A 72,089-nucleotide genomic window follows, 5' to 3' on the forward strand; every position below is an offset into this window, starting at 1 on the left:
AAGACTTAGTAATATGTTTCTAAATAGAAATGAGAGAAGTGGAAGGAAAAGCAAGAGATTAGCAGCATCCGTGGTTAAGCAAAAACTTTAACTTAAGCTGATGTCCCAATATACCTCATAATTTCAGTAAATTTCTCTTTGGTCATCTACACACATGGTTTAAACAGTGATTGTGATTATGAATAAATAGCATTCAGTGGTATTTTTGTTCCAAGGACCATTGATTTGGATGAAATCTGTCAATGCAATTAGTCTTAGTTCACTGTTCAAGATGGTAGCCACTATCTATAGCTATTTAAATTAATTAAATTAAAATAAACTTCACTTATTCAGTTGAACTAGCCACACTTATTTAAATGCTCAGTAGCCACATGCATCTAGTGGCTACCATGCTGGACAGTATGGAGATAGAATATTCCCACCCTAGGAGAATATCTCCACTGGCTAATGCTGTTCTAAGAGAATCCTATGTTGAAGAGAAACCAAACTAGAGCAATGTTCTAAATATTCAAATACTTTCTACATTCCAGGTGAAGTGGTAGTGGGGAGTTGGTGACAAGGGTCATTAGAAAGCTAACAGATGCCATTTCCCTCCCTTACAGATGAGCAGACTGGAGCAGAGGAAGAGTATGCTTTGCAATGTATCCAAAGTGGGACAAACAGAAAGCACACTTTAGTAGACTTGCACCTGTCTTCTAAAACTCAGTCTAACTATGACCTCCTCTATGAAGTCTTTCCCAACCACTCAGGTAGGTTAATCCTGCCATGCTTTTTGCCCCCAATGTGCCATCTGAGCAATTCTGGCTGTCTCCTCCCATTTGAAGAAAGTCCCTTGGAGGTAGATATAGTGTCTCCATAGTCTTTTATGAGTTTCTAAGCCTTTTGTGCCATAAACCCCTGTGGCAGTCTGGTGAGGTCTCATACCCCTTTTCCAAATAGAGTTTAAATGCACAAAAGAAAGTGCATGAAGTGACAAAAATAATTGAAATATAAATATCAAAATATTTCTAATAATGTGATATAAATACATAGATGTTTTATAAATATGTTAATCAAACACCATTTTAAGTAGTAATGAACATAACATATTAATAATTGCAATTGATATAAGAAAATATTCTAAAGAAAATGTGATATCTATACACAATGGTGCTTTATTCAGTCATGAAGAATGAAATCATATCCTTTGTAGGAAAATGAAACTGGAAATCATGATGCTAAGCAAAATAAGTCAGCCTTGCAGAGATAGTATTGCAGGTCCTCTCATATGCGGAGTTTAGGGGAAAAAAAGAACACAAAAGTACAGAGGGGACTATTAGGGATGTGAAAGGGGAAAGAGAGATGAAAGACAGTAATATAGGGAATGAATATCATGAAAGTACATTAATTGCTCATATGAAATTGTCAAAATGAAACCCATTACATTACACAATATACATTTAAAAAAGAATATATCCTAATATTATTACTATTGACTTTCATTTTTAATTGAAGAAAATAATGCTACATTTCAGATAGAGGGTAGAGAAAATAAAAGTGCAATTTTTCCTTCTAAGTTCATGGCACCAAGAATTTTATCCATAGATCTCTTGAGGCTTGGCAGCCCCAGGTTATTCTTAATCTGCCCTAGCAGCATGCCTTGCTTCCAGAAGGTGCTCAACCATCTTTGCTGAATGTGCTGCTTCCACTGTGTGCTGAATGAATGAGCTTCTGTCCTCGACTTCAGATTCCTGGCTCTCTAAATTTCCATCATTGTATGTTTAAATTGTTCCCTAGATGTCCCAGCTTGTGAGGCCAAAGGCACCAACCACATTAATTATAATATCTCATTTTGCTGACAAATTCCCATGTCCCACTGCAACCAAGGATATTGCAGGCTCTATTGTAAGTCTGTCTGGCATTTCTGGAACTCTCCGCATTTCTTCCACATGAACTCAAAACCTCTTCTTCCTCCCTGTCCCCTCATGGTTGGTGTATGTGGCTTAGGAAGCCACTTAAGGGGTATGCCTCACAGCTGCTGCTGAAGCTGGTATTGTGCCATGGATGATACTTCTTAGTGCTCCTTAACTTGCCATACTTCAGGGGCTGGGGCAAGGCTGCTATCTCTTCATCCACTCTCAACCCATGCTCTTACTGAAGTGGAGAGCATCCCTCCCCAACTTTGGGTCTGTTTTGGCATCTGACCTCTTACAAGTGCTTCTTGGTGCCCTTGTCTCAGTCTCTTGGGACCTCTCCCTCATTTCAATGCTGTGCCAGGATCTTCCATCTGCCTCACCAGACTCCCTCTGTCCATGGCTCACCTTGTTCTTCACCAAGGAGCTAGCATGCATGGACTGCATAAACCAGCTCCAGTGCCCTCTGGCTTGCCCTCCTTTCTCTATGGGATACGAGGGAGGAGGGGAGAGAAGCAGGAGTATTTCTTTCCTCCTCTCCCTTTCTGCCAGTCTGTGACTTGAGCATGTTCTTCCACTAATGGCTTCAGTCAGGTACCACCTCTGCTCCTACCCTGTCAGCTACTACTTCCAAGCTGTTGCCCCACCTTGCCTCTTGTGCCTTATGAGAGACAATAGCTCCCTGCTCTTGCCAGACATAGGGACCTTCGCCATCTCTTCTCAGTTTCTTTTAAATCTTTGCACATTTTAAAAATCATTCTTTCCTCAGATACCTTCATTTGGGTGTGACAGCTCCTCCCTATCCCCCTTATCCTCATAGATGCAGTGTATAGCTTTCTGTTAGGATCTGATTTCACCCCTAGCTGAAGATCTATCCATGCATCAGACAATGTTAAAGCTGGAAGAATTCCAAGTTCCAACTCCATGCTTGACTTTATTCTATGTATGAGTTTTTCTAAAGGCATGTCTTCAAAAGGACACCCTCAGAGTACACATATGTTTCCTAGGAGGGGAGGAAAGCCTGTATCTTTCTTCAGGCTGTGGCTATTGAGGGAGATGCTAACACGCCTGGACAACTTGTGCCTTGTTAGCAGCAGGCTCTCTGCACCTGGTCATTGATCAGTGCCTCATGCTGCAATGAAGGCAGTAGCCTGCCCCAGCAGTGGAGCTGGGAAGAGTTACATGACATATGCAAGAAGCTGAGTGGAAGAGTTTACCATATTAATTGCTCACAGAGTCCTCTGTCTCCAATCTTCACGGCTCATGGAGAACAACAAAAGTCACAGACTAGGGGCTCTCTCTGGAGACTTGCACAAAAGTATTAGCCATTCTTAAATGTGGGACTGAACCCTCAAGGCATATTTCATAATTTCTGGCATTCTGGAGTCCTGTGGACAATCTTTCCATTCAGGATGAAAGTAGACTCAGGAGACATAGCACCTGCCTGGGGAAGGGAAATGTTTAAGGAAGTTTCAAGTGGAGAACACGTTCACAGCTGGTTTATTCTCTTTCCAAATAAACAGCAGGATTGGGATTGACAATTCACTTCTGGGATTTTAAAAGAACAGTGATTGAAACAAAGGATGCTTAATTCACCTAAAACCCCTTAGTACACTCAACGTTTTAAGTTTTTAGTAATTACTTTGCCTTTGTTACTTCTCCATCAAGAGCACCTCCTCACTTCTTTGAATGAAAATTCTGTCCATCTTCTAAGGCCTGGCTAAAAGCTTTTCTCTTCCAACTCACCCTGCCCATAGCTGCTTTTCTCATCTGAAATCTTTCATTGTATTGAGGGCTATTTAGTGACAAATATCATTAAAAACATAGCTGACATTTGTTTAGTGCTACTGATGTGCCTGCTCTGTGCTAAATGTTTTGCATGGATTATCTCATTGAATCTTCAAGATCAGTCCATGAGGGTAGTCATTTCATTAATGCCTACAGTGTTTTGATGTGGTTAGTTCCCCAAAGGTTCATATGCTGAAAGCTTGGTCCCCACTGGGGTTATGTTAAAATGAGGTAGTGGGACCTTTAAGAGGTGGGGTCTACTAGGAGGTCCTTGGGTCATAGGGGGAATGTATGAAAAGGGGGTAATATAGTACCAATGAGACCCCTGGCTCATTCTCTTAAGAGTTATTATACAAAGATAAGCCTGGTCTCTCTCTAGCCTTGTTGGCTTCCTATCTTGCCATGTGATCCCTTCCACTTGCACTTGCTCAACCTTTGTGATGCCATCTGCTATGAAGTCCTTACCAGAACCGAACTGATTCCAGTACATGTCCCTGAACCCACAGAACTGTCCGTTAAACAAATTTCTTCTTTATACAATTACCCGATCTCAAGTATCTCATTATAGTAACAAAAATCTACAATTCTGTATTACATGTAAGGAAACTGAATTATTGTCCCCAGTTCTAGCCCCTTTCAGCATCCACATCTTGACCTATGAATTCTTCCTACTAGGTGTAGAGTGTGCTTTTCTGCCCTTGCCCGTCATCTTTAGGTTTTTCCATGTGGCTTTCTTTGGCCAATAGATTGTTCATAGCCATATGTCAGCAAAACTTGAAGTGGATTTTTGAGAGTAGTTTTTCCACCAATATCTTGAAAATATGCTTCTGTCAGACTACTAATCCAAGAGAATTGACAGAAATAAAAAGTAGACCTGAGCCCAGCTGCCAGCCAGTGGCCCCGGCCAGTTACCATTGCAACTTGAAGCACAGATTCCTATCCTAGGTCAGCTGACACTTGCATAGTCTCATGGAAAAGAACAAATCATAATTATTTTAAGCCACTGAGTTTTGGGGTCCTTTGTTACTCAGTGATACCTGACTGATACAGGCACTGAGAAGTTAAGTTACTTGTTCAAGGTCCCACAGGGAGTAGTAGTAGAAGATTCTAGCACAGATTGATCTCAATTCAGCTCCTACCTTTTTAATAAACATGGATCCCAATGCCATCATCTCCTGTTTCTCCCTGTCTCCCTTCCCTGCTCTTTCTCCTTCTTCTCCACATGAAATTACACTGAGTTCTTATTATTTGCTAGGCATCCTGAGGAGTACAATTCATGTATTATTGTTTTTTATCCCATCAGCAATCCTTTATACAAGTTCTATTCCTCACCATATTGTACAGGAATGCCATTGAGGTGTATGGTGTGCTCAAGACCACACAGCTAATGACAGACTGAGCCTTGATCCATCTTCGGTCTTCCTCATCTTAGAGTTTTTAGACTTCCACAGTCTAATTCAACATATGACAGCCTTTTGAGAGAAATCGTAGCCATTATCAGAGAAAAATGTTAATGGTTGGTCATGAAGAATCACTTCATGACCAAAATTTTCCAAGAAACCATCTCAAACCCCACAATGATTATTTCTGAAAGTTGTGGTCTTGCTTTTGAATGATTTTAGTAATATTAAATTCAAACTGTAAGTAACTTGGAAATTGACCTTAAACTATTATTTTAGAAATAGGAATCTGCAGCTTAGAGAGATAAGTTTATACCCAACAATTAGTAGTATGTTCAAGTATTATCCTGAATGACCAACTTCAGCCTTTCACTCAGAGGGAGAGGAAGAACAGCCCAACTATACAGAGTATAAATGACAATCTGATGTCTAGCTTCCTCTTAAACAGACTTTCAGCCAAATTCCTACCTTGAAACTTACTCTTTCCTTTATGGTTAGAGGTATCTGAGCACAGGACGAGCTTCAGGGGTGTGCAACCTGTACAGTCACACGATGTCTTGCATTTAGTAGGACCCTGTGTGGCTGAATACTCTACTGTAACCATCTTTATATTCTTAAATTTTTAAACAAGAGGCCCCCCTCTCTAATTATGTACTGAACATTACAAACTATAGACAATCTTGTGGGGATATCTGGTGCTTATCTACCAATTGCATAGAATTGGGAAGGGGGGGAGGTTCCTTGATATTCACTGAGTTGCTTCTCAGTTTTCCACAGTTGGCTGTCACCTACAAGGTGTCTCAGGTGAAGCAGGACGTTGAGACCAGGATTGAAGGAGGGTCATGAGTTGAACAGATCCAGTGGCACCTTCATGCAAATCCAGCCCCACTAAGATGAGGCTAAAAACTGAAATCGTGAGAAGTCTAAGCAGTGAGCCTGTCTGGACTATTTTTCCTTTCAGTGACTATGCCATGCCTTTAAAGAATAAAATGGGTTGGACCTCAAAATGTTGTCAGTTGAGTTTCAGCCAGTTGCTGAAAGTAACCCTTCTTTATTTGCATAGTCTCTTCTCCTATATGCCTATGATGCTTCACACAGATCCCTTTTGCCATCATTCTAATCCTTGAATCATCTTATTTACATAAAAAGTCACTTTGATTGAATAACACTATTTGACCCTGAGGATACCAAAGACTAATCATGCAACCATTTTAATAAAAATAAATCATGAAGTAGCTACTTCCAGTTTTTTCAACCTTCATAAATAATACAGTTAACATAAGACCTTATAATAAAAAATATCAAGGCAAGTTAAGATACATATAAAATGCCAACCTTAAAATCACAGTGTTATGAGCAAGCTAAATTCTCTCTCCCCATCTTTGTTCTTATGTTTGAAACACTAATTTCAACAGAAATACATGAGGTTGTGAAAAAAGTAACTTTTTCACCCTATCAGATAGGAAAGACTAAAACCTCTATAAAGCTGAACTAATAGGAAACTATAAATGAATTGTGCTGCCACTATAGGCATCTGAAAAACTTTTATTAAAAATGCTTCCAAAGTATATTACATTTTATATTATACCAGGTGGAGCTAAGATGAGGGAGGGAGTTTATAGAGGAACTGTTGAACACAATTTTGTTAGAATGGTCATTCCCTTGATTATAATAAGGAGAGAATAGGACTTATTGGCTTGGTTATTTGAAACATGCACACACACATTTTCTCACACAACTCAACCTTTGAGCTAGGAGGGAGCTTGAAATGTTTTATTGCTATTGCAGGAAACCCTGTTAAATATCGTCTTTTATGAAATGCTCCCATTGTAAGAAGCATTTTTCGTTCCATTTTCTGCTGGTGACAGTAAATTCTGATTAAACATAGGGGATTGTTCATAACACAGAGAAAGACAAATGTGCAACCCTCAAGCAATTTAAAATCAGACGTAGATAAGATGTTTTAGAATGTCAAGGTAATTTGCCAAGTATAACATGGGGAGATATAGAAAAAAAAAGGCTTATTCTGTTATGTTTCATTCCTTAAGGGGGATATCTAAAACATGTATCGATTTAACATGGCTCGGAAATTAAAGTTATGATATCAATAACATATAGCTAACCACATGTGAGAATGAAGGAAGATTGTATCTTGGAATACAGGAGTCTTCCTGTGTAAATCCCATTAGAATCAATAGAGAGTTATTCATGCATCCAAATCCCTCCAGTCCTTCCCCTCCCCACCCCCAGACACAGACACCCTTGTTCTGAATGATCCGTACATTTATCTATTTCACATAAATCAGGAATTTAATAAAAAAATCTACCAACATGGCCATTTGAGACATGAATCATGAGTGCTGTATGTATAAATCATATAGACCTTAAAAGCATTTATGATATTGCCTCTTTCATGTAAACCGCCCAAATGTTTTGGAGAACTAAATCATAGAGAAAAAGGAAAATGTAGTAAATAAAGTAGAAAACCAATGGTTAACCAAACTAATGAGCAAAATCTCTATATGACACTCATCTGAATGGGTTCCTTAGAAATTTTAACTGGGACGGGATTTTCAAGGGTCTATGACATTCAGTAGGGCAACTGAATATGTTGGTAGTCAAAGATTTCTTTCAGACATGCTTCTGGGAAAAAAATCTTCTAATGAAGAAAATAAGGACAATGGATTCAGAAGAATAAATCAAAAATAGTGTTAGTGTGAAGAACCAAAATATTCACTTACTGTTACTGGTGTGTTGTATTTATTACTTTTGATCACACAAACTCCGTATCTTTCTTTCTATACGTTATTTTCTCTGAGCAATTATTTTTCATTATTTTCCTCCATTTCCTGGAAAGAAAGTTGATTGCACTTTGAAAGTAAGTTTTTAATTATTTGCTATAAGTTTCAAGTATATCTCTTAACCTCTATTCTCCTAAGTTGCTAACAATCTACATGTCTTATTAAATTATTATGAAAATATTTATCTTGCTGGATAAGAATGAAAGTGCTTTCCATCTTTAATTCTCTTCAACAACATGAGTGCAGATGCTTATTTATTTTGCATTTCCTCTCTATCTGATTCTTTTATTGCCTGAAGCATTTAGCCATTTCTGAAATTTTGTTTCTGTGTTCTTCTGTTTATTTTGTGCCTCCTTTACTAGACTAAGAGTTTCCTGAATACAGAGACCTTATCTATCTTGTATCATTGTGGTGTCAAATACAATTTCCAGCATCATAGGTACTATAATTATTTATTGAATAAATAATTGATTGAGTAGGATGAATTGATAGATGGGCAGCAGATACAACTGATTAAAGTCCATCTTTCTGGATGCCTCTAATTTAGCAAACCAAAGACGTGGTTCTTAATGTATACAGTGCACATCCTTTAACCATTGCCTCCATCTGGGGTGGCCTCCACATGGCCCATCCCAGGGTAGTCACATCCAATGACAGATTAGCATGGAAGTAATCAACCTGGGACAGCTGGAAAGGCCATTTTAGCTCTCCGCTCCCCATGACCTTGGCCAGAATTGCAGATGAGCCAGTATCACACTCAACTCCTCCATGTACCCATGCATACTATGGAGTAAACATCCTGCATGCTAATATACAAAGAAGCCAATTTGCAAAAAAATGAAAAAGCAAAATAAAATAAAGCACCAAGAGACTCAAGTTACTTCTCTTAGCTGTTAAGTGAGGCATTCTCACCTCTGCCTCTCCTGATCACTATAGTCAGTTATAAGGACAAAGTGAACATCAGAAGGAATACAACACACCTATAGATTTCAGGAAAGAGACTGGCCTGCATTATAGGTTCAGGATGTGCTCTGATGCTAAGGCTGCCAGGCCCAAGGTCAGAGAGAACAGCTGCTGGAGTAAATTACCAGTCTGCCTCTGCCTCATCCTACCTGGTTCAGAGAACTTGCTGGAAAACCTCTGTATGGAAATAAGCACCCACATCTGGCCTCATCAGAGAAACAGGGGCCTCATATGAGGGTCTTTTTAAATGTTGCACCTGCCCTAGTATGTCCTTAGGCTCTCCTTCCAGTTCCTGGGGCCTCAGTTTACCCACCTGTACATATTTCCTACATTACTTCAAAGAGGAGCTGGGGAGACTTAATTAATGTTTGTCAAGCACATCTTATATGAAAGGAATCGTGTGCAGTAAGTTCAAAGTAGTCTTAGCTCTGCTGTTTCTTTCATGTGTGCTTAGAAGATTTTTCAACCTTGATAAGAACTAGGGAAAAAATGCCACTGCTCAACATGTTAGGATCTGGGTCTTCAAATCATGATGTTGTCAGCATTTTCCTTGGATATCACAGGAAAGTGAATAAAAATCAAACAAACAGCTATATCCATGAATTACACCACCTTTTCTATGACTCATTCTAACGCCCCTCACTTCATCACTTCCACCCTCATCTCTCTCTCTTGCACACACACACACACACACACACACACACCCCATTGTATCACCGAGACATCAATTATTTCTCCTGCTTCATTTTTTTTTTTTTACTTTTTTTTAACCTTTGTTCCCTCTCTTCAGATCTTTTGGCTATGATTTCATTTAGGTTCTTATCATTCCTCTACTATGGCAAATTTCAGTCATATGATTCCATTCACAACAATGAAGAAGCATTTCTTCAAATACATACTTTTATTCTGTTTGCATTTATCTCATGCTCAAGCCCCCTGTGGGATTTCTATTGCTTCAGACCAAAATCTAAAATTTTAGGAAGACAGTCAAGAAGGTGCTTCATATGGTCTCAGTCTACATAACCAATCTCATCTCTCACATCATCCCCTCCAACACACACACTGCTTTGCTTTTATTTCTCTAGTGTTCTAAGTGTGTCACCACTCTGGCTATGGAATGATGCCTGAGTCCTCCCTCATCATCTACATCTTGGGTTTAACTTTCTTTATCAAGACTTACTCTCCCTCTGACTCAGTATACACACCAACTTTCCTAAGCTATCCACACCTGTACTATATCTGACTGAAGAATCATTATTTTCTCATCTGACCCACCTCTAGTTTGTGAATTCCCATAGGAAAGGGATAATATCTTCCATGTCCATATTCCCAATATTGGGAACAAGCTAGAGATGTTCAATACACATTTGTTAAGTACACTTGATTAAGCAAAGAAAGGGAGATGAGTTCTGGGTTTTTTTTTTAATGTTTGCATATTTTTATTCATGCAGTTTTTGTATTTCTGGGAGGATGAGGATAATATGAAACTACCATATAAAGAATAATATTCCTTCTTCCTTCTTCTTAATCTGTTTTAATTATATTATTGTTGTACTCTGGATACATTGTGACAGTTACAAAAGTTCTTAGAATATATTATAGCTGAGTTCACCCCCTATAAATTCTGGGACTTTTTAATATATATAGATTTCAGGGCCATCTTCTTTTCTAATCAAAAATGAACAAGCAAACAAAGCAAGGGAACTGCAGCTTGTTTGTGATCTGGCAATTCTACAACAATTAAGGTAGAACAGGATGAAGAATCTTCTGATTATTTTAATTGAAAGCTTCTAAGATATACATTCTTACAAAATGTTGCCAGGTTTCATATAATCCCCCAAAATGGCAGGAAGGTCAATCAGCTAGTGAGATCAAGAAGGAAATAACAACTGATTAATTAATATCCATCTGTAAAATTAATTCAGTGTGCCACCAGAGGAAAGAGGGGGGAGAAGACCCAGATGATAGCTATGCTATAGGCCATGGTCTCCAAAACCTGGCTTCTCATTGAAATCAACTAGGAAGCAGTCCAAGTACAGACCCTGAGCTCCATTTTTGGACCAAAGAATCAAAAACTCTAGGTGGGTAGCTGAAGAATCTGTATTACAGAAAGGGTTTCATTTGATTCTGAAAATGAGACAGAATTGGACAATATTGACCTATGATTCATATATTAACTTAAAAATGTACTCACTAACTGGTTCTTCACCTGCATTTTCACGTATTGAATAACTATATTTATTATTAAATGATAATTTCTCAACTCCTCCATGTATCCCTCATTAATTAATGAGCACTGATGATAAAGAGAAGAGAAAAGACATGAAAAAGAGAAGAAATACTGGGGCTGGGCATGGTGTTGAACAACTATAATCCCAGCTACTTGATAGGTAGTGTTAGGAGGACCTCAGTTCAAGGCCACCTGGGTAAAAACATGAAATCTATTATGAAAAACAATCTATTCAAAAAGTGTGGGAGCTGAAAAAATAAAAAATAGAAAAATATTTTTTTGCTGGTGGAGTGGCTCAAGATGAGCAAGTGTGAGGCCCTGAGTTCAAGCCCCAGTACTGCAAAAATAAAAAACAGAAAAATATTTTTTTGCCTAGCAAAAAGTGTGGGGAGTATGGCCTGAGTGGTAGAGCAGGAAGTCCTGAGTTCAAACCCCAGAACCACCAGAAAAAAATAAAAAGAGAGAGAGAAAGTCAGTTCCCTCACCTTCCTTCCTGATGGTTTGCTGCTTCTAGGGCTGTTCTTCAAGTTGCTCTTGATTTTCGTGTGTTTATTTTTTTAACCCTTGTTCAATTTCTTAAGGCAGAGGTCCACCCAAATCACCAACTTCCCTTTCTTTTTTCAGAATTACCTTCTCTAAAGAGTGGTCTGAAGGTCAGCACAGCTTTTCCAAGTGTCAGAATCCTCCACAGAGAACTATTCACAAACCCATAAGCAATTATATTCTCCTATGGCCTTTCCTTCCCTTCCTTTCCTTCAATGTTGGCATCGAGAGCTTGCATTCAGAGTGGTCTGAGGGAGGAGGTGGGTTCTGACTCCTGGCAGAAGAAGCCTTAAAGTATGGGGAATAAATGGCCACTTAGCAGGCTAATGCTGAGAAAGTGCTGACCCTTGCTTTAATAATTTAGATAGAAAATGAACTGGATTGTCAAATTCATAGGGGATACAACCTAAAGAAAGGGAATACAGAGCAAAAATTATTAATTATTTTCAAATAATTAAGGGAACCTCATAATGTCCAGTTAACAAGATTTGTACCAGGTATGGTCTCTACTAGTGAGTCTTCATGAGGGTTTTCACCCTCTTGCCTTCTGTGTGTTACTCCAAACCATGTTTGTTGAAAAATTGAGCTCCTTCATTCTTGATTTTAGTTTAAAATCTGCAAAAAGAGTGGAAGGATGCACAGGAAGCAGAAATCGTGTAATAATAGACTTGCACTATGTGAGGCACCCTAGTGGACAACCAGTCATCCCAACACCCAACACTCTGCTATTCATTTTCTTGCTCCCTTTTACATAAGAGGTATACAATATAGTGGTTAATTTTAAATGGCTAAATAATAATCTTTCTACTTGAATAAGAATAATTTAGGATTTTCTATGGGAAGAAGCTTAGTATTGAACTGGCCAAATCCAGTCCATTTCCAGGGGGCTAACAGGCCCACAACTTGCCCTTATTTACATGGTCAGTTAGACATGGACCCCATACAAAACTTAAACACCAAGATACCCAATTCAGTTGAGAGTGCTGCCTGTTTGGCTTCTATATGAGCCAGACACGTGCGAAAACATCCATAGCCAAAATTCATTCCTAACCCTGTGAAACTGAACATTTTACTTAAAGTTGAGCTGTATGGTGTTAAGAGTTAATCTTGTCAACATCCAGCTTCTGATGGGGTAAATATTAAGGGAGCCTATAAAATCCAAAAGGCCTGTTGAGTGTCTGTGGTCATCAGATCTGTGAGTGTAGCTCACACAAACCATTTTATAAGGAAAGGAATCTAAACTATGTGAATTCAGTTTTCCAGGTATATTGATTCCTCCTCCCTCTTCCCTACCATCCTGGGCATAGTGGACTTGAGTTTCTTTTGAATTCTAGGTACTTATGAAAATAACTACAGATATTTGATATCAAGACATGTTCAGGATGTCTTTGCTTTAGACAAAAGCATGCATTTCTGAATTAAGCCATGTGTTTCCTGAAAGTGCCAGTTTGTGATTACCACCCCAGTTGACTAATCCCACTCAAATGCTGAAGTAGTATCTTAATACTTATCTTTACAGTCCTTGAATAGCTAAGGACACTGAAGTTCCAAATCAATAAGTTGCTGAAGACTTCAGTAAGTTGGAAACCTCTTTGTGGGGCTGGAAGCTGAGGAAGAGTCTCTCTTTTTCAATTGATGGTCATTTATACTTACTTTTGTAAGAAAATGACATAGTTCATATTTAAAATATGAAAATACATAAAAATTACTCTGTTATAACCTTACCTATAATGTACAATATTTCCTTTCATCTTTATTTATTTATATTTGTTTGTTGGAAGTATTGGGGTTTGAATTCAGGACTTCATGCTTGCTAGGAAGTTGCTCTATGGCTGAGCCACACCTCCAGCCCCTTTTTGCTCTGGTTATTTTGGAGAGAAGGTTTCACTTTTTTCCCAGGCCAACCTGGACCACGATCCTCCTATTGTAGGCTTATTGCTGTAGTTGGGATAACAGGTGCATACCACCATGCCCAGTTTTTTTCCACTGAGATGGGGTCTTGCAAACTTTTTTTGCCCAGACTAACCAGGAACCATGATCCTCCCAAGCTCAGCCACCCAAACAGCTTTGGATGGCAGGCATGCCACCACATCCAAGTATAGGTTGAGGCAGGATCTCGAAAAGTTTCTTGCTTAGGCTGGCCTCCAACTGCAATCCTTCAGATTTTAGCTTCCCAGGTAACTAGGATTACAGGTGTGAGCCACTGGCACCGGATACATTGTTTCCTTTCAGTCTTTCCCCCTTATTCAACATTTGCAAAGCCATAAACACAGTATCCAATTTGTATTGACATTTTATTTAGCAAGACCATGCTCATTAGTGTATTATGACTATAAACATCACATTTCAAGGTAGCAAATCATCCTGTCTAGTGGTCATACTATGATGCACGTTATCATTTGGGAGGTTAGTACACTTTGCACCCCCCAACTCAGTACTCCCAATATAAAGCAATATAGTAGAAAAGTGAGATTTGCCAGGAATGATGCAAGCTGTTGTCAGAAGCAGGACTGAATTCTCTCCTAACTTCTAGCTCTCTTACTTTCACTCTTAAAATGTGCATGAAGACCCTCCCTCACACATGTCACTAGGCCAAGGTAAATACCACATGAGCTAGTGCATGCTCCTGAATACAGCAGTGCCTGTTCTGCTGTTCTCAAGAGGCAAATGAAGCAATAGTGCTTAGTCCTGATGTGCTATGCAGCAGTCGATGTGAAAGACAGCATTGTTTATTCAGAGACCAGAATACTCCCTTACCTGTTAGTTGGGTTAGACCCTAAGCTGAAGCTCTGAGCAACCTCACAGACTACCAAAAAAAAAAAAAAATCAGTAGCTGTTTTTCTTAGTGAGTGTCAGTTCACAAGTCTCTAAGTGTCTTAGGCCAATAAATGGACAACTTTTTATTAAAGTTTCAGAACAGCCTTCAAAAACCATCAGGGAAAAGAACAGAAGACGCATAAGCAAGGCAGTTGGATTTGGATTTTTACCAAAACCCAGTTCATCACTATCAATTGTCTGCATCCATAGTCATTGCATGCCACTCATTTTCCCACAAAAATGATCAGTGATAACCATTGCTGTGCCTCAGTGCTCCTGGCGAGGGGCTTCTCTGTGAGGATCACCATGGGCTTTCTCTCCTTTGCCCCATCATGGAGGAGCACCCTGACTATCCACTCAGCCAAATCTGGCAGAAGCACCCACTTCCAGTCTAGACGGTAGCCTAAGAAAGGGGCTAATGCTAGGTTTCACCAGACTGAGCCTTGCATTTGTCATGGCTCTGCCCACGGTGATTCCTTTGATGTTGATCCTAGAAAACCACAGTCATCGACAAAGGTAGAATGGATTTCTACTTCTGAGAAGCTTTGATGGAAATTCCCTTCATTCCCCATTCCCTCCCCAACCCCTTTCTGCTCCTTTCGACTTACTTCCAACATTTGCCCTAAATCCAGCTGTAAATCCAGCATTTAGAGGCTATCAAGCTAGCATGAGTCATGTGCCATCCTGTTTTGGATATCCGGGGCCTAGCTGACCCATTTGGGAAAGTACATGGTCATCTTTACTTAGCCAGGCATCCTAATCATAGATTCCAGGCTCAGCATTCCTCATTTAATTTTCTTTGAGAATGGTCTGGATTGCGATCTGATCCTTAGAGACAGGACAATCATTTCTAAAGGGCAGACTGTTAGAAAAGTTTGCAATTAACAACAACAACAACAAATATATTCAGGCTCTTTGTGGTTGTGGGGAAGGAATGTGGGGGCCATGCATGCTGCTGTCATCTCACTGGCTCCCTTCTAAAAACAAGACCTATTCCCCGGGCTTCTTGCAACACTATGTTGTCTTTTATTTCCTGTGTGAAGAAATAAAGCAACTTGAAACAGGTTTACTTGGTTCACAGACTTCAGGTGAAGCCTGATTTCTCCATGAATAAGTGTGGCCAAATCCACAAAAAACTGCATTTTGGAGGTGATGCCTAACTCTCTGATTTTACAAATGAAGACACCAAAACCCTGGAAGGGAAGACTCTTGCTAAAGGCCTAAGTGAGTTCACAACAGAGTCCATTTTGAGCTTACTACCTTTGGTTGTCAAGACACTATACATACATTGTTCTAAGTCAGAGACTCAAATCGGGTGGGCAGTGGTTCTGAGGCAGGACAGACCATAGTCTCTTCATCTCAGTCCTGAAATTTCAGTTCATTCCAATAGCTTTGAGATTACTTTTCCAATGCCCTATCTCTCTCTTTTAAAATTTATTTTTGTATTCTTGATTCTCATTAGTGTATATTAAGTGTACAAAATTATGGGTCATATTGAGACATTTTCATACATCCATAATATGTACTTTGATAATATTCAACAACCCTATGACCTTCTCTTATCCTTCAAACCCCCTTCCCCTAGTCCACTTCTTCTTCCCTAATAATCCCCTTTGATTTTCATGTCCTTTTTATTTTTCTAGATTCCACATAGGAAAGAAAACATGTGACTCTTTTCTTTCTGAATCTGACTTATTTCGCTTAGCCTGATGATCTCTAGTTCCATCCATTTTCCTATATACAACATGATTTTGGTCTTCTTTATGACTAAATAAAACTCCATTGTGAATGTCAGCCTGGATTCCAGCACACCAAGAAGTGAAGGAATCTGCATAGTGTTTACTAATGTCTTAATTTCTGAATGTAGACTTCAAGTTTCTCTGACTCAAATGACAGGTAAATATACACATTCCAATCTTTTCCCTCTCACAAACACTCTTGGCCATCTGTCTTCCCTCTTTCTCAAAGCAAGAATGGATATGCTGTGTTTAATAGTCTCACTTTAGAAGAAAATGGAGATGTCATCATTTTCCCTTTCTGGCATTTTTTTTCTTCTGCCTGAAAGAAAGAGAGAGAAATTTGCTTAGGGATCAAAATATTTGCTGGAGAAGGAATTTGGGGGAATTCTGGCATCTGGCTTTCTGTGGAGGGAGAAAGTTTGTGGTGTGGACTGCCATTCTCAGAGCAGGCATGCTGCAGAGCAGGGTGCAGGGAAGCTGGGCAAGGTAGTGTTTGACAGGTGTCTGGCTCAGACTCCCACCAGCCAGGGCAGTCATCAGCTCTGCTCTGCTTGGCTCTCTTGGACAGCAAGTTGAAAGCCAGCTGCTTTCTACACTTGGCCTTGAAATCAGCAGGTCTTTCTACTCTATTCAGCTGAAGCATCCCCACCAGAGAGCAGTCAGTGTATTGGCCAAAAGCCTTCATTGCTCAGAGTTAAGAGTTTATGAGGAGCCAATGATGCAGCTGAAACTGGGAAGGCCCTTTGGACGTAAAAAGAAAAAAAAAGATTATCTTGCTAATTAATGCTAAAAAATGATCTTCATAGCTGGCAAAGAGAAGCAGCTCAGTGTTACCAGTGCTAGTGTTACCATGCCCAGGGATTCCCTCTCCTACACCCCTCATGCAGTTATTAAATCAACATGAGAAGTCCATTTATCAGACTCTGTGTCAACATTGCCTCCTGCTTCACTATCAGTTTTGCATTGGTCAGATCCCATGACTTCATATCAGGCCACTTCCTTGTCAGTTGTTTCTGTTTTCCCAGATATTCTCCCCAGAGTTGTTCCAATGTTTCATTATTGAGCTAGTGATTACTCTTGCTATCCTCTAAACTTCCACTATAATCATCTTCTTCTTGGGGGGAAGGAGTCAATGTTTCTGTGGAGCAGGGGATACACACCTGAATCCTGACCCTTGACAGTCCCATCATACACTGAACATCCCTAGTTAAGAGACCATGATCCAATCTGAAGCAACAGTGCCTAGTGCCTATAAGATAGTTGGTCCTTTTTCCTTTAGGAAAGCCCAGCTCAGCAGATGTAGCACAGTGACAGCGAGCTTACCTATCATGTGCAAGACTGAGTTGCAAAACAACAACAACTGAGAGAGAGAGAATGCCCAGCTCAGAAATTTCTGATGCCACCCTTAAATGCCAATCAGAATGGCCATGTTGCAAGTTCCATTTGTATTTTCAGAACTTTACCCACTCAAGGCCCTATAGCTTTGCCCACTAAAGAAGTCATATTTAATGACTTCATTAAAGTACTGCCAATTTGCTTGATCTCTTACAAGTTCAACAATTAGCAAACTTTTTATTTATTTATTTGCCTTAGAAAACTCTTTAACAAAAAGCTTATTTGCCAGAGAGGAATTGTTCACTTTGGTTGAGGAAGTAGTTGGAGAAGTCCGAGCTTTGGCCTCATGTTCCATGACACAGAATTTAGCAAACTAACTTGTTCTAGTGTCTCCCTCTTTTGTGTACTTCTTCATTTCATACTTACCTCTTCAAATTATTTATTTCACAAAATTTAAGTCTATTAAGACATCTTTTAAAATGGCATCCAATTTTACTGCTGCCTCAAGCTTATTTTTTTTAATGACTGTCAGCTGCTATTCACTGTGAGCTAAACACTCCTGGTCAAAATCCTGTTTCCATTCAGTTTTCTCTCCATCCACCCCCTCCCCTTGCCTAGGTGTTTTTCCTCCTCTTCCCAGCTTGACACTGTTCATTCATCTGGGTCTTGCTTTCAAATCACCCTTCTCTTAACACTTTCATCTTACAGAAATATTTAATTTAGTATTTTGTAGTTGAGATGACTCATAGAGGGTCAGAGAAGTGAATTGACTTCTCAAGGTCATACCCCTGAGGTGGCATAGTAAAGTCAGGACTCAAGCCTTCAATACTCTGCTTAACTCTTCATTTTCCTTCCCTATTTTGCTCCCAGACTGACTCTTTCCATCTTCAAAGAAGCGCAATCAAATGGCTTCTTTGAATACATATTTCCCCTATAAAATAAGTGGTCACATTAATGATGTCTAATGGCCCCTCCTAGTTCCATCTTTCTGTGAGGGATTGGAGTACTTAAGATCATTGACCTTGGCCAAACCATTCAGGCTTATACTATTGGAGGTGAACCTCTTTTGACAATCCTAGTATATAGGTAACTTTCTATGAAACTCTTTTCCCCTGCACATACTTCTCTCCCCAGCCCTGGCCAAAACCCAGGCATGCCAAAGTGGCAAACTGCTCAGAGGAAGGCCTTCCAGAGACCTTGGAAGTTTCAAGAAAGACTTTTGTGGTATTTCTGGCCCAGCCAGAATCAGGAAGTAAAGGATCACTCAGAAGGAAACAGTTCTTGCACAATTTCCAACACAGCCCCCCTTCTATTCCACCCTAAAACCTTCCTTGAACCACATATTCCCACCCCTTCCCCAAACATGGGTTTCTGCAGAGTCAAAACTTTTGATAGTTCAGATAAGGTTCAAATGAGCTGCTGAACTCTTGAGGGCTGGAAGTGAACCTAGTATTTTGTTCTATGCTCATCCCCAGTAATGAGTATACCAGGCTGTCTATATCAAGGTGGTTTGGGTCACATAGTGAAAATTGACATAATTGAAAGCATTAATCAACAAACAATTACATATAATAGCACAGAATGACTACTTACGAAACCTTACATGATTCTGACCAAGTCTGTCCATGGTAATCACAGGAGGCACACAACTGTATCACAGTTGTTGTGTTTTTTTTTTCTTTTTTTTTAAAAGAAATAAATGTTGGGGGTTTTTTGTTTTGCTTTCTTTTGTTGATTTGGTTTTTTAAAATCCTTTCAAAAGAGGAGATGAGAACAAGATTAATGCTTTGGAAGCCAATGAATTTCTAATTATCCTCAAAGGTAAATGACATGCTAGTCATTTTTTCTAGACAGAGTGAGGAAGAAGCTTTAACATATTTCAAATGAATGCTTCTTCTTAGGTTATTCTTTAAAACACTTCCTCTAGAAGACAGACCTAATTATCCTTTCATTGCTTTTGATCATCAGAACTTTGGGTTTGATTTTTGAAATACTTATTTTTCTCGTGAACTTGGGGGTATAAGGGAAGCAATTAGACCTTGTGATTTTTAAGGCTGCACTGAGGATAAGGTAAGAAAATATCATAAATTTTATTTCATGCTTTCTTGCCAATAGACAGAAATGTGCAGTCCATATGAATTCATATAACAAGGGTGGAATGTTGGAAAAACCAATAAAGATTTTGTGGTCTGACCTATAATAAATGTAGTTTGATTTAGAGTCTGTTTTTCACAACATGGCAAAATGAATCATAAAATAATGGGCCCTGAAACTCCTGCATTTTTTAACAATAGCCTGGGGACAGTTTACGGTGTAATGAATTGTAATTAACCCACCTTCAAAATCTTTTATGAGTATTTGGCCAATTAGCTCCGCATGCTTGCTAATGACTCATGGCTAGTGCATGTCTTTACAGAACCAGATTTTACAGTGCACATCACCCTGTTAACTCAGCACAAGTGTGCAGCGTGGTAAGGATGACACAGGTAGATTGGAACACCCTCAAAAGCATCTCCAGTTTGCTGAACTATGAACTAATGCACTCAACCATTGGTCTTCAAGCCCAAGATAACCACAATGGCTTGTGGTGTCAGAGGGTTTTGGTTTCTGATGGATTGCAAGGAATGCTTCACTCCCCACAGACACATCTGCTGATACTTAGCACTAGCGTATATAATGCTACTAATTGTGGAGCCATCTTTGTTTTCTTTCCTTCGCACTCTGGTTAGCATTATTTTATCTTCGTGGTTCATGGATTTCTGCCATTGACAACATACGTCCACTCTAGAGAAATGAAAACAACTACCAAGCAGTCTCCTTACAGTGCTTTGCTTTGGAATCAGAGGGCCATGTACAGCCAAATATACTTCCTAGGATCCTACTTTTGACCTTGCTATGTTGAAAGCTGTCTTTTTCTTGCACAAACTAGGGCTTCCACTCACCCGGGAGCTGGATAAGGATACTTTGGCAAGGAGCTGGGGTCTGGCTTTAAACTCCATACACTGAGAAAGTTAATTGCAGGCAAGGTCACACTCTTCCTATTCAGAGGTCAAGCCAACAAATTCTAAAGACAAGTTAAGAAACTTAACCAAAGGCAGCAAAGGAGTTACATTATCATTTCATCCATACATAAAGAATGTTAAGAATTTGTAATGTCTTCAGTGTTTTCTTTTTTTTCCTGCCAACAAAATCATCTGCCATAATGAAGACACAGAGGCTCATTTTCTGAAGTATAAGACAATCATGTTGTATTTGGGGGAATCTAAACTACATGGGAATTATTTTACCATGAAGTTTGCAAAAGAAAATGTTAGTTTTAGGCTCATACATTTTAGGCATGGTAGTTCTAGAATGGCAAAGAATTATTTTTCCCCCTGAAGACAATCTCTTTTTTTTTAAATTTTATCATTAACAGTACAAGGGAGTTGCATTGGGAAATTTTCATAGATGTGTATACTGAATAAGAAAAAAACTTCTCTAACAAAGGACAAAATGAAAGGAAGAAGGGTGGGTGCTACTCAGACTCTGCTCAGCTCCTAACAGGTTTTGCCTCAGCAGGAAGGTCAGCAGAGCTTCTCCTTCACAAGGAGCAGGGGTCAGAATAAGAAAGGAAAGGGTCTCAATGCAATATTTGGAATCCCTAGGTGTGATCTGAGCAAGAAATTTGCTTCTCTCAGTGAGAGGTTTCTTTCTAGTTTCCACTCACCTTCTTAGTCCAGTTTCCTCACCTAAATGTAAAGAACCAGATAATGGGAACATGCTTCTCCCTTGCCAAGACTAACTAAATAAAAGTGACTATAGTTCCAGGTGGTGTAGCTGCTACTAAGCCCCTATCATACAAGGAGAAGTGAACTGAGGAATTAGGCAGCTCCTTCTTTGGCTCTGGTCCTCATCCAGTTTATAAAAATGGCCCCAAGCTACATGTATCCAGCTGACTGAAGTCTGCAGATGCTTTGTACAGGCCAGAGACCAGTGGCCTGAAAAAGGAATACCACTGTGTCTGCAAGGTTTCTATCATTAGCCTGGTCTGTGGCTGCTCTAGTTTAGTCTATGTGTTTCTTACCTTCTCCCATTTATGGGGGAGGATTGAACTTTTTTTTTTAATTTTCATTTTATTCATATGTGCGTACAATGTTTGGGTCATTTCTCCCCACTTCCTCTCCCCTTATCCCCTTCTTACCCCTCGCTACCAGGCAGAAACTATTCTGCCCTTATCTCTAATTTTGTTAAGAGAGAGTATAAGCAATAATAGGAAGGAACAATGGTTTTTGCTGGTTGAGATAAGGATAGCTATACAGGGAGTTGACTCGCATTGCTTTCCTGTACATGTGTGTTACCTTCTAAGTTAATTCTTCTCGAACTAACCTTTTCTCTAGTTCCTGGTCCCCTTCTCCTATTGGCCTCAGTTGCTTTAAAGTATCTGCATTAGTTTCTCTGCATTGAGGGCAACAAATGCTATCCAGTTTTTTGGGTATCTTACCTATCCTCATACCTTTCTGCAACTGAAGAATGATGATCTGAGTTAACTGGGGTAATGTCTTTAAAGGATTTTAGTTAAGAAACTGTGATAAGCTAATGCTGGACAATGTAGAAACTTGAAAGCAGAGGACAGCAATTGAAGGAAGAAAGAAGAAAAAGCTAGAGAGAGATAATAGATATGAAGAAAAAGGTTTTTACTCCTAATCACCTTTCAGCTTCCTATTTTAGTTTCCAATGAATCCCAGCTGGACTTACCTACACTTCATGTAAGTTCATGTATATTCCATTTTTTGGAAATAAAGTGGCTTTTACTAAAATGCACTGTGCAGCTTACCAGGATATAATGAAGAGGATCTGGAGTCAGACACTGTGGGTCTGAACCCCACCTTTGCCATGTGGCATCTCTGTAGCTTTGCAAAATCTAGGGTTAGTTTTATTCCTTACAAAATGTTACATCTCACCCATGTTTATTGCAGCATTATTTACAATAGCCAAGCTTTTGAAACAACCCAGATGCCCCAGAACTGATGAATGGATTAAGAAAATGTGATTTATATATGTGTGTATATATATATTTATACACACACACACACACACAGTGGAGTTTTATTCAGCCATAAACAAGAAAAAAATTATGTTCTTTGCAGCTAAATGGATGGAACTAGAGAACATCATGTTAAGAGAAGTAAGCCAGGCTCAAAAAGTCAAAGGTCACATATTCCTCTTCATATGTGGACGCTATACCTATAAGTTAAATGTATACATAAATACATATATGATCATATATATGTACATACATAGATATAGTGAGAGAACAAGATTACATGGATTACATTAGTGAGTCTGTCTGAGAGGACTACGGGAGGTAGGAAAGGGAAAGAAAGTGTTAGAGAATGAAAATATTGAACCAAGCCATCTATATATGAATATAATATAACATAATGCATGGTAAGCTGTTGAATAATAGAGGAGCATGGTGATAGAGAAAGAGGACATTATGGGGGGTTAATCTGATTAAAACAATGTATATATAGGTCTGAAATGTCAAGGTAAAACCCTCTTGGAATATCAATATCCATTTTTTTAAAAAATGAGAGACAAGGGTAAAACAGGTCTTTTTCAGGGCTAGGTACCAGTGGGAGGGGGGAGTGTCTAAGGAAAGGATAAATGAACTTGAATATAGTGGGTGTATCTTGTACTCATATATGAAAATAGAAGAATGAAACCTGTTGAAATTGTTCTAAGAAGGGGGAAAGAGGGGAATGATGGAAGAGGTATATGTAGCTAAAATATATGATAAGGATATATGTAAATATTACAATGTATCCCTTGTATGTATAACATATCCTACTATATGTTAATAAAAAAGTTGCAGCTAACATTCCTAGCCGCAGGGCTGTGAGGACCACGCCATGTAAAACACAATGGTTAAAGCAAGTAAATTCTGAATATGTTCCTCCTTGTTAATACACTCTGCTTAGTTTTTTCCTAATACAAATTATTAAGTCAAGAAATCAACCTCCCCAGATGATAAGGAATATTTAGACAAAGAAGCCTGTATTTCCCTCAGTACAGCTCCCACTACTCATCCAAGCAAATCAGCTGACTGATAATCACAAAAGATATCACTTAAAAAGTTAAATCTGTAGATACCTTAGTTATTTGAATCATAGACTTTTAAGATTTTTGTTAAGTGGTGATCTGCATACTTTATTGTTTTAAATCAATATTCTGAAGGCAGTTGACCAAGCTTTGGAAATTAGTTTGTGGTTTGGGAATAAATTTAAATTAATTATCACATGATACCTGGACTTTGTCTAAGTACCACAGCAGAGGGAATAAGGAATTAAGTTTAGTGTACTATATTTTAGTTGGGTCACAGAAGAGTAGATCTGCAAAAAATAGCATTTTTGCTATCACTGACTTCATTCCCTCATTTTAAGCATCTACTTTCCATGTTCAGAGTGTCAAACTCTGTCTTTGCAACTAGAAAGCCTATCAGTTTCATTTGAACATGAGCTATGTGTTCTACTAGGTTATCGATCCAGTTTTGCTTTCAGTAGAGGTTTTTCTTAATATGAATTAGTTGATTGAAAAAGTACACTGATAGAATTCTATAGCAAAAATACATCATCCAACATTCAAAGGTAGTGCCAGGGGCTGGTGGAGTGGCTCAAGTAGCAGAGTGCCTGCCTAGGAAGCATGAGGCCATGAGTTCAACCCCCAGTACCATCAAAAAAAAAAAAATAGTGCCAGAGTTGAGAATTATCCAGATCATATTAACACATAATTGCTAGTACTTTGGAATTTAAAAGAATTCAAATCTCTTAAATTTGGAATGCTAACATCTCCTTTGAACTGTTTAAAACATTAGAGCTTCTCATCTATCTTGATATTCAGACAAACACAAGAAGTTTTTGCTTATTTCTGGGTTCACTCCTTTTTGTGATTTAATTTCACTTTGTTTTCCCTGCATTTTGTCTGTGGGGAAATGCGAGAGAAGAAAGTCAGTGCCCCGTATTACAGCCTGCTTTTCTAAAAGCCACCCAGAATGATTTAGAAAGGACTGTGGGCAAAGGGGAAAAGTGATGATGTTGCCATGGGAGTAAAAAAAAGATTAAGTCAATCCCAAAAAATGCTATTTATTATTCTGAAGTATTTTAAAACCTTAATAAAAACACACAGATCTCTCCAACTTGAAATGGAAGGCTAATCTCAGGAAGAGATTTGAGTGTCAGCTAACTTTTTCTGAGCATGAAAAACTATTCATGACTGAATATAATCTTATGTTTATTTTTGATCAATGATGGTATAGATGTACATACATATACAGGGCATGTAAAAGGGGCAGACTTTTTTTCCCTTTCAAAATATTAAAATACATTTTATTTCCCCTATTTTAATACTCTCTGTATTCTGTTCTTTTACATGAGGTTTGCATTAATGTAGATTTTAAGGTGCATTCCTTTATATTATGCACTTCCATTTTATGTGATTTTGTTCAGAGCCATACTATATAATCACACCATATAAATAATAAATAACCATATAATCATAAACCAATTCTTATGAACCAAATTGGGCTTAATATTGGGCTATGTATGTTATAATTCAAAGGATATAGACCTTGACCCAGCTCTCCAGGAGCTTACAGCAAAAAAACAAAACAAAACAAAACAAAACCACTCAGTGCATTAGATTTACAAACAGGGGACAAACTTAAAACCAGTTCAACAAAGGTCAGCAAGGTATTGTTTACAGGTCAAAAGGAGGTGTAATTAAGGGAAGAGATAAGGCTGAGTGTGTAATTTGGATGGAGATGAGACAGTAGATAGTGAGATTCCTAGGTAGGCAGTGATTGTGTTGGAGCAAATTTTACCATTCTAGTGGAATATTTTTATTTCTCTTACTTAATAGGACTTATTTATCATATGCTGTGTGTAGCACACAAAAAGATTATCAGAAATGAGGGCAAGTATCTCTCTGACTCACATCCTATATACTATGTACATTTAATTTAATAAGAAAAGTAAGAATAGCTCACAAAAAAATAGTCATATAAAACTTAGACCTGAGAACATTGTGAGAGACTATGTCTTATTGATCTAATAACAGTGCAAAGAAAAATATCATAAGTAGCATAAATGTAAAAGCAAGAAATATAGACAATAAGGGTAACAAAACCTATTATATTACATGACTTGATGAGATCAAAAAATGGTCCTTAAAGAGATAGGCCTTCCCACAGAAGGAAGACTTGAATAATCAACACAGGGAAGAATAGTTTTCCAGATCTAAGAATGAGCAATACATTCTCACCCCAGCAACATTTTCATGAACTTTTTTAAGCACAAACTACCTGCTGAGTATTCGGTTGAGGAGGAGCCGTGGCCTTGGCCATTGCTTCATGCTTTTGAGAGACTGTGGATAAATCTACCGTGAACCTGGTGCTTGTCTCCCTGGGGAACTGTACCTCCTGTCTTGTCTGGGTAGCAGCCATGAGGATTGGGAATCACTGACTATATAGCTACAGCCCCAGAGATAAACCTGAGAAGTCCTGTCCCCATAAATAAAGACTAATTCAGGAGTTGTCAAAGTAAAACACAGTTTAGGACTTTTTTTTTCAAGGGTTTGACATAACCTTTTTTTCTGTATGGCTTAATGTTCTGAGTTTAATACATAAATTTGCTGATATTAGGGAAGCAAACCCAAGAGCAAGGCATAAACAGGTGAGGAAAAATTCAAGAAAATAATGAAGAAATGAAGCCAAGGTTAAAACTCACCTGACATCCATCCTAACTGATCTTTTCAATAGCATGAGTCAATAAATTGCTTTTATGACTTAGGAATTATATCTCCTACTACTTACAATAAAACAATTCATACCCTTTCTATCTTTGAAAAGCTTGTAGGATTCTACTTTTTAAGCAAAATTAAGTCACATAATTATAAACACTAATGATTTTTAACTTCTCATTAAAATATTTAAATGGGCAGCTAAAACATGACAACTTGCAAAAATATTAACAATGAAAAATGATAAACAACCTGGTACTCGAATGTAGAAGGAATTAGTATCACTATGGAGAATGTTGGTGGAGTTGCTTACATGAAAGGAATAAATAATGTGCCCATAAATCAGAAAATATTTGCTACTTGAAAAAAAGATAAGAATGAATTTGGACTTTCTTTACTATCTATCCCTAGTTTAAAGATAGATGACCTTTACCAACAAGGAAGTTGGACCACTGGATAAGTATGATAGCTTATGTAACATGTTTACCACAATGCCTAATACTAGCAAGGTTCAATGAATATTGTTATAGATTTTGTTGTTGTTATACTGTTCCTGGTGCTTGACGAGGCCAGACTAAGGTTAACACAACCTTCATATTTCTACAGTTACTTCTGGTTCCCAGGAAACAGTAAAGGAGAAGTTGGTGTAAGAAAATGGGCAGAAGGAAAACAGAAAATGAAAAGCTAGAGGAGTCTTTGCTTCCATTTTCTGTGTGGGGAACAGGATATCTATTTTTTTTTTCTCTTCCCCCCTTCCCCTTATCTATGCTTTGTCCTGTCATACTAATATAAATCCTTGCTAAAACTTAAAAAAAGAAAATAAAATGGAAAGCAGAAAGGAAATTCAAAAAAGTTATTAGAGGCATTAAAAGGACTACATGCTGGGGATTTCAGTATCTCTGTGGTTATGAAAGAAACAGAGCATGTGATGGTTAATTTTGATTGTCCACTTGATTGGATTGAGAAGTACCTAGGAAATCAGTAAAGCACACATCTGGGTGTGTTCATGAGGGCATTTCCAAAAAGGATTAACTAAGGGGGGAGGAACCTGCCCTGAATGTGGGTGGCACCATCCCTGGTAGGCTAGATGGATAAAAGAAAAAGGAGAAAGCCAGACCAGGGCAGCCATTTTCTCTCTCTGCTTCACAATTGCCATGAGTCAAACAGCCCTGCTCCTCTACAACCAACACACCACGATGGATAGCAACCTCTGAAAATGTAAGCTAAAAAAAATTTTTGCTTCTTTTAAGTTGCTTATGTCAGACATTCTGTCAGAGCATTGAAAAAGATAACTAACACAGAGCACACAAAGCAGTATTGCAGAGCTTATACAATGGGTATAAGCTTATAGCAGGATAACTTATTCTAGACTAAATATATTCTCTATTTTTGGATATGAGAATAGTAATTTAAAAAGTAGGTGAAGTCAAGGAAGATTCACATTCTTTGTCTTAGTGAAAGCAACTTTTTTTTTTATATGACTCATACTTATAGAAAAGGAACATTAGGGTGGAATTTCAAAAGATAACAATCTCTGGAAATTATTTATTATGGAAACAAAAATAATATTGACAGAAAACTGGTAGCATCACTCCTGGAAGAAAGAAAACAGTGTAGGTTAAAACATGAACAGAAGACAAGAAAAGATTAGACAGAATGAAGCCAAAGAATATAGGGCAGAATGAAAAGGGAGAATATTGAGGTAAAGAAAAGCTTCTGTCTTTCAGAACAAATGATGTTCTGAAAAATAAGTTGATGACATGCAGTTAGTGTGACAAAATCATCTCAGTTTATCCAGGACTTTCCCAGTTTTAGTACCGAAAAGTCCGTGTCCCCAGAACCTGTAGTGGAGCAAACGGGAAAATTCTCTCAATGTGAAGGGCAAAAAAGAAAAAAGAAATGAAATGAAATGAAAACACAAATGAATGACAACCCCACAATTTATGGTGCTTCTTAACAGGAAAGTTGACAGAATTAAGAACTTAAGAAATGACAAAAGCATTACAAATCCAATTCAGATTGAATGTGATAGAAAGCACTTGGGGGAGAAGCAAGGAAATTTTATTTACTAAATTTCTTGAAAATAGACATGTCCTGGCAATTTTTTTAGTTATAAAATAAAATTGTCAAGCAAATGCCTAGGCAAAAGTAAAATCTCAGCATATAAATTTTATAGTGAGACAAAAATGATAAAAATTATAAAATTGATTTCTTTTTAATTCTAGGACCTCAATAAATGTTAAAGCTTCAAAATACATATAAAATGAGAAATGAAAACACAGATATAACTGAAACAAAGTATTTTAAATTTAAGAGAATGCATACATACCACCATGTGTAAAATTTGAAAATATTTACATAATAAAAGTTTTTCAGAAGGTAAAAAAATGGCATATGAAACACTTAATAAGAGTAAATATGAGGAGTTATTCAAGACTTTGCTTCCAAAACATAGCTCTAATGAGATAGTTTACAAACTGATAAAATTTGGTGAAATAATCATAGAAAAAGGTAATCCTGATCCTACATCAACTATTCAAAATATACAAAACTACTCACTTAATGTCATTATTGCTAGAAGAATACCAGTATCCAAATCTGACATAGTTCCAAATAGGCTAATCTCATTTAAGAACACAGATACAGAAACCCTAGAGACTGTACTACTACTTAACTGAAATGCAGCAGAGACAGGCAAAGTAGAATGTATGCCTAGCCCTTGAGACACCCCTTTCAAAGAACTGTCCCACCTCCTTCTCAGAAGTGGAGCCCACAAGTTGAAGAAACAGCCTGCCATATTTGTATGAACTAATCCCTCTCTTTAACTTTGGTTGATTGCATTATGAAGAAGACTTGAAACAAGTTAGGTTATCTTGAAAAATCAGACCAATGAGGCACAGCAACTTAGAATTTGAGGTTGAAAAGTATTAATAACAGGGTTCTAAAAGTAGGTCCCTGTCTTTAAGGTTCTTGAACTTTGGTTTTTCATTTGTTCCTTTATGTGCTGAGCCTGGTCTTATCTTCAAATCCATTCTCACTTTCTTTCACTGCCCTGAATCATGGTGAGCTGATCTCTTGGACTATTCTTCAGGATTCCCTGTCAACAATCTCTTTTCTGGGTTCAGCCAATGGCAGGCACTGGTAGAAGAATGGAGAGGAGTGTAATGAAGAGATGATGATATTTCTCACCACCCATGCCCCATTCCTCCGTCAGGTAACAACATTAGTAGTGGCCATATCTTCTCCATGACTCTGGCTCCTACAGAGGAATCTACCAGGCTTATAGCTGTGAATTACGCTGGTGCACTTGGTCTGAGTTCTGGTAATATTATGCCCTCTTTTTATTCATCAAACCAATATAGGGTGGTGGTAGCTTCCTGTGGTTGCTAATGTCTGGATTACCTCAATATTCAATGTTTCATTCCTTGGCTCTTCCATCACCTGTGTAACTAATTTTTTTAATCACTCTGATATGTCAAGTTGGATTCTGTAAGCAATAGGTAATAATGGATGCAAGATTTTTGAATCCTCCATAATAATGATGTCTTCCAAATGCCTTATGATTTTTTTGATGGACTCCTAAAGAACTACCTCATAGATGACACGTTAATCTGTCTTTCTTCTATTTAAGCCTCATGTGATTTCAATTTAGCATTCTATCAGTGTTCTAGTGATGAGGCAGAGTCCCCACCTGCAGATAAGTTCTAGCTCCAGCAGAGAACTCCCAGTTCACTTCAGCAACATTAACAACATGCTTATGATACAAAGATAATTCTTTGAGTGAGATGTTTATAAAAAAAAAAATCAGAGTTGGAGTGAATTGAATTGGGGGTAAAGATGGGAAGACTGAGTAGGAAAGATAGATTTCTAAATTCTTTCAGCAGTTTACTTAAAATATTTGAACCCAATGCTATCAAACATATTTTTTACATTCCCTGATTATTTTTGAATAGGGTCTACTGTGATGTGCTTTACAGATTTCTATTCTTAAATGTCTGTGGTAAATTTTCTGCATAACAGTGTTGTTATGTTAAAAGTAATAGATTCTAGTTTAGCTAAAGGAAACATATTTGATGGATGTAATACTTGCTAATAGACTCAAAGCAATCCAGTCAGTATCCAATTGAGAAAATGAAACCACTTTATTTATTTATTATTGGCATAATTTAATCTCTACTATGCTATTCTCTTTTGGCTGATAAATTTTAATGATATCTTTGTGTTCTTTATGACTGATCTCAAATATCAGCTGCTCTCAGCAGCTTCCTGAGAGCCTCTCTTTGTTTGGAAATTAATTTTTTCTACTTAAAATTACCAGAGTACTTAATGCTCCCTCTGCCATCAGAATAATTACCACCATTTCTCCTGCAATGAAACACATCAAGGTGTTGCCCTCATGGAGTTTACATTCCTCATGGGAGACAACACAACCTGAGAAATGTTATAATAAAAGTAAGGCCACACAGCTGTGTAAGAAGACAGCATCAGGATTAAATGCATAAGTGTTGAGAAGTGTCAGTGAAGGATTCAAGTACAAAGAGTATCTGGAAGATAATCCTAAGAAACATTAATATGGAATTGGGGAAGAAAAGAAAGTCAACAAAGGGTCATTGTTGAGCAAGTTATTACTATGAGCAAATAGAGCTTTATCTTCCTGAAAAGCTACCAGGGAGGGATAGACACATTGGTGTTATTTCACTAGAGGCAAGAGAGAGCTGGAGTTAATATTCATCATTATGGTTAGGGATTTTTGAGGGCAACTTCCAGAAACAGGTAGGGGAGAAGGTTAATTCCTGGGCATTTCAATCCTGTTCTACTTGTGAGCTCAGTGGGGACTTGAGAGTAAAAGAAAGCCCTCAGGCAAAAAGTTGCAGGTGCTTGTAGTTGAAAGCCCTTGATTTGGTCATGCATGAAAATGGTCAGTCCCAGATTTTATTGAGGGGAGGGCACAACTACATCTGCTGCAGAGTCTGACAATTAAAGACATACACCACTGGTATGACAGTGAAATGGTTACCTCTGACTTAGAAAGCAGTGAGGCATTATCTAGTAAAGTGGAGGATGTGCATACACATTGTCCTACAGTTCTATTTACTTTCATACAGCCAAGACAAGCTAGCTTGTGTGACTCAGAATATATGTTAAAAGAATAGCCATAAGGTCACTACTGCAATAGTCCCACACCGTGAAAAAAAAAATTCACAAAAGTCCACCAATAGTAGAATGAAGAAATAAGTTTTAATACATTCATACATCAAAGTAAAAATAAATAAACCAGACCTAGAAGAGTATCTACTGAGAAAGTGGAAGAGGTATCACTTCACAAAACAGTGTAAAAAGGGGAGAAAATTTTAAACATCTTGAACTTGTATCTAACTGTATCTCTAAGAGTAATACATCCATAAAACAAAAGCCAGCAGTCATGGAATCACTTTAAAGACAACAAGGAGTTCTTAAAGATGAGAAATCAAACTGTCTAATCAAATGTCACTGGAAACAGTGAAGAACAGATTAAATGTTGCAGAAAACCGGCTACCTGAATTAAAAGAAGCCCTGACCTATTCTCTCATAACAAAAAGGGAAGGATAAGGAAATGGAAATCATGAAAGAAGAGGAAAAGCAATTTGAATGGCATAGATAATGAGCAATAATTATTTCTCAAGCATTTCAATCAGTACATTTCTCAAATCAGAGTCGGATTATTTTCCCTATTCAAGAATATTTCCAAAACATTTCACATAATTTTGATTTAAACAAAAAGAGGGGATACAAAACAGCTTTAGTAGAAATACAAATATAATTTAAAACATTTTAGTAAAAAGTATTTAAGTTTTTAATGCCTAATCTGCCTTTGATCGGTTATAATAACAGCTCACTAAAATATGCTATCCATTTAATCCCATTTACAAATGAAAATCATGTTCAGAGAAAGAAGACGTTCCTGAATATTTCATAAAGAAGTGTTTTTCTCTGTAAGTTCCCAAGAGACCTCATGATAGAATGGAAAGATTTAACTGTGGTTAGTAATTACAAGATACTATGAAATCACCATGCATGTATGTCTGCATTCAGTCAACAGTCAGATTCTGATGGTGGAACATTTCATTTCCTAAAATCAAGGGAAATATGTTAAATGCCCATGAGAAACCTCCATGCCTCATGACAACACTTACTGTTTTCCATGGCTTTGTATACCATGTTCGTGGCAGATCCTTTACCAGTTTCTAAGGTTGTAGTCAAAAGGATACTATGTTTTCTTTCCCTGTCCTAGAATCTTCTAAAAGTCCTTTATAAAAATGATAACAGGACAGGTGCTGGTGGCTCAGACCTCAAATCCTATCTATTCAGGAGGCAGAGATCAGGAGGACTGCCATTAGAGGCCAGCCCAGGCAAAAAGCAAGACCCTCTCTCAAAAATACTCAAAACACAAAAAAGGAGCTAGTGAGTGACTCAAGTGGTAGAGCACCTGCCTAGCAAGCATGAAACCCTGAGAACCCAAGTATCACAACAACAAAAAAAAAGAGCAGATGAGACTACATAGAGATCATATACCAGTTAACTTAATAAACCTTATCTAATATATCCCTCAGGTCTGGGAAAATTTTTATAAATTTGTTGAGCTATTATTGACATGTAATGAACTATGTAAATAAAGTATACAATCTGATGAATTCTGACATATTCTGACATAGATATACATTTGTGAAACCATCACCACAATCAACCAGAAAAGGAAGTATTTCCTTCAATTCCCCAAATTTCATCAAGCCCAGTTCAATCCTACCTCGCTCTCCTGATTCCCAAGTAGCAGCTATTATAAAATTTTATAGAATCTTATATGAATGGAATTATATAAGTGTACGGTCTTTAGCATGGCTTCTTCAATTCAGCAAAACAATGCCAAGATTTATCCAGGCAGTTTCATATGTCACTAGTTTGTTCCTTTTATTGCTGGATCATATGCCATTCTAGATAAACACCTCAATAATTCTGGCTTTTAAAAAAATGCATCTCATATGAGTAAGTAACGGGAGTGTGGTGTTAATTTGATTAAAACATGAAATATACATGCCTGAAGTACCAAGGTGAAAACCCCTTGAACTATCAATATACACTTAAAAAGTAAAATGAAGGGCAGGAAGGAAAAATAGGTCTTTTGCAGGGGTGGGTACCAGTGGAAGGCAGGACAGCAAAAGAAAAGGGAGAATGAGGGTGAATGTGGTGGATATATTTTGTATCCATATATGAAAATAAGAGAATGAAATCTGTTGAAATTGTTCTAAGAAGGGGAGTAAGGGAAGAGGAAGAATGATGGAGGCAGTAAATTAAACTAAGGGATATTTTAAGCACATTACGTAAATATCGCAATGTATTCCCTGTACAAATATTATATGCTAATAAATTTTTTAAGTAAAAAATGAGAAAAGGTAAAAAAAATGCATCTCATGATCCATTAGGCAAACAAAAGCCTGTCCCTGAAATCTTAAATCTGCTGTCACCAATGAGGCATTATATATTCATATAAAATGAAAATTCTAACTTCACAGCAAGTGCTAGGCATGTAGTAAGCATATAATAAAGGCTAAGTAAATAAAAATTCTATTTAAATAACATGTGTATTAGTATTATTAACATGGCATCCTTTTAGCCCTTTCAGAACTCTGAAAGGCCTCTAGATTTTATGTTCAAACCATTTTTCTCCTACATGGCTTTACTAGACAAAATTGATGTAACCAGTGGCCAGATGATCACAATTAAGTGAGAGTAAAACCATCTCCTATTTGAATTTGTTTCTTTCATTTCCATTAACAAACATTCTTCCCCTGCCATTTGCCTACCAAGTATGCATTGGTTCAATTAAATCCAATTCAACCACTGAAAGACATATGAAAAAAACTAAATCTGTCAAGAGCCACTGTGTAGGCATATATCATTTCATTTGAAAGGGTGCATTTATCTCATGTCATCAAGTGAAAATAAATAAAAAATTGATCTTACTTATAGCATGCCCATTTTTGAGAAATAATTCAGAAATATATCTTAGAAAGTATATATTTCATACCTTATATGGCTGTCTGAAATAAAAATGTCTTTTTGTTGTTTTCAAAAACAGAGAACAGGAAGGCAAAACAGGTCCTGTCTGGGAGGTTCATACCATTGGGAGAAGGGAGGATTAAGGAGAGGGTGAAGGAGGCTGAATATGGTGGAAATGTTACGTACTCATGTATGAAAATGCAAAAATGAGACCTGTTGACACTATTCCAGGAATGGGGGAAGGAGATAAAAGAGAATGTTCAACAATTATATAGTGTAAGAACTTTTGTAAATGTACCTCTAGTATAACAATAATTTTTTAAGAGAGGAAAAAAGAAAGATTATTTCTATTAAAATTATCCAGTGTCTTCCTTATTTATTATTGCATAATCATATTATCACAAACTCACCAGCTTAAAACAGCACATACTTAGTATCTCATTTTCTGTTAGTAGAAACCCACAGTTCAGCTGGGTCCCCTGCAAGATGACAATCAAGGTAGCAGCTAAGACTGAGTTCTCATCTGAAGTTTGACAGGCGAAGGATGTGCTTTTTTACATCATTGTTGGTAGAATCCATTTCGTTGACTATCTAAAAGCATTGTTTTCTGCTGGCTGTTGACGAGTGGCTGCCTTCAGTTCCTTGACATGGTCTTCTCCAGTGGCAGCTTATTTCATCAAGCCCTGCAAGGACGAAAGTCAACAGATAGAGTCAACCAACAAGATGGAACATAATCTGATTTAATCAAATAAAATTGCAGAAGTGACAAGCCATCACATTTGCCTTATGTTATTGATTAGTAGCAAATTACAGTTCCATTCTATACTCAAGAAGAAAAAAATTGCATAGGGTCATGAATAGCAAGAGATGGGAATAACTGGAGTCACTTTAGAGTCTGTTTGCCACATTCAGTATTTGATACATACTCATCAACCACCACACTTCACCATCTAAAGAAAGTGTCTCACAGAACAGAAAGAGAAGTCCATTTTATTCCGTCAGCTTTTATGAACTGTTCCAATGGTAGAATTTATCTCTGAAGTATCTCATTCTAAAAGATCAGACCCTCAGAGGCAATTCAGTTTGAAGGCATCATTCATTCAGGGCTTTTGGATAGAAAACAGTATCTTTCATATTTCATATTTTATATTTCATATTTTGAGTGCTTCCATTAATTTTCACAATAACCATGCACAGTAAATATGGTAATAGTTATTAATCCCATTTTCATATGGAAAAACAGGAGATAAGATAGGATAAAATAATTTGCTTAAAGTCATACAGCTACCTAAGTCTCTGTCAGGGATTGCTCTTGGCTGAGGAAAGCCTCCAGCCAAAAGTTCTCAACACCTCTCAAGACGGTCTGAATCCAACTGCTTGTTTAGGCAAGGGGTTCAAAAGCCTAGCTCTAATTCCTTAAAATACATTATTAGAGGTAAAATAGCCAATTAAAAGTATAAGAACTCTTTTCAGCTACTCAGATATGCAAATATATATATCCCATTTAGAGAAATTGCCCACAGCAATGGTCCTGAGCTTTCTTACCTGCTGGGACTTGTTATCATCCTTATGTGTAGGGAATGTAAATGTAAATTAGCTATGCATATTTTCTTTTTAAAAAAAACATTTTTATTAGTATATGATAGTTATGCAGGGGGTTTCATTATTTCCATATATGCATGTATTGTACCCTGGTTTGGTTCATCCCCTCCATGATTCTCCCTCTTCCCCCACTCCCTTCTTAAAATGACTTCAACAGGTTTCAACGTTCTATATTCATCCATGTATAAAAAGTATCTCAACCATTTTCGCCCTCCTGTACTCTTTTCATTTACCCTCCCCCTCCCACTGTTATCCTCCCTTTAACATGACTTATTTATATTCCCATCCTTCATTGTTTAGGCATCTATTCATTGTTCAGTGGGGTTTTTGCCTTGGTACTTTACATATAAATATATTGTACTTTAGTCAATTTAACTGCTTATATTATTCTTCCTTACCCTTTCCCACTACTCTGTATTGTTCAATAGCTATACACATTTTCAAATTGGCAGAGTTTTGCAAACTCAGATGGTCATATATTTGGGAGACATCTTGGTCTGATATTTATTTATTTATTATGTACTTATTCACTCACTCATTTATTCAGTTTTTGTCAGTTCCTTTCATCATTTCTAACTTCTCTCAAGTTAATAATTACCCTAACATACAATACGTTTCATCCATGGCAAATGCCTGTACCTCTAGAGCCTTGTTTTTCTTATCTATAAAATGAGAATGACACCTATCTAATCAAGATGCTATAATAGGTACAAAGTACACAGCACAATTCCAAAATATTACCTCAACAAAATAATTCCTACTTTGATTCATCCTTTTCTTTTCAAACATCAATCAAATCCAAGTTTGTGCTGTCCCAGAAAATTACTAGTGGCTTTTCCTTTCATTCTCAAAAATATCCTAACTTTAACAATGAATTACAGAGTCACCCCATCAATGACCCACTGTGTGATGAGGAACAAGGCAGAGAACTTTTTGCAAAAGTGCTACACACATATTATTTTGGGTCTTTAGGTCAGGCAGCTTGCAAGATACAAGCAATGGAAAGGCATATTGTCCAATGACCTTTCATTTCTCCACAGGACAAGTCATTGGCCACTGGCAGTTTCTCTCTGACTTCTGAGCAAAGACGATCCATACAGCAAAGGCAAATGAGGAAGATCAAGAAAATTTTGAAAGGACATCTATGTGGAGAAAATAAGATAAGCCCTTTTAAAATATTTGCTTCTTAACCTTACTTTTGTCTTTTGGTACACATGTAAATGGTCTCTTTTGGAGCCCTTATTAGTAATGATTGACTACTTCAGACCTGTCTGGATATTTTGCTACCTTTATGATGAATTGTGAACTTTATGCTGTAAAAGGGATAACAAACAAAAATTGATGGCCCCTTATTTTGAATTCTTTTGGCATATACTTCAAGTATTACCTTCCAATAAATTAAATGAGATACCAGTGGCTACTGAAATAAGGACAGAAACAATTATACTTGTGTTTACAGAGGACACACTTCAAAATGAAGATAACAAATGGAACCATGATCCATACAAGAAGAAAAACAATGCTTTAGGCCAAAGTTTAGAAGTCCACAACTCATAAAGGAGGTGGGAGGAGGTAATCAATCATGTATCTACCTTGCATTATGCAAAAGCATAAGACCATAGGATGTGGAATCCAGGGCCTTAGATCTGACAGATGTACATGCAGAGAGGCATCTTAATCAACGTCTATTTGTCTTTAGGAAATACTGAGGAATAGAGTCTGGGTAGGTAAATGGGTTTCTTTAAAATCATAGGCTTAGTTTTACTTCTCTTTATTTCCCTCTTTTCTTTTTTTGTTCTCTTTTGCTTTCTTTTACCTTTCTTCTCCTCTTTTACTTCCTTTTGCTTTTATTCCCTTTCCTTTCCCTTCCTTTTCTTTCCTGTTTTGCTTCTTTAAATTTGAGTTGAGGAATGGTTTGGTAACCATCAGGATCATAAAGAGGACCAATCAAAGCTATACATATATTGATTTATAGCACAAGCTGAAATAAATCCCTAAACCAGGAAACCTCATCACCCTAACTACCATTAGATTTCTTTTTTTTTTTCTTTTGTTTTGTTTTTATTTTTTTTTTCTTTTATTATTCATATGTGCATACAAGGCTTGGGTCATTTCTCCCCACTGCCCCCACTCCCCCGCTTACCACCCACTCCGCCCCCTCCCTCTCCCCCCCACCCCCTCAATACCCAGCAGAAACTATTTTGCCCTTGTTTCTAATTTTGTTGTAGAGAGAGTATAAGCAATAACAGGAAGGGACAAGGGTTTTTGCTGGTTGAGATAAAGGATAGCTATACAGGGTATTGACTCACATTGATTTCCTGTGTGTGGGTGTTACCTTCTAGGTTAATTCTTTTTGATCTAACCTTTTCTCTAGTACCTGTTCCCCTTTTCCTATTGGCCTCAGTTGCATTTAAGGTATCTGCTTTAGTTTCTCTGCGTAAGGGCAACAAATGCTAGCTAATTTTTTAGGTGTCTTACCTATCCTCACCCCTCCCTTGTGTGCTCTCGCTTTTATCATGTGCTCATAGTCTAATCCCATTGTTGTGTTTGCCCTTGATCTAATGTCCACATATGAGGGAGAACATAAGATTTTTGGTCTTTTGGGTCAGGCTAACCTCACTCAGAATGATGTTCTCCAATTCCATCCATTTACCAGCAAATAATAACATTTCGTTCTTGATTTCAAGGGGAAGATGGGAGGCAAATGCCAGACAACCTCAAAGTGGAGCATTATAATTAGGCAAATCTTGCATATTATCTATTTCATAATCAACCATTTGGATTTACACAAATATGTGATCCCTAAGACATTGAGGATTATAGGAAAAATACATGGTACTTTTTTAAGGATTTTATGTACATTAATTGTTTCATCCACATCCCTTGAGATGGGTGGAATTATTCTACTTTATAGATGAACATACAGGGGCTCTAACAGTTGAAGCAACTTGCCTGAGGTCATATAACTCCTAAGTGAAAAAGCAGGAATTTGAGCTCAGGCAGTTTAGTTTTAAAGTACATACCATTTGTTATAACATTATATTCTGCCTGTACATCTGCTCCATATACAATCATTTTTGATATCCATATATAATCAATTATAGACAACTTGTGGTTGTGCACTTGGAAGGCTTGTTGAAAAAGTGCTGCCATCTTCTTTTTGCTCTTGATTCTATGACATGGATTCTGGAAAGTTGATACTTTGAAACTGAATGTCAAGGGTGCTTGGATAGATGGACAAATGAAGTGTGTCTGTGTGTAAGGAAGACAATTGAGTGTGAAATTTTAAATAACCCTTCACATTTCATTATGGGTGCAATAGCCTTACATTTAATTTGCTTCTAATGGAAGATCATAATGCTCGCTTTAGACACATACAAAGAGAGAAAAGAATTAAAAATTGCTTTGAGTATAGACAATTCCTACCTTGAGATGGCTTGATCTATACAGTCCATATCATATCCAATTTAGAAAAAAAACCTTCAGGTATACTTTGAATATACTACTAAATAGAACTGAAAACAGTGATCACCAGTGTGGACCTTTAATTACTAGATCAGAATAGACATCACTGGAGTGTGTTAGTCTTTTTATTGATGACTTAATTTTGCCTGTTTTGTTTGTTTTCCAACTCTTCATTCACTTGAGTTTTGACCCAAAAAATAAGGATAAAACAGAGATTTAATTAGCTTAGATGTAAAATTCATCCAAGCTGGAGACTTTCAAAACCGCAGTGTTCATGATTTCCATCCACAACTTAACACAATTAGTATACTTGAAAAGACTCACAAACTCTTGAGTTTTAATCAATTTGGGCTGAGTTTCAAGGTCTTGGTGAAGCCTGAGCCAGGCTCCTCTTTGCTGGTCTCAGGTCAGGTTACAAAGCTTCACACAATACTCTAATTTCCAGGCCTTTCCCAACCCCTAACCCCCTGCATACACACACACACACACACACACACACACACACACATAGCTGGGAAAGAGCATCAGCTCTGGTGAGGTGGGACTGACAGCTCTCCCTCCCTCCCCCTGCCAGATGTTAGAGAAGCGCTCCACTGAGCCAGACATAATTTACAAGGGTAATAGGAGAGGAATTTTGTGGCAAGGATGAATTTGCACAGCCCTCTTCAGGTTATTATATTTACTGTATCCTTCCTTGTGGTCAATTATAGAATGAAGCTAGCTCCTCCAATCCACAATTTGCCACTATTCGAAGTCTTCATCTTATGAAGGCAAGAGCAAATTCAATTAGGAACTCTAAGAGCTCTGTGGATCAATCAGATCATGAACAATTAGCTGTAATTGGTGCTTCTCCAGAGAGGAACATTCTTCCTCCACAGTCAAGGGCTACTCAGAGAGGTGTAAAATTCTTTCTTGACTTTGAAAACATCAAAGCAATGCCAGCTACTCTGACCTTTATAGCCAGTCCCAAGATAGTGGATAAAGCTTCACCACCAATAAAGAATTGAGGATTATTAAAAAAGAAGAAGAAAATTCCATTTGTGTTTGCATTTTCTAAAAAGTACAAATGGTAGTGTTGAATAAGTAATTTATATACATTTAACCTGTCAGTGTAATTTCCAAGCATTGAGTCCCCCCTCAACCCCCCACAAAATATGAAATTTGCAACCCAGTTTACAATGATGATTTTGTAAGCATTTCAGGAAAGAGACCATGGGGAATAGCCAAATACCATATTTCATTCTCCATACTTCAGGGAGTTAATTTTAAAGATACTTATGAGAAAGTAAATGGATGGTAATGCCCTGTTCCTTGCAGCTGGAACAGAAATATAGCTTTATGGTCCTTTAAATAATCAGAAACATAAGACTACAAAATAGTAGGAGATGAAAATACACATTTTTAGACACTCTGTGTACTTGAAAAAGATAAAAATGATAAATTGAAATCTTTTCAGTAGCAGAATGTCAAAAGGTTGGCATATGAGCTGGAAATCAAATCAAGGTTTTTAGCATTAGGCATGACCTAAATGCTTGTTAACACTGAGACTTGGTGTTTGCATCTGTAAAGGAAGCAGTTGGATTAGAGGAGTCTTGAATGGCCCCTCCAAATCAGAGACTAATGTTAAGGTATTAGAAAACACTATAGGAAGCTTGCACATGGCCAAGTTTTCTACAGGACCTCTTCCCTGCACTGCCAGAAACAAAATATGAAATTGAATATATCTATTTTTATACTAAAATGGAAACAGAGGTGGGAAGGATACAAGAAATCCATCACACAAAAGAAACAGTTTTTGTTTTAAATTTCAAACCAATAGAAATTCTAGCCCTCCAAGGATATTATGAGGCTGTAACCTTAGCCCTCTACTTACCTGACCTTTAGCAGCAGGGAACAGGCAGCAGCATACAGGGCTGGGAAGTCTACTTCCTAAACCAGTCTTATTCCCTCCAACTTCTGCCCTTTCTGTGAATTATTATGCCACCTGGCACCAGGAATATTATTGACTCTGGAGCAGAGAGCTTAATTTTGTAATAAATTTTACAGATTGCTAACTGAAAAACAAGAACAAAAATGAACTACTAGGTAGTTGAAACCACTGACTCTCGCTACTCCTTCCTGTCTCTGGGTAATTTATGGCAGCAGAGCTGGGCTCCCACACTGCGGCTGCCACTTTGGCGTGGCTGCTCAGCTCACCACGTGGGGCAGCAGGCCAAGGAGGCTTTCAAACCACACTGCGCATGCTGGAATTCCCACAGCCACCCCTGCAGTCTCAGCCTCTGGGATCTGAGGTACAAGTTAGTGGGAAAGTACGTAGGGACATAGTCTTGATTTTTGGTACAAAGAGAGGAGAGAAAATAATCCTCTGTGATTGATTCATTCCATCTATTCTAGGTTTTTCAGTTCAACATGTATTCTTGGAATTTGTCATCCTATCTCTTCTGTGCTTTTCAGTTTAATATATACTTGTGGAACACTCACTATGTAAGTGTTGGGTCAATATGCTGGAGCTAAAAAGATGTAAAATACATGATATTTGATTATAAAAGTTATCAGTAAAACTTAATGCTTGTGAATTTGGCTAGTCTAGGATGGCTTTTAGGATGATTTGGTTCTGTGCCAAATAACCTCTGTTTTTCCAGAGGACAGTCCAGACATGTTTGCCTGTGGTAGCAGGAGTCTATGAAAGCCAAAATGCACAAGCACTTTCAAACCTTTGCTGAAATCAAGTTTTCTCCTATCCCATTAGCCAAAATAAGACAGGTAACCAAGTTCAAGTATGGAGGGTACTACCGAAGGGAGTGGATATAGAAAGACATGAAAAGGTGGACCCCTTAGTGCAAATCAGTCCATCATAACAACCTTGAAAAACTGGAGAGAAGAGGTCATGTAAGAACATCCCTGTGCAATGGTAGAGGTTGAAATTAGAGCACGAGGGTGAAATGGAGAGAGAAGCACCTCGTGTAGCTTGGCTGGGTAGGGCACTGAGGCAGGAACATTTGCTTATAGAACAAGCTGCCTATAAGTTGTATTTTAATGGATAAGTAGAACAATATGCAGGGGTACGGGGGACAGGAGTCAAACAGCAAACTGCCCACTAACTAGAAGTGTGAGGTATTCATTATGGGTAATATAATGCTACCAGGCCTTATATCTTCTATGTTTACCATGGTGACCTTCTGGAAACTACTTCTTTTTTAGCTATATTTCTCTACTCTTATTTGTCCTCCTTTGTTTCCTCTCCTTCCTTCTCTGTATCTGTTTTCTTCAATTTCTTTTACTGATTGAAGATCATAACTCATCCCTGTCCATTCATGGGTGAACACCGCAGTGTTGATTAGTCTTAAATCTCTCTTTCCTGTCTAACATCACCTCTAACCCTGATTTATATTTCTCAGTATCTTCTGGATAGTTTCCCAAGAATAGAGTCCAAGGACACTTTAAGTCCATTATTTTTCCCTTCATCTGGTTTACCCCTGACCCTGGTTCATGGTGGCAGTGGGTATTAGCACAAATATCTGCCCCTGTAGCCAACTGGGAACACTGAATCCTATTTTTCATCCTCCTCCTTTACTTCTATTGAGCCTTAAAACCCCATCACATCACTAAGTCCTGCTGACTTTGATTCACGAACAATCTCTAGTTCACTTCCCTCTTTTCAATCATCACAACTCCACATTCATCCTTACTCATCATTTTCCATTAGCACTGACTAAGCAGTCCCTGAACTGGTCACTTTCACAAATTATCATCCCCCAAGTTTCTATATGATCTGTATGAAATGCAAATCAGACTCAAAACTCCACTGCCTAGAATTCTTTGTGACTCCCCATTTTATAGCACATTACAAGGCCCATGACACCCTCTGAAAATTATCCCTATGGTTTTCAATACAATACATCCTATACTCTGGAAATAAAATAATAAAATCAATGGCCAGGAAGTCAAATTATATTTATGGCATATTCCCTTGCTCAAACATTTGATATATTTTAACTTCTATGCCTCAATGTCCCCTTTTATCACATTGTATTTCTTTATGAAAATCTTGTACCTTGGAGGCTGCTAGTTTACATGTTTAAAAACCATTCATTCAGAAATTGGAAACAGTTTAGGTGATAGTCTATTTGGGATGACACTGGTCACCTTGGATCACTCAGAAACAAAAGCTTTGCTCTTCCCAGAGCTGTGAAACAAAGCCAATTGCAGAATATTTGTTTGACAGTGATTTTGTGCATTCCCCCCTTCTCCTCCATGACTTGAAAGAAAATAAGTGTAAAGACTAAATCATGGAAAGACAATGCCCCATGAAATTTATAATGAGATAGTTTGGGAGAAATATATGAGACTTCCATATTTACATTTGACCTGTCAAAAAGTCACATCATATGAAGACAAATGTCCTCCAGAAAAGGAACAAGTCCCAAAGGTCTAAGTGATAGATCTATTTATCAAATTGTGCATTTTTATTTGAGCATTTTAGAAAAATGGTATTGGAGCTTCTGTTTTGTTAATCAATGACTTTTATCTAAACCTAGGGTCCTAGGAAATCTTGCCTATGTTAAATTCTGGAAAATCTAAACATCTACTCAATTTTTTTAAAACCTCTGCTATTACTTACTTAGTGCTGATTGGTGATGTTTTTCCCAAGTCAATCCTCACTGGGAAAATTATTGAAGTTCTATTCTATATCAGTTGTGTCTAATACAGCAGCCCACTAGCTTCATGTGCCTATTTAAATTGAAATAAAATTTAAAATGCAGTTCTTTAGTCACACTATCCACATTACAAGTGCTCAAATAGCCACACAGTTAATTGCTAGTATAGATTCGGAATGTTTCTGGAAATCTTTGAAGAAGATTGCATTGGACAGTTCTTCCCCGGGAGTTGTTCACAAATGTGAAGAGGGAAATGAAGGGAATAGGTTATCCTCTTTGTCCTTACTCCAAGCTCACAAGTATATGCTCTTTTCATATCCCTTACTAAATACTATTCTGGGCAGCCAGGGTTATAAATCTTTTGGGAGCTACAGAGGTGTGGGAGAAGATAGGCTGTTAGTAAGAGGCTTTGACCCTATTACAGGAAATGGGAGTTACTGCCTGCCACATTCTGAAGACAAATTGGTCTTTGGTACATCATTTTGATTCTTTGTGAAAACTTCTTTCATTCCTCTGTACTTGGTAAATAGCTTATTATGGAAATAATGTCCAGGACATATTACCAACCCCCTCTTCAGTTTTCTTTCAGCTGTAATTACTATTATCAGTATTGCTAAATATTCTGGTACAACCTAGTTCATCCTGAGTACTTGTAGAATAAGCAAACAGGTTTTAGAAATTTTTAGAAATGAAGCATTCACGCCAGTCAGTGATGGATCAAACCTTCAAACACGTTATCTTTGAATTTTCAAGACTTAAAAATGTTCAGCGTTTCATTGATTCAATTTCCAAGTGTTCAGCTTTCTTTTTTACATTACTTGCTAGTTAATCGGGGATCACAAGATCTCGGTCAAACAGATTGGGTTTGGTTAAAATCAGAAACTGAGCTGGAGTGGCTCAAGTGGTAGAGTGCTTGACCAGCAAGGGCAAGGTCTTAAGTTTGAACCCCAATACCACCAAAAAAAGAAAAAAGCAAGAAATGAATCACAGGACTGAATGTTAATGAGTCTTTCAACTGATTGCAGATAATATAAAGTAAACATGTATATATTCACATATATATGTGTATGTATATACATATATTGTACACTTACAATGTGTAAATTACAACTCTAATAAAATGCATATATAGAATTGAAAACTGCCCATATATTTCTGTTTCCAAATGAATCCATATCAGTTTAAATACTCATTTTTAATCCTTAAAATTCTTATTAAATTTTTGACTGGATTTCTCTCTCCCTTTTTATCTTCAATTCCAACTCAAAGTTAAATGTTTGCATTTCTGGGCCCATCAGGGATGTGATGTGCTTTCTTGGAAAGGCAAAGTGGCTTTGCTCTGCACAACAGAAGGTGGTTATACAGGGTGGTTACCACAGGTAGTTGTGACAGTGTGTGATGCAGGATGGGCAGGCTTTTGCATCCCTCCTCCAGGTAAGCACAGATGCAGGTCCTCATAGGACTCAGAAATTGGAAAGGAGAGACCAAACCAGAGAACCTGCAGTTCTCACTAGGGATTTGATGGCCATCTACTGCCAGGCACTACCCGCCAAAGTGCCCGACAAAGCTGTCAAACTCCCAAGCTTGTGCTGTAGCCATCAGTGACAGGAACAGCTCCAGTAGCAGAAGCCAACTCACATGCAGCTATACTCAACCCAGACTTCCTAACAGCATCACATCATAAAACCATCATGCATCTGGCACACATTTAAGGCCAAGTTGGCAGTATTTGATATGAAAAAGAAACCAAAGACTGAATTAGTATCCCACAAGGTTGTTTTTGCAAGTCATAGACACAGTGCAGAGGCATGTGGAGCAGAGGCCACAAAACGCCCACGAACCTTTCCTTAAATGAAACCTGGCCTGTCCAGAGCCAATGAACTCCTGGAAAAAACAAGCTAGCAAACAAACAGAAAACTCATAAAAACAATAACCAAACCCCCCTACTTTGCTGCCTTAACTTTTGCTTATCCCAAGGAAGATATTGTTACCTGGAGCCTTTTGTTTTGTTTTGTTTTTTGTTTTTGTTTTTGTTTTGTTTTGGCTTTTGTGGGACAAGTACCTGGAGCACTCTTCAGATGGAAACCTAAATTAGGAAAGGCATCTATCTTCTTCCCTAACCTATAATTCTGGGTCACTTTTATGACCAGCTTCCAGAAGAACTAGGTCTCCTATCTGAAATGTCAAGGGGAAACCCAGTATTCAAAAAACATTTCTTTGCACCAGAACGCAAATTCATCAACTGACAGGGAGCCTCATCTTCTAGAAAACTGAGTTTTCAGAAAGTTGTTTTGGGAGCAAGAAATAGGATGGAGTTGAATGAACAGCTATGAATAATTTGAGGAAGACTTAATTAATGTAGACCAGGTTGTAACTTGCTATAATGATTAGAGTTGTTGGAGTTGGTTATGCTATTTTTGAAATCAAATACAGGTGACACAGTTTGAGAAAAAGATGGGATATTTATATTCAGAACTTTCCTGGAAAAGTAGCAATGTATGTGCTTCTTTTAAACTAAACAAAGAAAACCCAGAATTATTGAAAGAAAATAGGGATGAATTTTTAGTAGTTTTGGAGTAGAAAAAAGTCATTGTCAGAGAATAAAGAAGTCATAAAAAAAAAAAGCTGCTAAAGCTCTGATAACAAAAAAAAATTAATAAAAATCAAACTGCAAAAAAAAGAATCATACATGTTTGCTGTGACAGTTTAAAAATTACTTTTACCATGTAATTTTCCTCATACTTCCCCATTCTCATGCAATGCTTTAAAACATATGACAAGGTATCAAGTGGTAAAGAGTCTGTCTAGCAAGCTAGAGGACCTGAGTTCAAACTTTAATGCTGTCAAAAAAAAATATATATATATACACACATGTATGTACACACACACATATATATATATATATTTCAAGTTAATTTCTTGAACTTGAACTGCATATCCATGAGTCAATGGGAATAAATTGATGACCCTCAAAAGATGAAAAAGGCAAGTTTGCAGAAAAATAAATACCAAAAGCAAATAACCTATGAGAAGATACTCAGAAACCACTCATTTTTAAAATAACCTTCAAAATAAACAAAAATAAAGTTTTTCCCCTAAAAGACTGGCAAAATTTCCTGATTTGAACAGTGTTGAGACAGCATCCTGCATTACTACAGTCCTTGAAAATGGCACAACATTTTTGAAAGATGAATTGTTAAAATTGAGATTAAAAACATATATCCTCTTCAACCTAGAAATTTTCCTACTAATAATATATGATGCAGATAGTCATAAAAGTATCCTAAAGTATATGTATAAAAGCGTTTATCACTGCATATAATAGCAAAAATATTGTAAGCAAACTGGTTAGCAATGCTATTTATTTTATTTTTTATTAGCATATTATTGTTGTACTGGGGGTACATTGTGACATTTACAAAAGTTCTTACAGTATATCATAAGTGAATTTACCCTCTCTATCATTCTCTTTTTCCCTCCTCCTCCTATTCCTGGAATAGTTTCAACAGATCATATTTCCAACATATTCACTCTCCTACATCCTTTCCTTGTGCCCTTCCCTCTCCCACTATACCAACACCCTTCCTATACTCCATTTTTGAGAAAAAAGACTTTTTGTTTGTTTAAAATAGTTACAGGGCATTTCATTGTGACTCTCTATATATAGATATATATCCTTCTGAATTGGTTCATTCTCTCTATTTTTCTCCTTTCTACCTTAGTCCCCTTCTTATGGTGATTTCAACAGATTTAAAAATTCTGTATTCATTCTTGTATAGAAAGTACATCAACCATATTCACCTTAAAATGTTGTTAACTAGATAGATTTCTGCATATCTGTGTAAGAGACCTCGCCAGCACTGGGCCAAAAATGAGCTAAGTCTATATCCTGAAATACTAGGCCAAACTACCAAAACAGCAATTTCATGTTTTCCACCTAGTAGAAAAATGTCTTAAATGTATTATTAAAGAGGAAAAAAGGTAAAATCTGTTAATATGGAAAAATGTACATTACCATATAAAGTAAGGAAGTTTTCATACATGGTATGTATGTATGTATGCTCTCTTCCCCTCAAAGTGTAAGAAAGCTCATAGTGACTATGGGGTTGGGGATTTGGGGGTGGATATAATTGCTGTTTCTCATCTTTTACCTTTCTGTGCAGCTTGATTGTTTCAAACTTTTGAACACAATACATTTACTGAAAAATAACAAAAAATAAAATTCCATTGGCAACCTTGCTCAAATGCTGCTCAGTGAGAAGGAATTAAACCAGCCTTGGCTTAAAAGAGCTGTCTTCTGATGAATGGCAGGGCCACAAAAGCAGCTTATTAACATCTCCTTCAAACCCAATAGAGGAGCAAATTCAGTCCTCAAGCATAAACAGTAATTATCCATGCATTTCCCTTGCAACTTCTTTATAAAGATTTCAAGAGAGTTACAGTGGATTGAGTTTCATGTAGCAGTGCTTGCCCAATGCATGTGGGATTCTGAGCCATCTTTGATCCAGGCGGCATAGATAACCCAAAACCCACAACAGTCCTGGTGTGAATCACATGAATTCCTAAACCTGACAAAATATGGAATTTTCTAAAGAAGGAAGAATTCCAGGTGGCAAAATTCCTTTTGTATTACATGTGTGACTCAGGAGAATGATGTCTTCAGTCTTGTAAGAGAGGCATCAGGAAATAAAATGCATATAAAGATCTTCTCATTTTAAAATTTATTAGTCATTATAGGGCTTTTCTTTTATCTTTTAGGATATTTAAAAACTTTTATTTAAAAATAAGGTGAAGGTTATAGTAGAGTTTCAAGAAGAGTAAAAAACAATGTCCCTCTGATGTCTACCTAGGTTACATATTGTATGTATTTTGTACAATTTGCTTTATCATTTGCTCTTTTACATATACATGCATGTGTTTTATTCTCTAAAATACATGCATATGAGTTGCACATATCAGGATACTTTACTCCTAAACACTTTGGTGTGTATTTCTTAAAAATGAAAATATGTGCATATATAATCACAGTTAATTATCAACTTCAGTAAATTAAACAATGATTCAATAATTTTTCCTCTTGTGCCACCTCTATTTAAGTTGGTCAACTAATCTCTTAAAACATATAGGTCAGGATCAAGCCTAGGATCACATACTGTGCTTAGTTGTCAGGTCTCTAGTCGTGCTCTGGTAATGTTTAACACCAGTGCTCTGTGGGATAAACACCCCCTTTGCAATGTTTGTCATTTCTGGGATTGTAAACACTCCCACCAGAACCAATTCAAGCTACCAAAATGGTATCAGTGAATGTGCATTGGAAAGCAATGTACAAAATTAGCTCTTACAAACCAGTGCAAGCTGACTATAGGTCTCTTTAGTCTGCTTTAATGGGGATCAATTCCTAAGGACACTGACATTTTTTATGAATATTGTCTTTATTAAAAAATTGGATATTCTTCATTTCTAATTTGTCTGATATTCCCTCATGTTGTGATTGAGGTAATACATTCCCAGTGGGATTATTACATATAATGTTGTGTCTTTCTCAGGGTGTCACACCTGGGGGTATACATACCTGGGGGTATACAAACCTGGGGATATACATACCTGAGGGTATACATACCTGGGGGTATACTAACCTGAGGGTATACAAACCTGGGGGTATACAAACCTGGGGGGTTTACATTTATGATGTTTTTTAAACCTGTGACAAGGTATTAACTGATTTTTCTACTACCTGCTTACTATTTTTCTCCTTATCTAAAAGGTATACATATTAAAATGATACTACTATTACTCTCCTCATTAATTTTTTCCTATAGCTTTTATGCTTAAACATTTAAACAGAAAGATCTTAGGTTTTTAAAAATCAGAATCAGATTCTTTAAAGAGTAAAAACTGGTAGTCTTATACTCTGAAGATAATTCCATGGACATAGATTAACATCCTAAGGGGGGATCAGTGTTGGAAAATGACAAAACCCCAAACAATAGATTTTCAGATGTTTGTTTTCCTTTAAATACCAAACTATGGCATTTTTTTTTTCATTTTTCTTTTATTATTCATATGTGCATACAAGGCTTGGTTCATTTCTCCCCCCTGCCCCCACCCCCTCCCTTACCACCCACTCCATCCCCGGCATTGTTTTTAAATGTGGTATTAGTAATATCTATCTTATGAGGTACTATTAAGGTTAAAGATATATCATATGCCAGGACAGTGTTGTCCCATTGCATCAACCAATAAATGCAAGCTAAGAAAAATAATCATTTAAGATGGTCTGCTTTCTGTTAGGATTGAAAAAAATTATAAAGTTACAAGGAAAGAAAATCATTAAAAAAAAAACTATTAGAACTGATTTGAAGTTTGTGAAATAAAAATGAATGACTCTGTGTATAGGAAGACCTTGGCCCATAAATGTGGATGTGTCATTTAGATGCCCAGATTAATATAAGACATAAAATCCCAAGAACAAAATAGGGAACACCAATGATGACAGAAAAAAAAAGATAAACTGGAGATCACATGAATTTACAACTACCACTCATCAAAAGATATCATTAAGAAAGTGAGGGCTGGATGTGCTGGTCCACACTTATATTCCTAGCTACTTGGGAGGCAAAGATAAGAAGATGGAGGTCCAAGGCCCACCAGGGCAAAAACTATAGAACCTATCCAAAAACCAAAAACAAAAGCTAAGCAAAAGATTTGGAGAAAATATTCACAATGTATTTATTTGGCAAAGGACTTTGATTAGCTTTCTATTACTACTGTAACTAATTACCACAATACTAGTGACTTAAAGCAACACAAATTTATTATCTCTCAGCTCTGTGGATTAGAAAACCAGGTGGGCTAGACTGCATGCTCTGTCCTGCATCTCTTAAGGCAAAAGTCAAGGTGTCAGCCATCCTGGGCTCTTAGCGGGAGGCTCTAGGGGAGAATACACTTCCAAGCTCATTCAGGTGGTTGGCAGGATTTAGCATCTTGTTGGATGTCAGCTACAAACCAATTTCGGCTCCTATATTCTTTGTCAGTTTGTCCCCATCTTTAAACCAGCAATGGTGCACTGAATCCTTTTCATGCTCCAAATTACTGACTTTTCATTCTGCTGCATTTCTTCTGCTTCAAGCCAGGGAAAGTTTTCTGATTTTAAGAGTTCATGAGATTAGATTGTGTTCACCTAGGTGGAGATCTCTGTGGGCCATTCTGCCTACCATATACATATCCAGAATATATTTTTTTAAAATAATATTTCTTAATCCTAGGTACTCAGGAGGCAGAGATCAGGAGGCTCACGATTCATAGCTAGCCCAGGCAAATAGCTCATGAGATCCCATGTCAAAAAATTCCATCACAAAAAAAGGTCTGGTGAAGTGGCTCAAGGTGTAGGCCCTGAATTGAAACCCCAGTATCACCCCCCCCAAAAAAAACGTTTCTTAATCATAATAAGACACAGAACCCAGCTTTTTAAAAGGGAAAAAGGTTTTATGTCTTTTGAAACAACACTTGGTTGAATAAGCATATGGAAACATCATCAAAATCATCATCAGAGAAATAAAAATTAAACTACGATGTAACACCACTTCATACCCAAGATAATGATTAAAACAAGTGTTGGCAAGAATGTAGAATAACTAGAACTCTCATGTATTGCTGGTCCAAATATAAGATAATACAATCTCCTCGATAAAGAGTTTGGAAGTTTCTTATAATGTTAAAATTATACTTATCATATGATCTAGCAGTTCCTCTCTTATTAGCCCAGAATAAATAAAAGTATATGTCTACAAACAGACTTATATTTACAAAGAAATTATTTATAACCATCCAAATGTTAATCAACAAGTGAAGAAATAAGCAAATTTTGGTAAATCTACACATTTCTACTTAGCCATAAAAAGGAATGAACTACTGTTGTGTTCAACATCAATGAATTTCAAAAATATTGTGCTTATTGAAAGGACTTAAATTTTAAAAAGGATACTCTATATGATTTCATTTATATAAAGCTCAAGAACAGGAAAGACAAATTTTTAGTCATAGCAGCTAGGTCAGGGTTGTGTCTGGAGAGTGGAGCTTAAAGAATGAAAGGGAGGGTCACTTTCTGGAATGTTGTCTTACTCTCTGGTAAAGGAAAGGAAATGCTCTAATCTTCATTGGAGTTCTTATATATGTGTGTGTGTGTATTTGCCAAAGCACATCAAACATAACAATCAATATCTGTGCATTTTATTCTAAGAATGCTGCACTAAAGTTGCTTTAAGGAAAAACAATAACTGAGAAATACCAGTCAAATTGAAGAGTAAGCTTCACTCAAGCTTTTAATTGTTCAATACTTTACCCATAATAATCTTTTAAATAAAGGCTGACCAAGACTTCATTTGTCAGTTTCTGAGAGAAATCTATAAAATGCTCCTTTATGATTGTGGATTTTTCTGTTTTTTCTTATAGTTACATATGTTTATACAAATATATGTATATCTTTATTGTTATTTAAGTAACAAATAAGTGTATGGTTCTTTTATTTTCAGATTGACTATATGATATATTGTTCCTCTTTTTACCTGTCAATGTGGTTGCCTTAAGTTATTTTTTCTAATAATAGTAGTGCTATGTTTGATTTTTTAGTTTAGAATTTTCTGATAGATGCTTTTCTATCGCTTGGTTTTTCAAACTGTTTTATTGTTTTGCTCAACATTTGTTTCTCATAAAATAAATTGCTACCTTTGCTATTTTTCATTTTTGTTGAATGTTTGTTTTAAATATTCAATCTGATACATTTTTATAGTAGTTTAATCTTCTAAACTTCTTAATGAATTCCCTTCGTTAGTCAAAAAGGAGGTCACAATTTACCCTACCTTTAAATTGGAGGAGGACATTAGATGATCCTTAACACAGCATCTTCCTGGAATATTACAAATAGCAAACTTTATTTCATTTATTTATTCAGCAAATATTAATTATGCATTTAAAAGTGTGAAACACTGAGTATAAGTGTTTGGCCATAATAACTGATTTTCTGTCCCCTTAGAAATTCTTTTCTAATGAAACACACAAACAGGTGAACACATAAATAAATGTAAATGTTACAAAGGAAAAAGACTCAGTGATAGTACATAGAAAAATCAGCAGAAATTTTCTTAGAAATGTTCTAAGAATGTGGTTCCTATAAGAGTAATTTATGTATTTAAAAAGATGAGTGGAGATCACCTATTTTTTACAATAAACATGTGTGTACATACATACACATGCTACCAGTGAGTATCCTCTACTTTGCTAAATCACCCTCTGAGATTAAATTTTGAAATAGAAAGGCATTTTAAAGATAATTTGTTTCAACTACCTTGTTTTACAGAGGAAGAAAATGAGCTTGTGAGAGGTGAAGCAATTTGGCCATGTCATATAAAGAGTTCAGTACTCTCTAGAGGTCTTCCCGCCAAATGGGAGAAATAACACACTGTTAGCACAAGCATAAAGTCCAAGCATCTAATGTTAAGTTTATAGAGACAAAGCCTCTCCGTAATATTTATAAATTGGTCATCTGATAGCAGTAGATACAAATGAATGAATACAATCTTGTTACCCAAGGCACAGTAGGTTCTCAAAAGTGGTACTCAACAGGGAAGGCTTATAAGTCATAATTTATTTCCCATGAACCAGTAGAGCAGTAACGTCAAATGCTCGATGCCAACAACTACAAATACGGTACTTAAATGCTCCAAGTACAGCGCTTCCCTCAGTGCCTCTAAATTGGTTAAATTGGGCAATTCTCATCTTAAACATATGAAATTGTACTTCACATAATATTTAATCATAACACATCCTTATTCAAATTATTTCATTATTTTAACTTCATTTGTTCTTTGCTTATTTGTTACTTCAGTTTTACTGAAATAAATTAGAGGATGAAAGACATCCTTTGTCAGATACATTGTATTGAAAGTGGAGTCTCTGCAGAGATTCTCAGATTTCTATTTCTTTTTTTTAAGGGGAAAATGAGTCCTGATCCAGAAGTGTCTTTTCGGTTACCGTCTTCTCTCTCTCTCTCTCTCTCTCTCTCTCTCTCTCTCTCTCTCTTTTCTCTATCTCCATCTCTATCTCTCTCTTTTCCTGTAGTAAATAATTTCTGTTTGACTACCTTTCAGCCTTCAGAGAAAAGCAGTGTGCTTTTTGAAGCCAGACTTTCATTGGCACAAGGCTGGTTTTGTTTTTTCCTTCTTTTAATCATTTCATCTTGGAATTAAACTTTCTAAAGTTTTAAAATACACTCTCACTTTCTGAAAAGAACTCACTTTTGATAATGCATTTTCTCCCAAGTGTCAAAAAGTCCCCAATTTTTATTTTGTTGGTGATCAAATTCCAAGAAATACCAATGCACATGATCATGCATTCCAAATGTGAGTCATTTCTCATCTCACATAAAGCTATAAGGGGGATATATGAACATCTATGTGTGATTCTCATGTGAGGATGCCAGCAATACAAGTCTCAGCACATAGCGATTACTTGTTAAAACAAGCCTGCCAATTGATGTCAGTGGTGAAAAGTGATAGGTAGTGGTGTTTAACAAGAATCGTATGCATTTCTGAACTTTTATTTACATCATCTTTAAAAGTAAGTTTGAATTTATAATATCTAATAGAAAACTCACATCTCCTATTTGAAATTAATGTAGCATTTAAAACACTTCTAAGGGATCTTGAGTTTCTAATAATTGATTTACTTTGTCAACTAATTGTGTGTATGTTTGAGACTTCAGCAAAGGTTTAAATGTTTTAGAGAGTATCATGATGGTTGGAAATTATACAAGAACTCAGAAAAGTCATGAAAAAGACATAGGAAATAATGTAGGAAAATCACACTGACTGTTGAAGTTAACCATCGATATGATAAAGGCTACTAAATCAAGAGAATGATTAAAACTGAAAACAAGATTGCAGAAATATTGAAGATGAATAATTATAAGTATGAAAATGAATATGGAATCATGCATGTGAATATGAAAGACCATAAAGTACAAAATAAATTAGTTTTGAGTGGTGCCAGGCAAGATAATCTGAAACATAAGTCAGTGAAATGCTACCATGATACATAGCTTTTTTCTGGCTGACTGCCTAAACCTTTGTGTTTATGAAAGTAGCTTATAAGATTGCTAAAGAAAAACAATTAATACACCATTGCAAGCAGAACCAGCACTTTCAGTCACCACTGAACATTGCTCTCTCCAAAGGTAGGCCATTGTACACAGTGGGCATAAAATACCCATATAAGAAAGTTGCACAATAACTGCAAATAAGTGAATATATATGAATAAATAACATTTTATTAATAACTATTAGTAAATAATAATAGTGAACCATAACTATCAGGAAAATATTCTTTATTTACCAGTCTTTTGCAATGACTATGGTATAGAATCATAAACTAATAAAACATACCTTATAAGTCATAATTATCAAATTTAAATATTTAAGGAAGTGCTGTTCTTCAAATTAGCACCTTGGAATTATATAAAATAGAAAATTAATGATAAATTATTATGGATAGACACTAATTACATGTTATATAATATTAAACAAAATATTGTTATCATTCTAATATTAATTCTCTACTTTTATTTAAAATCCTTTCAAGAGACTATCTTTTCTAATTATAAAAACAAGGCTAAAATATAGTAGCTACTGCCTTGGGAGTACATGAAATGTGCTGAAAATAGAAGTACAATTTATTTTGTGGTTATACTGTGCCAGATTCTGTAATAGGGACTTTAGATAAAACTGTTTCCATTAATTGTCAATAAAATCTTATATAAAATCAATTCTTATTCATATATCACAGTGGAAAAAACCTGAGACTCAGAAAAATAAACAATTACTTCCACCCAAGAACACATAGTTTTTAGGCAAAGATACTAAAAGTTTCCTTATTGTTTGACACACCACTTTGACTTACTTCAGTGACACTGTCTCTGATTCAGTTTTAATATGGCCTAAACTCACTGTAGAATAAAATTAGCCTTGCTATTATCACACTCTCCCTTGGGCCTCTTTTTTTTCCTTTTCTCCCATATTTACTCCAGGATGCCATAGTGATCTCTCTGCCATGCATGCCATGCCTCTCTTCCTATGAAAGTGCCCAGAAGCAGACTTGGAGTAAAGAAGGTACATGCCCTATGTTGCTCTGACCACAGGATTTATTCTGGGATAGTTATATAGCTTACATCAACATGATCAGAGTTACTTCTTGGAATTATCTGAGGATTCTGGAACAGGGATTCACTCTCTAGATGATGCAGGTTGTGGATGTAGTGCAAAGGTAACTTTGGCCCATGAATACAAAAACAATGCCCAAAAGAAAGCTGAGCTGAAAGACTCACTGAACCCAGTATAAACCAAGCTTGAAGCTCACAGACTCACCAGATAGTCTTGCTTGAGCCACTTTGGAGTGGTCTTTTAATTGTAACCAAAAAGCATCCTGATAAGCTTTCTTTTGTTTAACACACCTTCCTCTTGGTTCCTTCTTTGTTATAAAGATGAGCTTAAACCACATTCCATGTGCCACCTGTGGCCCCAGGTCTATGGAAGGAGAGTCTGTGCAGGGTGACGGACAGACTGGCATGCATCATTGAAGCTGGAGAATATCTTAAGTACTATAAGCAACACTCACTGAAATCCAGATCAAAATTTCCACTGCCAGGAACCCAATGACTTCAAGTTATGGCTCATCAGCACTAGTCCATTTATTTGAATGTCTTTCTAAAAATTCTTATTTAAAGCAACCCTTCTGTTACCTAACCCTACCCCATTTCTACTAGTGGAAAGCAAGGCTGAAAATTAACATCCAAGATGCAGACTTTGTAGTTTCTCTGAAATCTGACCAAAGATCGAAGAGGAAAATAAGGTCAAAATCTAGGTCAGGTAGAATACTGGTCACAAGCCTGAATTCTTAAACCTAAGGCTTTCCACATGGATAAGTCAGTAGTCAAGACTTAAAAATAAAATCAAAGAGATGTCCTCCAAACATTCTAATACACTGGAAAGAAAACATTGCTAGAAACCCTATTGTTCCATTCCAAGAGTATCTATGGCAACAATTTTGAGCTGCTAACTTTACAGATAGTTATTTGTGTCACCAGCTGATGACGGTGTTGTCCAGCCACTCCTTAATATTGTCTAGACACCTTTCCCTTGGATTTCCTTCAGAATGTTCCCTGGCATACTTGCCTCATAACTTTCCACTTTTTGCAAGATGAACCACTTCTTCCAACTTCGATTGTGGTACTTTCATTAGTTAGAGCACAAATTTCCCAGGAAACAGATCAGCACTGCATTTGATTTCACTTCCCTTGATCACTCTTCACAACCCCTGTGTTATTATTATTTCATAATGGAACCTAACTAATTCTTTATGACCTCAATTAGTCCCTTTTGTGAAAACATGACCATGTACCAACCTAGGGAATCTTGGGATGCTCACAAGAGTGTGCAGGTCCTGCAAGAACCACACAGAAGCTTCTTAATGGCACACAGGGTCTTGTCAAAGGATTGCCCACATAGATAGGAAGGAAGGAGAGTACTGCTAGGACTGCTCTTCCTTCCAGCCTCCTGGAGATTTGCTGTGCTCTCTGTAGACCAAGCCCTTTGCAAACTCTCTTTCTCTTGTAAACTGTGGGCTAGGTCTTTTGCAAACTTTAAACTCTTGTCAGGTGGCCTTTTCCATACAGTCCTCTCTGTCCTAGGGTCTGATAACTGTACCTTCCTCTTATCCCATCAGGTTTAGGATTAATAACAGCCCAGCCTACTTTTTTTATAAATAACTCTGTCACTAAGCTCTCCTCAAATTATCCCAATGTGTGTCACCTATTAACCTCTAGGAGATGGCAACTGCTTTTTATACAACATGATTAGATAAAGGCAGTTCCAAATCTTAATGACTTGCATTATAGCTAACTTCATAAAACAAGCATTCTTTAAAATGAAGTAATATGCAATACAGTGTGTTAGAGCACCTAACAGAAAGCAGGACATAACAGTATTCACACTCTTAATTGTTTTTTCTTGACAGGAAAATTGTATTGACAGGAGCTCTGGCAGTGCCATGGTAGAGCCAGCTTGCATTTGGAGAGCTAATGGTGGATTTCTATTCCCACACTTAGTTTAGTGATATCCGGTTGATAGCTGAAATTAGGCATGGTTGGGAGTATTTACACCACAGAAATGGCCTGACAGAAGTGCGGGGGTTTTGTTTGGGGGATCTGGATAGCTGGCCTTATTTATGACAGATTTTCTTAGTTTGGACTCTCCCAAAAGTAAAGCTTGAGATAAAGACTTGGATATAGTCATCATGTGGACAGCGTTAGCTTTGTCAAGGGGCAGGCAGAACCTTAAACAAGACAGGACATGAACGGTAGTGAGTCTCCAGTAAGACTGAGGCTTAGCAGACTGCACTGTTTTACAGGATGAACCCCCAAAGAACTCGAATATAGATAAGTTGACAGAACTGTAGTATATTAAGAACCACCTAGGACCAGGGATGTAGCTCAGCGGTAGAGCACTTATCTAGCATGCACAAGGCCCTGGGTTCAATTTCCAGCACCATAAAAAAAAAGAAAGAAAGAAAAACAAAACCCACCTTGACTGACCTCAGTAGCTCTGGGATCCAACACAGTGATGGGCCTAGGATTAGGAAACTCTTGGCAGATTCAGTGCTCAGTGAAGGACTAAGGCCCTACCCAACCCCTGCCCTCAGGCTCTCTGAGAAAGAGGCCAACCAGAGTCAGGCAGCCGGTCTGCACACAATGGTCCCCACCCAGAGGAGAATGGGGTCATCAGCCAGTGAGGAAGTCAGACAGAGCAGGCTTCCTCTAGGGGAAAAGAGGGCTAAAAGTTGTGTTACTGTTCTCAATCTATTTATTGAGTAACATTTCTCTTAGGTTTTAAAAAGCAAAACGGAAAAGTACACAGGTTCCTAACACTGTCAGCTCTTTTCTAAGGTGTTTTCCTTGACTGTAACTTTTCTTTTAATGCTCTACTGATTTCAACACAAATTCTCAATCACTAGTTTATTTGTCCCTTGCAAATTGCAAAGACTCATCAGAATTATAGAATCTCAAAAACATTAGGAAAGTCATCCCTTGGGTAAATGGGCCCTTCTGCTGGTTTGCACAGGTGGAAGTGTAGGGGAAGGAAGCAAGAGACAGGTGAGCTGCAAAGAGAATTACTTGGCAATTGCATGACAGGAAGAGGTCAGGGAAAAGCCCTACAAACACTAGGAAAAGGATGAAACATCCCTGAAGACAAATCAGTGCATTTATTTCTCATGTAAAAGAAAACGAAAATGGAAAGAAAATCATGTGTGTGATTATTTTACTCTTTGTTGTATGTCCAACAATTATGGTGACTTCTGGCATATAATAAATACTCAAAAGTGGTTATGGAAGAAATGAATGTATACAAGCCCTAAATTCCCCCAGTGCATCCTTGGAATAAACCCAGCCCATTAGCCCTGAGCATTCATTCTGTACAACCATTTCCCAAAGTCCCTCTTGCCTCTTTCTTTCAAATTATTACTGACTGTAGAAGAAGAAACTTCTTTAGAAATCCTCATTCATCTAGGGAACAACTAATTATTTTAACCATCCTCGAATGAATTAATTGGATCCTCCAAATGCAGTGGAATGAAGACTAACTTATTCTAAGTATAAAAATCAAACAAATTTTCCCAGCCTCCTGGCCCTCCCATCCAGTTTCTTTTATTTCCTATTTAACATAATACAGGCTATAACCACTCACTATTTGTTTGGGATAAGCATTCTGTTGAAGAGGCTTCTTCTTTCTGCTTCAAATGTCCAAAGTGTGGAGACTTGCTCACCCTCCCCCCACACACACACCTTAAATAAAGAAAAACAGAAGTTAATTCACCAGAGAGATCTGTGGACATGACCAGGTTACAGCTTCCCGAGGGCAAGGAAACCTGACTCTCTCTTTAATAAGCAGATGGTTGACCTTAGTGACATCCACTTACCACTTTTACTTTCTCATTTGAGGCCCTGGGAGATGAGTTTCCTCTCTTCTCTAACAGATATATCATGACATTCCAAGCATGCACAGTTTCTCAGGCCAACAAGCAAGGTATACACATAAACCACAGCATCCTATACTTGAATTTGTTTCAGAGTTATACATTGAATATTTATAAATTAACTTGCAGGAAACAGTCCTGTCCTAAGGAGTCCACATTACAGGAATAAGGGTGTCTGTTTATCAAGATCATTTCTTCCCAGGGTCAAAAAGATTAAAGTATATTCAAGTTGATTTTGTCCCCTTTGAAGACTATGAATTTTAACTGCAGTATGTTCTTCATGGTTCCTCAGAAGGTGCCCACAAGATGAATAGATTAACTCACCTTTCACTGGATTCCCCTCATTCCCTAGTTTATTCTCCTGGGATCACCTATACCCAGTCTTTATCTCAAGCTTTACTTTTGGGAGAGTCCAAACTCAGAAAATCTGTTATACACAAGGGCACCAGTGGTATCACTACTTTCACAGTAGTATGCCAGTTTTCCAGATCTCCCAAAGAAAGGAAAAGAAGGAAAGAAAGGAGAGGAAGAAAAGCAGAAAGGAAAATAGGAAAGAAGAAAAAGCAAATAGAAAATAGAAAATGTGAAGAAAGGAAAATTATACAAGCAGGAAGGAGGCAAAGGTAGCTAGAGGGTAGTGCAAGAAGTGCAATTTTTGGTGAATGTATTTTGTATTCATACATAAAAACAGAGAAATGAAACCTGTTGAAATTGTTCTAAGAAGGCAGGGGAGAAAGGAAGAAGGAGAACAATGGAGGGGATAAATCTAACAAAGATATATTCTAAACACATATGTAAATATCACAACGTATCCCCCTGTACAACTTATTATATACTAATAAAATGAAAAGAAGTACAATTTTATCAGCAGAACACACTGCTTCCCCAAGCTTTCCAGGGGCAGCCAAATTCCAGGTACCAAGCCTCTAACACTCTCTCTTTCTTCATGCCAGCTTCCCTCACACAACCTGATTTCCTAGAATTCTGAGCAAGGATAAGTGAGACCGGTAGCAACCCTTTCCCTTGGAAGTGAAGCAAGCTCTGTGCAAGCAACCCCAGTGGTTACAAAGATTTTGGAAAATGAGAAGTGCTGTTAAAAAATCTGATTAGAGAAGCAGACACCTGGTTGTTGCCCAGTCTCTACCCCTTCCGGGATAATTCACACGATTATAAAAGTACTCAGGTACCCTAACACGGCCAATTGCTATTTTCAATTTTTTCATCTCAGGGTCATCAGTCTCACCTGGACACTTAGATCTGCAGACCATATCTAAATGCTTAGGCAGACTGTAGCTTCTGTCACAATCTACTTTTGCTTTGAGTGACATGAGGAGCCAATGAAAGGTTGTAAGCAGAGAGGGACAGATCTAACCATAGGCTGAAGGAATTAGTCTGCTGGATGTTGAGAATAGACTGATCTAGTGGGTCAGTTAGAGGAAGTAGCAAGGAATACAAGAGAAGTAAGAAAACTCAGCAGGCTCTCACTAATCTAGGCAAGTGGTGATGGGAGCTTGGAAAAAAAGATGGCAGGGTGGTCTTGGAAAGAAATGGTTGGAGTCAGGATTTTCTAATGTTTTTAGAAATGCACATTATGTTTGCTTTTGTTAGTATTGCTTGAGTTGAGATTTCTAGTAATTTCGCCACCAAACACCAATGATAGAAGCTTAAGAAGAGTGAACTTGTGAGGGTTTCTCTCACTTTCCCTATAAATTACCAAAAGGTCTTGTTAAAATATGGGTTCTTTCTAGGTGAGTAGCCTTGAGGTGAGGCATTTCTAAACTCCCAGGTGATGGTGATGGCCCAGAGATGAAAGGTGAAATAAATAGCAAATGGCCTTGTAGAATCTTCAGCCTCTGGAGTAGACTAAAGCTTTCATATTCCCTGTAACTTCGTGTAAAGGTTGTTGGTATAAATTATGAGGGCATTCTGTTGCTGCTTTGCCCATTTTGTGAGTAGGTTGATGTAAAGATAGGTTACTATGGATTTTTATTTTGTTCCTTTTAAAAGTAAAGACTGGAAGTTTGGGTCAAGTGGAAGAGCACCTGCATGACAAGCCCTGAGTTCAAACCCCAGTCCCAAAAAAAAAAAAAAAAGACTTCAAAATTTTTCAATTTGCAGATGTTTATCTATGCAAACACTTCTTTCACAAATTATAGCACTAAGTTATACTAGTTGTGCTGAATGAATAAAATGGACAACATGACAAAGTCAAAACCTAGGCAGACATATTTAACTCTTCAAGATCACAAGAAAAATGTGAAGTCAAAGCTCATTAAATTAGAGACTGATTTAACCAAATGATTGTGTAGCCATCACACAGGTGTTCCATTTCAGAACGTATTAGAGCATAGTGCCGGGGGGCCTCAAAGCTAATTTCTAACCTAGACTAATCACGCCAGGAATAATGACCCGCCGTTACTGCCTTGTGAATCAGACCCTATGATATTTAAAATAATTAAGATCAAAGCCTTAAGCAGAAGGTCACTGAATTCACCAGTCATAAAACGTTAGCACAAAACCAAAGACTACACTGTTTGCTCAACAATCTTTAACGCTCAAGTTATAAAACGGTGTTAAGAGGGACAAAAACGTCATCTTCAAAAATGTTGCTTCCCCCACCCCCATCCCCAAAGGAACTGCCAGAGAACAGGGAAGTCTCTCAATGAAATGGTTATTCAAAGCAAAGGTGGAACTCAAAAGCCATTATAAGTATGAAAAGACCAGGTCACTGAGGAGGTGGGCTGATGGGATCAACCAGCCTGCTGGCTACATTCCCAAGAGGTAGACTGGACAAAGATTGGCTTCCCATTTGTAGGTGTTTGGAAAGAAGTGTGAAATGAATTGGTTTGTCCCGGCTGAGTTCCCAGGAAAAGGGTGTCTTTCATACTGAAAGCTCCCACCCAAAATAGCAGGGTGCTTCAAGCCAAAGATTTAGACAGTCAAATAAGTGCTAATTGAGTTAGAGGTTTGATTAGGAAGTGGGCTGAGAATTAAGTTCACTTAAGGCCCTTTAACAGGCAACTACTAGTCTTCAGAGGCTGAGTGTAGCACACCTGAGCAGAAGAAGGCTTCCTAATCCACTACTAAAACTTTGATTGACATTCCTAATCTCTGGCTGGAACAAGTGTGAGACAGCCTAGAGATCAGCATCCTGCGGTGATAGGTGCAGAGGAAGTTATGAAGTTGATACTGAGGACGTGAATCTCTTTACAAGATTCCACTGGAGAGATAGGAGTCTACAGAACCACAAAGGGGAGCTCCAAGAAAAAGAATTTCATTTTTAAAAGAGGACACTAGTCAATAGCTTTATGTTGCTGTTTGCTCTGGCCAAATTCCCTGAGTTTTTATTCCCAAAGTATTGATAAAGCAGTATTTTCATTTAACAAACGCTTTCCCATGGTTTCAATATTACCAGACATTGTTCTTACTACTTTACAAATGTCACTTCACTTATACCTCAAGGCAACACTCTGAGGTAAATGCCAATATGATCATTGCTTTCCAAGCAAGTAGACTGAGGCACAGAGCTGCTTGGAAATAAGAGGCACACATGGCCTTCAGAAATGGTAGAGGGGGTGTCTGAGTTAAAATAGATGAAGAGAATGTTCCAGGAGAAGAAAGGAAGCAACTTTTTTATTATTCTATTTGCAAGGAAGGAAGATACATAAAAACCCAACAGAAAATTTAATGGGCCTCTTCACTGCCCCTTTCCCACAAGTGCCAAAACGAAAGCCCATTAATAAAGGTTAAAACTAAAATTTACTACAGATAAAAGCAAGTCCTCATTACCCAACATATAATTAACTTGGGAATTCGCAGCTGTGGGACATCATGGGAAGGATGAGGCTTGCCGATTCAGGCTGCTGATTTTCAAACAAGGTGTTAAAACCAAGCAATCAGATCTCTTCACTTGCCAGTGGCAGCATTGGCCACTCTGCTGCAAGATGATGGCAAGAAGTCTAAACTTGGAAAACAGATTTTCAGTGGTTTATGGATCAAAGAAACTGGAGGTCAAATGTGCTCCACCACCAACCTGCCTTTTCCAAGTTCACTCCTTTCCCCTTTCATAGGGGAAGATGTCAATCTCTCTCCACTCACGGATCTGTTCAATAATTCTCTTTGCTCACTGCCTGCCAACCTCCTGCAGAACTACCTCTCTACAAAGCTTCTTACTCTTTCCTAACCCCATCATTCCCTGTTCTCCACAGGGTATGCACCTTCTGACTCCTAGAATACTCTCCCTTATCTACTGAAGGCTTCACAACCCAGATCACAGTCCTCTGAGATCACCATAGTTCTTACAGGTTGACAACATTCAAATATACAACATGACCATTAACAGGTAAGGACAATACTCTATCTAAACCCAACAACTAAAAATTTCTTCTGGCTTTTGCTAATCTACCTCACATCTTGAATTTTAGGATTGTTCCACTCCTAAATTTTTAATTCTAAATACCCTCTCTCTAAGCACGTTCTTCCACCATCTTTCATTCCCCAACTCATTGGTTTGACCTTTCAACTTCTAACTTACCTATTAACTCCTTTTTGCCTTGTCCTTTGACTGCACTTCCAATCCCTTAGATAATCCAACGCCTGTGTCTTCTTTTATACTCAGGCACTCAAACACTTCTGGAAATGTACCATGCACCTCTGTGGATTGCTCACACTTAGGAGAGAAATTTTGAAAACAGATCTATAGAATTCCAAGAAATGTGATTTAATCACTGGCCTGAGGCAAGATGTAACTAATTAGCTCAGGACCCCCTACCTAGGTCATGCTTAGCCCAGGTGGGTAACAGTAGTAGGCTTCAGATAACTTGGGCACAATCCAAATTCTCTTAGCCAATAAACTCTCAGGCCTAATTGAGTTATTTTACAGTTGTAAAACTGTATTATACACAACACTATAGAAAGTTAGTGATGTTCAGAGCTTTTGTTTTTTTGTTTTGTTTTGCTTTTTGCATTTTAGTGGCATTTGTTTGAAAAGAATCTACCTATACTGCTAAGTAATGTGTGTAATGATGAACTTAAGAGATAGTAATGAAATGGAGGTAGAAGACATACATTATCTCGCTGTAACCTAAATCACAGCTTCAAAGGGTTTAGGAGTAGCCTGCAGGCTTACAGTTTAAAAATCCTTTTACAAGAAAAACAACAACAAAAGACATATCCTCCTGGACCAGTACCAGTTGCTATCTCTTTGTAAAAATCATCTTCACTTTCAAATCTAGCTTGGTATTTGCTCCACTGAATAGAACATAGTAATATAGTGCCTGAATCTTGTATTATTCCACATTAGTAATGTTACCATGTAAATGAAGATTTCCATCTTTTAGAATCATTAAAAGCTATATTTGTTAGTCATCTTTCTAAAAATGATTAAATTCCTCCTGCTATCTTAAGGATAATGTATAAACAGCATTTTGCTATTTCTTGAATTTGCAGAATTTTCTTGTTAAAACTCAATTACAAGACTTGTAACATTCAGTTGACTGCTGAGTGATTTTTTATGATTCCCTCTGGGTTTGTCTTTGTTCTCAAAACTGAGGTGGCTAGGAAAATGCCTACAGATAAGTGTTTGCTAAGTCACAATAAATATGTGCTATATCTCAGAAATAACAGGAAGTTTAACAATGGCCTCTAAACACTTTCCTGCAAGTTATTCCCATCCAGCAAACACCAGGAATGGTCTCAGATGTTTATGGAGAGTAGCACACTCCATTCAAATTATGAAAAAAAAAAACTCATTTATAATCTTAAACCTTCTCACATCCCTTTGGGTTTCAAACTAAGGACCATGTTGCTTAATCCCAAAGTGGCTTTGGTGACTTTCCATCTACTTGTTTGCTGGGTCCAGTGAATGGGATGGGGCAAAGATCAAATGAATTGACCAGTCTGTGTTATGATTAACTCAGTTTTCAACTGAAGTGAGAACCCCCAGCTTCTTTGCTCCTCCAGACTCGTATGTTAGGTTATTCAAATGCAATAGGAAGCATGTTCACAGTCTCAGTGGCACAGCAGACTTTATCAATGCAAGATCAGAGCCAACTTGGGTCCAGTGAGCTTTGAGTGACTGGCAAGCACTTAGTAAACATTTAATAAACAAGTAAGTGGCTGGATGCTGGTGGCTCATGCCTATAATTCTAGCTACTAAGGAGGCAGAGATTAGGAGGATTCGAAGTTCAAAGCCAGCCCAGGAATATAGTTTGGGAGACCCTATCTCCCAAACCCATCATTACGAAGGACTGGTAGATTGGCTCGAGGTATAGACCCTGAGTTCAAACGACAGTACTGAAAAAAAAATAAGTGAATGAAGGACCCCACTTTGATATTGCTGGAAATTAATTAAGAATATGAAATAATTTTCTCCAGAAGCTAAAAACTTCTATTTTAAAAAGTGAAGTGTATTCAGATCTCATTTGATCCTTGGAAACTTCTCTGGAAAGCAAAAAGGCAAGTTCTTGAAATCAGGCCCAAAGAATTTTCCCTCAGAAACTTGTCAAACTATTGAAATGATCAGGACTACAAATCAGTGGGCTAATTTTCAGAGGAAAACTGATTTTAGACATTAAGTTCATGCTCATTTGTGTGAAAGCTTAGCATAGCTTTCAAAATAATCCTAAAGACATCATAGTTAATTACTGATGGAATAGTCTTTAAATATTAAAAAGAGGAAATATAAAACAGAGTTAACTATGTCACATGAGAAATTGTTGAAGGGACTGGGAAAGTTTAGCTTATTTTTAAAAAGAAAATATGAAAATGTGAGATCTCCAAATTAATTTCTCTTCAAACTAGAAAGGAATCAAATTATTCTAATTAGGTACATGAGACAGCAAGTGAATGTTAGGTAGATGTGCACTTTGTGGAAGAATATGTTAGCAGCTGGAACTGGCTAGGAATGAAAACCTTCCTTTAATGGTATCAAATCACAAGGGAAAAGAAACCAGGTATGATTTCGTATTGTATCCTTCAAAGCATTTGCAAAAGCTCCCCAATTACAACCTAGAAAATGGAGAGACCAATGTGAGAGTCCAGATGACAATGCTTAGTTAGCAACAGTCCACAGTGCAGACATTTCACCATTATTTAAACCTGGTGAGAACCAGGTGGCAGATATAGCAGCACCTAAACTCTCCCGAGAACCTCAGCTTTGAGGTTCATAGCCCACAAAACTGGAGCCCTTCTTTGCCCTAACCACAATAAATAGAAGAAATCGAAGGCAGGCAGGGTGAAGTGGTGAGAACTGCCCTCCCAGACATTTCTAAATATGCCGGAGAAACTTTCAACCACATGTTAGAACTTTATAAATTATGTGTAAACATGACCTCTGAAAAAATGCCAGGGTCGATGCGGCTGAAAGCGACTTCTTTAGTGAATCATGGCTGGTACAGTCATTTGAAAATGACTCTACATGCAATTTTCCACATATTTTCCAAAATAAGCAGTGTAGTGAATACCCACATGGTCCAGGCTTCCTCCTGCCAGCTTCCCACCCCTCCCCACCACACACCATTTTCCTTGTAATAACTCTCTGCCATTTAGGATGTCCCACCTATCATTCCCATTCTTCCTTTTTTTCTTTGCTTCTTTCACTACTGGAACTTCCATAAATCACTCATGGCATTCTTCAGGGAAAGTACAAATGGGAAAGGAAGGCAAATTCTACCCACTGCTTCATGCTAATTTTAATTTCTGCCTCTGATATTTCAACTCCCACAAATGGAAGAGACATGGGAAGTTCAGTGAGAATGTCTAGGTTTTCTTGCTTCAAATAGTGTCCTAATAATAAACATTAAATAAATAAAAATTGTGGATTTTTTTAGGCAATTCTATAATATGGGATCCTAATATGGGCTATTAGGATCTCTATTTTACACATGAGGAAACTTTCCCAAAGTTACAATGTTAGGAAATGAGGAAAATAAGGTTTGAGCTATACCCATTCACTCTACAGGTCACACATATAATCACTAGATTACCTTTCAATCAACCCACAGCCTTTAAACTCAAGGTCCTCCCTAGTTCCCCCCATTTCTTTGTCTCTTCCATGACAAAGATTGGCAGGTCTTGTTTCTCCTCTGAGGTTCCTAGGAGCCCTTTCCTCTTAGACAGTACCACCACCATGCCTGCTCAAAACACCCAGCTAGCTTTCTATGGACTCCAGAATGGAAGCACTTTAAAAAAAAAAGTTTTTATCGAGGTCCCCTCCACAATACAGTCCTACCAGAATTCAAAAGCTTTTGTGGGCTGGTGGATTGACTTAAGTGTTAGAATGCCTGCCTAGCAAGCATGAGATCCTGAGTTCAAACCCCAGCACCACCAAAAAGAAAGAAAGAAACAAAGAAAAAAAAAAGGTTTTGTATTTGGGTAAACAGATTTTGTAAGCTCAAAGTAGAGGTGCATATACCATAAAAGGTGTTTAAATTGTTATTATTGATTCAAAAATGTGTTTGGATAAAAAGACAACAGAAAGGAATATTTGAGATTAAGACTGAAATCCAAACCAATCCGATAGTTCTTTCTAGAACAATCCTCCCACTCCCAGAATGCATATTGCTGCATCTTTCTTCTCATTGATCATGTAATCTGTGGTCTCACTCAAAGTCTGACCCCCTTTCCCACTCAGTGCATAATGGTTGACCCACTAAGCAGAAATTATTCTTTCCTCCTCCCTAGTAAACATTTAATTTGTTTAGAGCTGGGTTTACTTGCTTTATACATATTGAAATTATTGGCAAGTATTTTCCCATTCTGGATGTTAGCCTAGCAGGGAACTAGATCAGGTTTTTCTACTTTTACTGCCTATGTTTCATAGACCATGGTTATTCAGTAGGTGTTAATCAGTAATTCAAAGCAGCTGGGTCATAAATTAATATTTGATTCTGAAATCATATAAATTAATTGGAATTCATCTTTTCAAGACAATGAATTTCAATTTTTGTTTTGTTTTTTGAGACAGTATCTCACTATGTAGCCCAGGTCAGGCATGAACACTTGATCGTCCTGCCACCATTTCCTAATGCTGGGATTACAGGTGTGCACCACCAGTCTTTCCTTCCTTCCTTCTTTTCTTCCTTCCTTCCTTCTTCTTTTCTTTCTTTCTCCTTTCATTCTCATCTGCCATTTATTGAGTCTGTTGTCTTAGGAACCTTATTTAAACTCTCTCTCTTTTTACTAGCTCTACCATTTCTTCTCAGTAACCTTAGGTACTTCAATTTTCAGTGCCTCAGGGGAGCTGGTGGAGTGGCTCAAGTGGTACAGTGCCTGCCAGGCAAGCATGAAGCCCTAAGTTCAAGCCCTGAGTTTTTTTGCCACCAAAAAAAAAAAAAGGTAGTTTTCAGTGCCTCAGTTTCCTCATCTGTAATGGATGGATGGTAATGATTCTATTACATCATAAGGTCAACTAGGTGATTAGACAGGATAGTGCATAGAATGTGCTTAGCCTATGACTAGCCCATGCTAAGCATTCAGTTAATAATAGTTTCTGTTACTAGAATGTTATAGATGGATCATCAGACCCTTGGAGCAATATCCAGGAATATTGCTTCATTATGATATTCTTGGATAAACTGTGGAATTCCACCAAGTTCTGTGGTAACTAGCAAAGATCAAAACAGGTACAAACGTTCTTTAATGCCATACTACAGCACACAATGTTCGAAACATGAGCTACTTCTGCTCATGGTTCTTCTGTTAATGTGTGAAAAATTAAATAAATTCCAGGTTATGATGGACTTCACTCTGCATAAACACAATCCTTTTGTCAGAATCGAAGCTACCATCTTGGCTATTAAATTTATTCAAGAGATATTTCTTACCTCCCCATATTTAAAATGAAGTTGAAACCATTACTATTAAATTACCAAGTAGCTTATTTCTGTTTAGATTTTGTTGAAACCCCTTTTTTAGGCATCTATAGACTGTACCTCAGGGCACTTGCATGTCCTCTGGGATTCTTTGACTAAGACTGTTTTTGCCAATTCTCTCCCTGTCCCATGCTATTTCCATTACTCTCCCACAAGCTCTAAGACTGGATCAAAAGTTATTCCTTAAATTTCTTAACAGGAGCTTGGATCATCCTTGTGAAGAAGAATGGTAGTGGGGGGGATGGAGAGAAAGAAAGAAGAAGAAGGAGGAGGAGGAGAAAGAGGAGGAAGAAAAAGAAAGAAGAAGGAGGAGGAAGAAAAGGAAGGAAGAGGAGAAAGAAGGAAGAAGAGGAAGAGGAAGAAGGAAGGGAGGGAAAGGAAGAGAGGGAAGGAAGGAAGGGAAGGAAGGAGGGAGGGAGGGAGGAGGGAAGGAAGAAAAGAAAGAAAAGAAATAAGAAAGAAAAGAAAGAAAGAAAGAAAGAAGAAAATGGTAGTTCTAGTCCTCTAACCCAATCATAACTCAGAGCCAACATATATAACTAGTGTTATACATCCTTCTCAAACAAAAATTACCAAGTGTTTGAAAATAGTGTTGTAATACCCACTTCAGATGAGGATTAAGGCAAAAAGTACTTTCATATTGCTGGTGGAAGTGTCTCTTGATGCAGCTATCTTTAAAAACAATGTAGTAATGTTTATTAAGAGCATACAAAAGCTTTGATCCTCCAGCTATGCTCCAGGAGTTAATCCTTGGAGTGTAAAAGCATAATATGGGCAAGAATATTATATGAAGTCTAATCCACAGGGGAAAATGTTGAATAAACTGTGACATAAATACTATACCATGGAATACTATACAATGGAATACTATATAGTATTCTACATTACATACCACCACCAACACCACCATCATGGCACCAAAATAAAGATCCCCACCAAAGGAAGTTCTTTTATAACACTTCAGATACATACATACATTATTTAAGTCCACATATTCAGAGATTGAACTCCTAAAGTCCTTTGTTGGAATCCAGTTAAATAATGACATGGAAGTCCCATTGCTCCTAAAAGTAGCATTGTCACAGAGTGTCATTGCAGCAGCTTTCACATACCTCAAAGAACAATTTCCAACTGTATCCTTCAAGGTATATTTTCCTCTAATTGATCCTAATCCCTACTACCTCCTGGTGGCCTCTATGGGCTCATTTTTCAAGGGTTCCCATGTCCTCTGGTTGCTTTCTGAGATAGTTACAAATGCAGCCAGTCCCACCATGCTTGACTTGCTGAGCCCTGACAAAAACAGGAAGCAACTAGGACCCCTGTATAGAGTTTACGTGATGAAATGCAGCTCACAATTAGTTGCCCTTGCAATTTTCACACCTGGGGCTCTTGAGCTTTGAGGGTGCAGGTGGCCTAATACAGGAGTAATTAGTTCCATGTCATTAATTATTTATATGGAGCTTATCACCTTGGGCTGGCAATTTTTGTTGACTTAAAACTGCAGGTGCACAAAGGAAAAGGGGCTGAGGAAAAAATGGTGCTGGGGGCAGGGTGGGGCTGACTGTCTTGGAGGCTGACACCAGGAAAGCAATGTCATTCTTAGCAACCTCAGCATTTGAGAGTTGACTGGTCACCATTGCTACAGTCACAAAGGTTTTCCATTTTGTTGTTTAAAAAAAAAAAGTAGGGCATGAGAATTAAAAGCCACCACTTATCAATGAAATTTAATGGTTCTTGGAAAAGCCAGAGTAGTTGAAATAACACTGTGGAAAACCTCCTCATTAACTCCACCTGCTTTGGAACATTCCTGGTGAATCTGATTTAAATGCTGTTTATCAATACCCAACTTCATTCTTACCTACTAGAGCTCTTAGCTCTGACTGAAGCAATTCTTGGAAGAGACTTATCCCTGGCTGACATGGTGTTAACCTTTTGATTCTAAACCCATCAACCTCCCTCTGTTTTCTTAAAGTGAGATCAGTTTCCCTTCAAATTTCAGCTACTTATTTCTCCAAATGTAACAGAAGGAAGGGGAAGAAGATAATCAAGAGTCCCCACGTGGTTGATTTCTGCTTCAGGATTTGTTACATGTTTC

The 72,089-nt window shown here is 37.5% G+C and overlaps 1 long non-coding RNA gene across 2 annotated transcripts; it reads right to left on the minus strand.

The window, feature by feature from the left end:
* Nucleotides 1-13,892: 13,892 nt before the first annotated feature.
* LOC141423376 (uncharacterized) lies at nt 13,893-56,875 on the minus strand. Of its 2 annotated transcripts, XR_012448176.1 has the most exons (4): nt 56,459-56,875; nt 52,901-52,947; nt 34,728-35,000; nt 13,893-16,492 (listed from the first exon to the last, which is right to left on the minus strand). It is a non-coding gene; the product is annotated as an uncharacterized lncRNA (long non-coding RNA). The 2 variants fall into 2 exon arrangements; XR_012448175.1 differs by lacking the exon at nt 52,901-52,947 and having other exon boundaries at nt 56,459-56,868.
* Nucleotides 56,876-72,089: the final 15,214 nt, after the last annotated feature.

Source organism: Castor canadensis, chromosome 5 (genome assembly GCF_047511655.1).
Source record: "Castor canadensis chromosome 5, mCasCan1.hap1v2, whole genome shotgun sequence".
NCBI lineage: Eukaryota > Metazoa > Chordata > Mammalia > Rodentia > Castoridae > Castor > Castor canadensis.